Source organism: Aristolochia californica, unplaced genomic scaffold (genome assembly GCF_029961685.1).
Source record: "Aristolochia californica isolate CCGP_79_NKW_82.1479 unplaced genomic scaffold, dmAriCali1.0.hap1 SCAF_7, whole genome shotgun sequence".
Lineage (NCBI taxonomy): Eukaryota > Viridiplantae > Streptophyta > Magnoliopsida > Piperales > Aristolochiaceae > Aristolochia > Aristolochia californica.
The window spans coordinates 36162883-36229961 of record NW_027182268.1 but is presented as its reverse complement, the minus strand read 5'-3'; the positions used below and the strand labels follow the sequence as shown (position 1 = coordinate 36229961).

Below are 67079 nucleotides of genomic sequence, written 5' to 3'. Positions count from 1 at the left end.
GAAGAATAATTTAGAAGAAAAAGAATAGAGAAGAAAGAAGAAGAAGAAAGGGGAGGGAGAGAGGGAGAGACTTGAAACAGGGAAATTTTAATAATTCATCATTAAAGCTGAATTCAACATCCTGTTACGGCCAATAAATAACTAAAATTAAAATTTTAAAATTAAAATAGTTGAAATTACTATCTGATCAAATCCAATAAAATCATAAAAATAAACTTAAATTAAAGTTAAAATTTACAATTCAAAATAGATAAGATCACTATCTAAAAAAAAAAAAATAAACTAAAAATCAGGAAAGATAAACTAAAAAAAAAATTATAAAAATAAATTGAATCGTAATTAGTGGGTCCACTGTGCCCAATGGGCATACTGGCATCCCCACCAAGGTTCCAATCCTAAGTCTCAAATGCTCTTGCCAGGTGACAGTCTAACTCTCTGAAATATGAGATTTCCTCAATGTTGTTGTACAACCCTCATGGCTCATTTTCAGAGTTTCCTATAGTAGTCTACTTGAAGGCTCGAGACCTCATGATCAGTCAACAAGCTCCTTGCAGCTATTGAGACATCATAACTTGTCAACATGAGACTGGAGTAAGATTTCAGTGCTTTGTTGAGGCTACTCAAGTAAAGCCATCATGATTCAGTTGAGATCTTACTTGGTCTTCGAGAGAAAACATTAACAAGTTCTAGTGCAAAGGGGGCTTGGCAAAGAGGTGGTTGTGGGTTGATAGTTTGCAGGCAGTTTCCATGAGACGTTTGGGGCAAGGGAGATTTCTTGGTCCTACAAAGAGGTAAGAGAGATTGTTAGCTTGACTGATGGAAAAATGGGTTGGATGTGCCTTGGGCATTTATGATCCAAATGAAGTGAGCATGAGCGCTTTTCTAGTCTGAGTTTGATTTAGACTCCTTTCAGTCTGGATATTGATCTGAATAAGGATGATATGATGTATATTGGGCTTATTATACATATATATATATGTCGATGATATTATTTGTTCAGCAAGAAAGACATTTGGTCTTCAAGATCCCACTTTAGCTCATTTTTGTGACCTCTTAGAAAATGCAGCTTCTTCTCTTCCATTGATATGCGGATTTTATTGTGCTTATGAAAGAAGCTCTTTATTAAATTAAATTTCCATCTTTTCGCAGTGTGTGGTGGCCTTTGGCATGCTCACTTCGTATAAATAAAAAGTAGTCTTTTTGGGTAACATGATGCTAGCACAAGAGCCAGTCCTCACTGGATTGAAAAGCCTTACCAAATCCCAAGTGATGAATCTACTCCCACTTCTAATAAAAAAATATAATCTATCCTCTCTCTGTCTCTCTGTTTGTACCTCTCTTAATTCCATTTGGGCTAAACCTGACCAGCTTAGTTGTTCTGTCTAACTAAAAAGTCCTGAATTTCTTTTCTAGTGTCTTCCCTCCTCAGGTACAAGTTAGAACTTGTAAGCACCATAATTTTTCGAGTTTCAGTTATAATATGTTTGACAATTTTACCCAACATAGTGTACACGGGTTTGGTTAAGATTACCTTGATTTTATAAGTCGTTCATTAAATAAAACATGCACAAATAAAGGGTATTCACATCTAATTATCCATATATTATAAAAAAACCTTGTGACCTTATGGTCAATAGAATGTTTAAACTTTGTATGTTGGACCATATGAACATATGGTTAATAGAGTGTTGAAGCACTTTTTAGGTGGTATTGTATCTTTCCCATTTAATATGAAATTTTTTTATTAGTCTTGTTTTGGCAGGCAAGTCAAACCTTACAATCAAGTCAGCAAGTTGTGTTTGTCATTATCCTTTGTATGTCTTCTTTAGAGGTTATGTTTAAAAGAGTACACTTGATTGTGCTCAATAGTAAGTTTCTATTTTTTAAGAGTTCTTTATTAAATTTTGTTTGCTTTACCAGACAACAAAAAGGAAGGGGTGGATCAATCATGGGATTAAGGGTGAATCTATTGCAGATCACATGTATCGCATGGCGTTGATGGCTTTAATTGCCAGTGATCTTCCCGGTGTCAACAGAGAAAGGTGGGTTTATGCTTCTTGTTTCTTTTTGTTACCGTTAATAAGCTCTTTTAGATCAGAATCATTAAGCTCATATTTGATCTATCATGCTTTTATTTTCAAAATATGGTGTTATTTATGTCAAAAATCTGGTTAAAGTAACTCATAATTCATTTGGTGTTTGCATCATTTGCTTTCAGCACAATGTTACAATTTTTCAAGTGACCAACCATCATTTTTTCAGTTAACTGTCCTATGGTTTTGAATGATGTCCACTTCTCTTTCATTTTGAGTGAAAATTCATTCGTTTGGTTTTGTCGCTTGCTCCATGTGCTTGAGCTGTACTTGTTTTGATAGTTCTTAGTAAAGCAGACTTGAGCTCTCTATTGGACCACCGATTCAAGAAGCACAGAAAGCTGAGACAGTAGAAAGTCATATTAGGTTCTGCTCTCTTGACTAATAAATGTGTAGTCACATACATTTTCTAGGTTCTTTTTTGTGTTTCTAGTTATGTTTTTGTTCTGATTATGAATAAACTTGCATATGAACTTGAGTGGTGCCGAGAGTATGTAACTCAGATGTGGCTTGGGCTTATACATCCTAACTAATAGCTTCTATACTGCTTGCATTTTATCTTCAAATGCCAATTCTCAGTGTGTCTATGTTTGTTGTGACTTTTAAGTTGCCCACTTCTACCGGATGAAAGTGGGAATACCTGCTTCTCTTATGAATCATCGTCCTTTTTGTGTTGAGAGGGTCTTAGTGCATCAACACATTGATTTCAGGGACACAAATATCCTAGAAAACATAATTTCCCATGTTGGTGTAATTTTAAGCAAGTATGACACTAAATTCTCCTCAAATTTAGGAGAGATGAAATTCCCACTCTCATGGAAATTGAAGCATTGAGTGAGAGAATTGGTGTCCCATATTAAGAGGTGAAATTCTGAACTCTCTTGAATTCTCCTTCTCTCTTGCGACTCCAGTGCGTCTCATTCTCTAGCCTATACAGTTTCCCTCCTTCAGCTTCCTGCTTTTCCTGTTCTCCTGCTGCGTCCTGCTCCTGTTCTCCTCTTTTCACCAGATACTCGGTTGCGATTTTGACTGATCTCTAGGAGGTAAGTTGATTGGTTTTTTCGTTGTTGTTGTTTTGCGTGAAGGGTTATACGAATACAAAGTAGAAAATCATGGTTGCAGAGCTATTTTTTATTTTTCTACTTCTTAGAGTATCGGAATAACTTTAGGATCAGCGGGAAAGGCGAGTGGTCTGTAAAACCCCGTAACTTTCGGCTTTGAGTAGAGAACAATATTGGTGATTCCCATCTGTAGCAGCTTGGCCATGAGCCTTTCCATCACGGTCTTACCCAATCCAAATGTGATGGGTCCATGATGATGGCATTGAAGATCCATTTACGTCTTGGTGTGCTCAAACCGGAGTGAGGGTGGGTGTGGTCAAGCATGATGTGGATGTTGTCCAGATTGAAGAAATTTTCTTTTGCTGGTGTTGTTCTGGTTTGCTGACTTTGATCTGCCAACTTTTACTTTTCTGGTTTTTTCAGCATTTATTTATGCCTCTCGTTCTCTAATCACTTTTTTTGCCCTTTCTTAATGTCTATTAGGTGAAGAATCTTGGGCTGTTGATTGTTATTGGTTGTGATTCATATTGTCTTATATATATGTTGATTGTACTTCATAATATCTCAAAACAAGTTCTTATCCCTTTGGTTTTCAAATTACAAGAAGCCCTGTGAATAGGAAAAGTAATAATAAGGATGAACAAGGAAATCTAGAGAAGGTTCTAAGCTAGGCAGTTTAAACAAATAAAATTTCTCCAGAAGGAGAAAATTGCACAGGGATCACACTTTCAGGGACTTCATTGTCAGAGATTTTAAAGTCTCTTCTAACTTCGATTTTTCTATGCATTAACACCGTCCCACCGTGTGGGACGTGTCCTATGTACACATTTGTATTAATTTTTGCATGTTTTTGTTTATTTGCTTTATTGACTTCTTTAAAGTGATGTTAGCTGATGTTTTCCTTTCTCTCTTTGTGGGTTCTTAACCAGGTGCATTAAGATTGCAATTGTCCATGATATAGCTGAAGGTACTGTCAGAACTATTTTCATCTCTTTGGTTCGATTGTGATATTTACTTTTTTATTTCATGGTCCTGTGCGTATGGTTATCCAGCTGTCTGATAGCAAAACACTTGTTAGTCATGCACCCCAGTTCCTATAATTGATTCTGTAGGAAAAAGTTGAAGGTTTGATTTGCATGGGTAACTGCCTGTAGTTTCTTAGTTGGGAATTGGAGTTTGAGGTACCTCTTTCTTTCTTATGTAGCTATTGTTGGTGACATCACTCCTGCTGATGGTGTTCCTAAAGAAGAAAAAAGCAGGATGGAACAAGCTGCTTTGAGTGAAATGTGTAAAGTCTTAGGAGGGGGATTGAGGGGTAAGTACATGATGTTATTTTTCTAGAATTGCATATTAACAGATGTTCAATGGAATCTGAACTGGCTTTATTTGGCATTTTTGGGTTTCTGTAGCTGAGGAGATACAAGAACTCTGGGCAGAGTATGAGAATAATTCTTCCATTGAGGCCAGTGTGGTCAAGGATTTTGACAAAGTGCGTATTCTTCTTCCAAGTTATATTCGATGTCAGAATGGGTGTCACTTTATTTCAAGATTGTCCTTTTTCTTTCAGGCAGTGGCAATTTCACTTTGACATCTGTAGAATTTTTGTCCAAATAAATTATTATTAGGTCAAAATTCCTTTTTTTTAAGGGTGAAAGCGGTAAATGTTTATGGTTGCACATTAATTAGATAATATGTTTATAGTACAGTGAAACTACTAAATTTTATGATTATCACTTTTTTCTGCTGATTACATATGTAGAGACTACTGACGCACTTGTAGTTTAGTAGAAACTGCTGGTCAGATTGACTACTATTAGAAGCTTGAATGTCATAAAAGATGAGGTTATCTTCTCTGCTCCAGGGAGGGTTTTATTGGGGACAATTGCTTTTTAGTTCAAGTGAAAAAATATTTGCCCTAAAGTGCATATTCTAAGTATTCAAATAGAAAAGGGTACATTTTACCATACATTCTATTTCTTTTTACAAAGATGAGCAAATGGGTAGTGGGTAAGCAGTCACAAGCTGCATAATGGTGAACACCGTGCACCTATACGAGATGCTCAAGAATACTATGTTATTCTGGAAGTTCCAATTGTACATTGCATAAGCTGATGTTATGGATGCAAGTACTTGCACAACTTAACTGCCTGTTCTTTCTGAACTTGTCTTTCCTTGCCCATAAGATGGTCATACATGTTATTTGGAGTTTGCAAGAGAGTCTACTGGCTCAGTGTGCATGTTGTATTGTGTTGTTGTGGTTGTTTACCTTCTCATGGGGAGAATTTTGAATTCAGGTTGAAATGATTCTTCAGGCTTTGGAGTACGAAGCTGGTAAGCATCTAATTGTGCGATTTCGTATGTATGGATTTGCACAAATTTGAGATTGTACAAATATGCTCTCTCCCTCTCTCCCTCTCTCCCGTCATTTAGATTGGTTTTTCATCAAGTTTTCTTGTCTGTGCAGAGCATGGGAAAGTTTTGGATGAATTTTTTCTTTCTACAGCAGGTATAGTTACCTAATTCTCTCTTTCAACCCATTTACATTGTCGAAATAAACTGTTTATCTTACATTTATATTTCTGAATAAAAAGTCAACACTGGCAGATGGTTTCCAAATGAAAAGTTTTGGTTTTGTGGTGAGCAGGGAAATTTCAGACGGAGATAGGAAAGAGTTGGGCCGCTGAGGTGAATTCCAGAAGAAATATGAGGCTGGCTAACTAATTGTATTCAAGCATGGGGATGGTTCGAGTAAATTTATAATTTTATTGCTGAAAGCTGGGATTTTAACATTGTTTCCCATTTTGGTATTTCTTTAGTGTAAACGTCTTCCTTTTATCGGCAATATAATCTTTTCCCAATTTTCTTGAGAAAATATGCCGTTTATAATGCGTATTATAAGTTTCGGTCTTGAATTTATATTGGTAGGCATCAACATGGATGAATTTTGGAATCATTAGTGCATATTAAACTCATTTAGATGCACATAATTACATTGAAGAGTTCTATTCTTGCACACTCACCATGAATTTAACGACAGCAATGGTGTCTACGGAAATTTGTCGCGTGGTGTTTCTGACAGGAGGGTTGTCGGTTGCAATTCACTTTTACTGCCGACAAGCGACTTCCTTCCTATAGAGAATCCCCCTAATTACTCGCACCCGAACATGACAAAGATACATCAAATCCTTGGCATGCCTTGTGGGGATGTAACCCTCGTCTCGAGTTTTGAAAAGCTCTCTCGATTTGGAACAGAAAAACAAAATGGTCAAAGACACGGCGGTGGGCGGAAGTGAAAGCTTCGTATAATGAAAAAAATGGTGTTCAAGCGCTGACAAACGCGGGAGAAGACTCTCACGAGGGGGTTTCTTTTGTTTTTTTATAACCTTACTTGAAAAGGTCATCAGGATCCAGCGATTGTGATGTCATCTGATGATTGTGTGATTGTTTAGTCTTGCCCTTTCCATTGGAATTGTTCCTGCTTGCGAGTTGCGATCACGTTTGAGGCTCAGAGCGCCGGTCGTCTCTATTTCTTCTGGACGAGCGGTTCGAAAAATTTGGAGAAGTGGATTTTTGAAAGAGGTTTGGGTATCTGGGTCTTGGGTCCCTGTGTTTCTTACTTGATGAATGCTGCATTTGTGGATTACTCAAGTTGGATTTCTGTCTCTAGGCTGTGTTGAGAGTAGATCTCGCTGAATTGGGTTCTTAAAAGGGAATGTTCAATGGTTCAGTTTTTTCAGGGAGGAGTTTTGTTATTATTGGGATATTTTTTGGAGACTTTGCCTGTGAAGTGTGGGCTCTGCTGAGGAACGCAGTGTTCTGCAATTTGGACGGAAATTGCCTCCGGACGTTGGGTTTCAGTTAAGAAAATGATGCGGCGAGGAGCTTTGGTGAAGAAGGTCTTGACTTTTCTGACGAGATTTGACTCGATGAACTGTTTGATGACTGAATCTGCTCGCCTTCTATGTTTGTTTGGCCTTTTGATTCATAACTTTTGAGGGTTCGATCCGGATAATTCTGAAATTTCAGCAGTGCACGTTTTGTATCTCCACCAAAAGAAGTTTTGGTGGGATGGCGGCTTCATCGCCCTCTCCGACTTCGACTCCATTGATTCCAGTTCCTTTACCCACTTCACCACCCTTGTCATCACAGCCCAATGCTACCTCTGATCCACCCACACCTTCAAATTCTTCGGTTCCAGCTGCTCCTCCACCTCGATTAACTCCGCCCTCTGCTCCTCCACCCGTCACTTTATCTCCCCCACCTCCACTATCTCCAGTTTCGTCGCCTCCACCACCGCCCTCTGTTCCTGTTTCGTCCCCACCACCTCCGATTCCCGCTTCCCCCCCTCCTCCGGCGGCTTCCACTCCACCTGTCTCGGCCTCGCCCCCTCCTCCAGCGGTATCTCGCCCTTCCCCTCCCCCGGCCGATACGCCTCCTGCAGTCCCCCCACCGGTGTCATCCCCGCCTCCTCCAACGGTTTCACCTTCGCCACCTTCACCAGAAACTCCGGTTTCGCCTCCTCCTATTACAGCTTCTCCACCACCCCCTTCTGGTGTCCCCCCTCCACCATCGACTAAACCACCCGAAAATTCTCCGTCTCCTCCTACTGCTCCTCCTCCTTCCGATCTACCATCACCTCCCCCGGCTTCGGACACTCCTGCAACGCCGTCGTCTCCGCCCCCCCCAGGCATCCTACTGTCTCCCCCTCCAACCAATTCATCTATTTCCGGAAGTCCACCCGTATCCTCCCCCACCACTCCATCCGGAAGTTTAACTCCTCCAGCTAGTCCTACCAATACTAAGTCGTCCAACCCAATCCCTAACGGTGATGTTCCTTCAGGAAATGGCAACTCTGCTGGAGGTGGCGGCGTTGGGAGCAGTGCAGTGGTGGCAATTAGTGTAACAGCATCCATTGTGGTACTTGGTCTTATTGCTATGCTTGTATGGTTTTCTGTGAGGAAAAGGAGAAGAGGCAGTACTGCCTTAGCGGGTGGGTATGTTAATCCTTCACCGTATGGATCGTCTAATTTATCAGGTAAGAGTAACTGTTTTTTCTACAATATCACTGTTACCGTTGCACGCCATACTCTGCTCTATTTGCAATTTAGCAGTAGAGTTCTTACTATGTCACCGAAATCAATGTATGTAGGCTAACCATCTATGTCACGTCTAGTTGGGTTTTAATGTTCATTACTTAGGGAGCAGATATCTAGATTAGTTTTCTTCATTTTTCTCTCTTTCAGTGCTGAAGTTTGATAATTCTACTCTTGAGCAATGTAGGACACAGATATCAATGGTACGAATTTGATCTGACTTGTTGGAAAATAATGGAATCTAATTGCCAGTTAACATATATTTTATATTGAAATAATAGAGCCAAGACTTCGTTGGTGAAGCTTGATAAAATCGACCTGCTGTTTGAAAGAGAAAGAAAGAAGCTCCATAGTACTTCTCTTTAAACAGGCACATTGTTTGGTTATCTGGTTCTTCTTCTTTGGGTTTTGCTTGCCTTTGTTGGTTTAAGTTTAACTGCTGTTTTGCAGAATTCCTTACTTTATTTCCTAACTTTCTTGGATAAGCATGCAAAAGTTTCTATGTTCTCTTTCGACGGTATCGTAGGCCACCATGTTGCTCAGTTGGGATAATATTTTTCCTCAGATTCATCTTATTTGAAGACTCCACCTTCTTCAACTCCTTTCATTGGGAAGGGCTCTGGTGGCAGTGGATATCCATATTCACCACCCGAGCCAGGACCTCTAGGGAATTCAAGATCATGGTTCACTTATGCGGAGCTATCAGAGGCCACAAATGGGTTTTCTGAGCAGAATCTTTTGGGTGAGGGTGGATTTGGTCCTGTACATAAGGGCTGCTTACCTGATGGAAGGGAAGTAGCTGTGAAACAGCTCAAAGTTGGCGGCTCCCAAGGGGAGAGAGAGTTTCAAGCAGAAGTCGAGATTATTAGTCGTGTACATCATCGCCACTTGGTTTCACTCGTGGGGTACTGCATATCTGAGAATCAGAGATTGCTTGTATACGATTTTGTCCCAAATGATACACTTCATTATCATCTTCATGGTAATATGCACTGTCAAATAAGAGATAAACCCATTTTTACTCTTTAAGGAATTATCCTTTGAGACTGGTTCCTGGTAAGGCCTTTCTGAATGATTTGTCAGATCTCTGGTGAAAAGGAAAGGCCCACCTTTGATCACAACATCATATGATGTGAGCTGTCTCATAAGATCATTCCTCTTTCATTTTTCAACGTTAGTTGCAATCTGGGTTTTGAAAATTTAACTGTTTAATTGTATTTTCAGGGGAAGGAAGGCCTGTTTTGGATTGGGGGACTAGGGTAAAGAGTGCAGCTGGTGCTTCTCGTGGATTAGCATATCTTCATGAAGACTGTAACTATTTTTTTATTTATATTACCTTTATGTAATGGCTAATTTGTCAGGCTTTCTGTTTCTAACTTTTGTTTTCCATCTCTTTGTTCTATTAGGCCATCCTCGGATTATTCACAGGGATATTAAATCATCAAATATTCTTCTAGACAACAACTTTGAAGCTCAGGTATGCCTTGTTATTACTGACATCTTTTCTAAAATTTGCTTCTACTGGTATAACAACTTCATTGTTGTCAATTTTCAGGTTTCAGACTTTGGGCTTGCAAGATTAGCCCTGGATTCCTTCACACATGTAACTACCCGTGTAATGGGAACATTTGGGTAAGTTATATCTGCAGGACTAATGTACAATGGCTGCACTTCTCCTAAACAAAAATTTAATGATGAAATGGCGCTTCCAGATATTTGGCTCCAGAGTATGCATCAACTGGGAAGCTGACTGAAAAATCTGATGTCTATTCTTTTGGGGTTGTACTACTAGAGCTTATTACTGGACGCAAGCCTGTTGATGTGTCTCAACCTTTAGGTGATGAGAGTCTTGTTGAATGGGTAAGCAAATTTTATAGGTTCTCTAGATTCTTGCACTATCTACCTATTAAGTATCTAGACCTACTGGGTAGGAATGTAACTGATATTATTCTTTGTTATTAAGGATATATTTTTCGATAAAGAAACAAAAATTACAGGATTTAAAGACCATGTGAATTGTAGTTAAGAAATAATTACACATGTTGAAGAATTATTTTCGTATAGATAAGACCAATCGGGTTGAGTCTTAACAATGATTGCATGAGGCCTTTCTTTTGGAGGATACTTTGCAAAATGTGTTAATCTAGACTCTAGACTAATTTATGTATATATATAGATACATATAACTTAAAGTGAGGAGTATAATATAACTTAAAAGTGTTAGTCTAGACTAAGTGATAATGTATACACCCAAGAAGAAGGTCAAGATGGAGTTCACAAATATTCGTAGTCACAAGGTAACAACATGGAAATTATATATGATCGTCTGGTTTTTGAGATGATTTTTAGAAAACCTGGAAGGGGTCAAATTGGGAACTTTTCCATTTTGTTGGATGAAGACAAATATTGTGGTAGTAATCCATCTTTAGCATGAGGAGAAAAATTAAAGAATTTATGATTTATAAGTGAAAAAGAAATGGAATGAGAATAATTTTATGTTATGTCATAATTAGAAGATTATCTCCAAGATCTTATTGACTTCCACTGTGGGAAGTAAAATCTTCCATGCATGTCCTATTTCTTCGTCAAGCTCTAGCTGAAGATGACTAACCTTGCTGCATTCAAAGATGTCATGTCTGCGGACAATCTTTTTGTTCATATATCTATTCATTTATTTGATGTCTCTACTTCTTGGAGGTAATGTGGCACCAAATCTTAAAGTTACATATGTAATTGCTTTTGTTTTGTTTCGTGTATCCTGCTGCCTATCCATGGCCATGCATCAGTAGATATTAACTTGAATTATCATGGCCACATCATTGTCAGTGCAATGAGTTGTTTCCCTCTAATTATTATACATATTCGAGAATGTCGCTACAGGGTTGTTTATACTAAATTACTACCAGTGGGGGTGATGACCGTAGGTCCAGTTGCTCTGGCATGCTGGCTGTTGATATGCATGTTCCCATTTATGCTTTGCTAAAGGCTTGTGGGTAGTATTCATAGCTCAAGTGTTTGCAAAGAAAATCCTCTAAAATGCTTGGAAACATTCTATGCAGGCTCGGCCATTGTTGAGCCAGGCACTTGACGATGGGAACTTTGAAGACTTAGTTGATCCAAGGCTTGGGAAGAACTACGTTGAAAGTGAGATGTTTCGAATGATCGAGTCTGCGGCAGCATGCATCCGGCACTCAGCTTCAAAGAGACCTCGAATGGGACAGGTAAATCAGTTTAACAACAACAGCATCACAAGGCCACATCCAAACAAAGGATATTACTAATATTTCATATGTTTACATCCACAGATTGTTAGAGCTCTAGATAGTTTAGCTGACGTATCAGATCTAAGCAATGGGATGAGGCCTGGTCAGAGTGAACTCTTCAACTCTGTGCAGCAATCTGCTGAGATTAGAATGTTTCAGAGGATGGCATTTGGTAGCCAAGATTACAGTATTGATTTTAGCCAACCCAGTTCCAGTATAGGTAGGCAATTGTGATAGCATCTACTCAATATTACTATTCTTATTTTTTAATTTTTTCCAGTAAAATTTTCCCAATACAAAATGGTTGCTCAAAGAGTTATTGGTGCAGTCTTTATCCCTTAAATTTTTTCTGCTTCAAAGGGCGGGTTTGGAGTACTGAGCAGCTTTTAGAATCAAAAACAGTACATAATCTTACTTTTTTGTTTTTTTTTTTTTGTTTTTTCTGTTGTTGGAGTTGCAAATGCAACAAACGGATGAAATGTAACGAGAAACATTATGATGTAAAGTGTAAATTCCTTTACTTGTTCCTATGGTGAATTTGCTTACATAATTTTCTATATATTCCTTTAGTATTATTACTAAAATACTTAGTAATATTTTCTAAATATTTTAAATATTATTATTATTATTATTATTATTCATTTTTCATTGTATCTTCCTTGCAGGAAGAAGGGGAAGCAGAATAGTGTAATCTTAGCAAAAAAGTTATTCTCTGATGCTTGCAAGTTACAAGTAACTTCACACCCAAGTTTCTTCTTCCCATCCAATGGAACCCCCCGTTTGCAGTTCCAGAGATGTCAGTAGCGTCTCGCAAGATCCGACGAGGGAACCATGACTGCAAAACATTCAAGTTTCCCGATTCCGTGCAGTTAAATTTGCCGTCCAAGTCTCTCTACCCTTAACCTTATTGCTTCAACCCCTCTCCTAAGGCAGCAGGACTCGTGTTTCTTGAAGGAATGGGCTTTTCATCCCACCTTCTTCTTCTTCTGTTTCTCCGTGCTCTTCTCCTTTACCCTGCGTTCTATCAGAATGGAGGACTTGAACACACTTGCAGGCGATTGCGTTGTCATATGTTGCTGCTGTCAATGTCTGATTGCCCAAATTCTTGTCTTTGTCGTGATCAAACTGCCCTACAGACTGGTGAGAAGATCTACGAAGCTTGTGAGGAGGAAATTCCGTGGTAGGAATAACAAAGAGAAGAGGAAGGAACAGACGAGAGGAGATGAGCGGGATCATATAGGCATTCACATTGAAGTAATTGAAATAAACCCATTTGACTTCGTCCGTAGCTACAGTTGCCCCTTGGTTGAAGCTCAGAAAGTAGCGGACGAGTTGTCGAGAGAAGGCCGGTTAGCATTCGGAAGCTTTTGGGGAAGAAAAGAATGATTTGATAATTCTACCGGATCAATTCATAGCCGCGTCCTTCCGAATAAAATTTCTTTCGTTTCACCAGAAGATAAAAAATGGAGCAATTTCCTGCATATACCAATTCCAATCCACCGAATTGGATTGGCCCGAAATGAATGAGACAGGGATGAGCAGCACCTCTTGCGACTCGTTTTAATGTTGGAAATGCAATGATTACCTGTATATTCAGGGATCGGATCGAGGAAACTGTGTGGCGAGCAACCACTCTTGAATCTTGATCCATAACATTGTCTCTGTTTACGCTTTTGCTTTGTACGAAAGCATAGAAGAAGATAGATACGTACCAAGGAGCAGGAACGAGGTGGGGCTGGCATGGATGATGAATTTCCACACCTGGGTTCGTTTGTTGATCCTTTTACGAAGCTGCACAAATGTTTACGCGATAGAAGATGACAATGAATGTTTCGTAAATCGATCAAGTACAGTTGTTTTGTTCGTTGTTCTTGCTTGAATCTTAACATTGACCATATTCAAAACAAAATCTTTTCTAAAAATTGCAGATCGGAGGTTTTCAACCGATAACGAATCTCTAACATCACAGTTGTCTGAAATTGGAAACGTTCTTGAATCAAGATTACAAACCAAAAAAAAAGAAAAATGGTTGGTTTGATGCTGAGACTCGCCGGGATTTTTATGCTTTGGCAAGGGAGACGAGAATGTCCAAATGAGTGGGGTCCACCGCCCACCACCTTGTCGACTGGGCTAGGCCTATACATTTATCGAACTACGACTACGCGACAGTCTTTCGAAGTCTGAAAGGCGCAGACGACCAACGTCTGACTTCACCGCTTCAGTGCCCTTTCTGGTTTCTTCTTCCCAGGGATCGAATCAACTGATTTTCTCCCCTCAGGGAGCGCGGAGGAAGAGAGATTCGATTATTTCGAGGCTGGGAGAAATGGGGGAAGATCCACAGCGCATAAAGAAGATCGCAGCTGCGTCGTACGATTACGAGAGTGATCCTCGATGGGCGGATTACTGGTCCAATATTCTCATCCCTCCTCACATGGCCTCTCGCCCCGACGTCGTCGATCATTTCAAGCGCAAGTTTTACCAGCGATACATCGTAATTAATCTGATATTATCCATCCTACGTTTTCGTTCAATTATGCACTTATTATTGACGCTCGTTGAGGACTTGGAGAACCAATAAATTACTCACTTTTTTTTTTTTTTTTTCGTTTTAAAATCTTGTAAGTTTTTATTGAGTATTGCATCTTGTGGTTTGAAACGTGGTTTGGACCTGAGGGACAATCCCTGGAATTTGTTGGTGGGGTTTCTTTGTTTTCGGGGTTACGTTCAACTTTATAATTCCTATGAACCAGTTTCTTGAACTCCTCGTGTCATCGTTTCTCTTTGTAATTCCCAAGTAAAACCAGTTTTTCTCTGATCTTTGTATAATTCTCGGGTATGCGTCTTGAACATTGGTTCATTTGTTTCATATGTTGGAATTGAAGTGGAGACGTTTTAGTTTTCTGGATTTACGGATTTGGTGCATGTCCATTTGAGGGCGCCCTTTGACATTGTGATAACTGGTGCATGTTCTTTGGATTTGAATGTGCAAATGCATGTCTGGGACGAGCTCCGGTTTGGAGAACGTCTGTTGTTAGAATGTGTCTAACTGCCTGGACTGGTTGTGCCTGATCGAGCATGACCTGACTATGAGAATCACTTTTTCACTGCAATTGCCTGTTTTAGTTCATTCTTTCTTTTCACTTAGGCTCTTAGGCGTAGCCAAGAGAACTGGAACTAGTGCATTTGGGGCCAAATGACCAACCCTCGTCCCTTTTTGCTCAATACCTGAATTCCTTTTCTTGGCGTAGGTTGCTCTAGCTTTTACTTCATTTTCCTTCTCTAGTTGCACCGTCAGTGTCCTGCTATGAATATTTCCGAGAGGGCTTTCTTGTTCTTTCTGGGAATAGTTGTTCCAAGTACTGTTTTTCTTGAGCAGAATTGTTTTCTGTGCGATTCTCTTTTCATGATGATGATATTTGTGTCTGTTTTCATTCTCAGGTATTTTTTTTTCAAGAGTTCTTAATTTTCTTATTTACAAAACCAAATAAAAGTCAGTTTTGATGACCACTTTGTGCTTTTACTACATAAGATTCGATTTGTGGTTGTTTTTCAGCAAAAGTAAAATAATATATTTATTTTAAAAAAATTCATCGTGTCAAGTTTGGATGGTCATTAGCATTTCATCAACCATCCTCTTTGATCTCTGCCCTTTTTCTTTAAGCAGGATCCAGATCTTGTGGTTGAGCCAATGTCTTCAACCGGCACATCTCAGCCAGCCAGACCATCTGCAGCTCAACAAACAAGGGCACGAGACTCTGGTAGTATTTATCTCTTCCCACTTGTCTTGTGAGTTTGCATGAAATTTCATGAACACATAAATGTTCTTTTTTATTTAATAAGATGTACATGTAAATGTTACTACAGGAATTATACTAGATGCATTATTTGAACTATATTTATGTGTATGTTTTAGTCATGACAGAACTTTATGTTTCAGGGTCTAGTACAGGAACATCAACACAGCCAGATACAGGTGCAGGTTCTCTCCGATGGGACCGACCTACCATTCAGTTTTCAGTCAATGCTTGGGTAACATAAACAGCTCTGTTTTAGATCTTATCTTGAAAATCTTCTTTAAGAAACAATGTTTGGGCCCGTTAAAAATGTTTAATATATGCTTTTAGATGGCGTGCTTCATGGATCTTTGCAAAGTTATATGTCCATTTTGTTTCAACTTGGTTGTGGGTATGAAAGGATGTGCTTTCTCTTTCTTTCTCTATCTTTCTCTCTCAGCAACATGTTTCATATACTGGTTCTGCTGTAGAAGCTTTTTAGAATTCTCTCTTATTTAAACTTTGAGAATAAAATTTCAGTTCTTGTTCTCTATAATGACATTAGGGCTGATTTTGGTAGGGAATGTAGTCAATTCCAACGATTTAGAGAAGTCATGTAAATTGAAGAATGTGATATCCGGTCATCTGCCACAGTTCTCTACTGAAAGTATTCAATGTGCAATGTTATGATGACAATGAAATGGGTCATAAGCTTCTTTGGTTGTTTAATCTCTTTTAACTCTTTAATTGCCATCACACAAAATGCTGTTAACTGCAATCTCTTCATATTGATGCATACAGTTAGGATGTTGAATATCTTTCTTTAGTTATCCAGTTGAGAGTCCTCAATCCAGTTCAATAAAAGATGCTCTTTTTCAATTGTTTGGTCCATGAGCATTTTAATGTATGAGGGTTTGCATGCTTTTCTATTGTGTCTAAGGTCATACTCTGGATGAGGTGTCGGTTTTTAATTGATAGAGATATGTAGTTGGTTGTGAAATGACATATTCGCCTCACTTTTGAGGAGTCTTTCTTTTCTCTTCATGCTATGCTTTTGGTTTCTTTTTTTCTAGTAAATAAACTTTATGTGGCTTATTTACAGGTATTTATTGTAGCTGTTCTTGCTATCTTTCCCCTCGTGCCTCGGAATCTTTCTCACAGAGCCTACCGTTTATCATTACTTGGCACTTTATGTTCATCATTGTATTCTCTATATTCACTCTATGGGGTAGGAACACTGACCCTTTTGACTTTCTGTCATGTTTTTAGGGGAGCCCATAGCTTCTGCTTGATTCTGAATTTTCTTTGTTATTCATGCCTTTATTAGTTTTTCAATTCTTCTGTTCCTTTAGAAACCTAGGGCATGGAATTTACAAGCCGTCCAAGTGTGGCTGCAGTCAGTAATGGCAACCAAGGATTTCATCCACTTCCTTTACTGCCTTACTTTTGTTGCATCCCAAGTGCATATTAAGTGTGAGCTCTCAAACCTCTTTCAATGTTTGCTCCATGATTTCATAGTGTTTTCCAACTAATCACACTTGCTATGAAGCGCTTCTTTATGTTATATTCTAATGTATATTAAATGCAGTTGCATTGATACCTGTGCTCTGCCGATCTCTGGAGTATGTCACAAAGTTCTTGAGGCGTAATTTTGGCCGTTCTTCCCTGTATAGGTATGCTTACCTTGTTCAAATTGATGTCTTGGGCCTTCTGAGTATAGCTTATTTTGGGGAGTGAGAATAATCTTGTGATTTGCATAATTTGGCCTGAACATCCTTATTCAGTTTGTCTTAATATATTTTGAATATTCACAATGAAATGGTCATTGTCTTTTTAAGCTTTGTCAAAAGAAGTGATTGACTTTAATTTTTGATAAGGATAAATAGTCTGTTTAATTAGTACATGGATTGGGTCTTTGGTGCGAGGGCCACATATGTGACCCTGGGGGGGGGGGGTGAGATCTCGGGTGCAAGTCCCTGTCAGGGGTTCAAAAATTAAAACAGAAAAGGTTTTATGCTTTGTAAAATGACAGGAGCAGTTATATAATGGCAGCAAGGAGCAGCAATTTAGCATTTAACATTTGTTGTGTCAAGGAGATGGTATCCTTTGATCAAGAAGAATTGACTTATAAAATTTTTAGTTTTCTCATTGTTTACTTTCACCCTTGAAATCATGACTGGATAATCTTATGAGCTTTTAATATTGGTTTCTGCCTCATATGGAGATGAACCTACATAATTTTTTTTTTTCATGCTATGTTATGCAGGAAATATTTGGAGGATGGTTGTCTATGGGTGGAGTCAAACTCTACTACCCTCAGCATCTTGAGTTCCAATGCTGAAGTTGGGCTTGGATTCCTTCTGATTCTTTCACTTTTCTCGTGAGTTTCTCACAAATTTGTGTTTTTTTTGTACACTAATCGTCATCCTAATCAGTATGATCACTCATTAGCACTCCACTTCAAAAATATTTTTGCAATCACCAGAGCTTAAATTTGATAGTCTTAACCATGTGGATGCAGGTGGCAACGCAACATAATACAAACATTTATGTACTGGCAGGTTGGTATCATGTCCTCTAGTCTTGTTCATCATTTACATATTTGGGATGTTTTCCAGTATTGTGGTTCTTTTCCCTGATGCCATATTTGAAGTCATCTCACTCAATATGGTATTTATGGATTAATACAGTGAATCAGTATTCAAGAATATAAAATTATATGTCTCAAAGGGTAGATTAGTTGTATTTCCTAATCCCTCATTTGCATTATTGACAACAAGTAAAAAAAAAAAAGGGGAAAGGTCCTAATCGTTGACCAGTTTAAGTCATTTCATATCTCCGACAATGTGCAGATCCGAACTGACTGGGTTACAGAACCAAAACAGAATTGTATCACTCAAGGACTAAAGAAAATATTCACCCTCTTGAAAAAACGGACTAAAGAAAATTTATATGTGCAGATCCAAACTGACTAGGTTTCAGTGCCAAAACAGAATTATATATTAGACCAAATAAAAGTTTGGCCACTTTTACTGGACTCCTAAGAGCTTTTTCTGTCGTTGTTCTGATTCTCATTTTTTTGATTTTGCAGCTACTGAAGCTTATGTACCATGCCCCTGTGACCGCTGGTTACCATCAAAGCGTGTGGGCTAAGATAGGTCGATCTGTGACTCCACTCCTCCACCGCTATGCCCCTTTTTTGAATACCCCCATATCAGCAATCCAGAGGTGGTGGTTCAGATAAATCTGACTAGGAAAAGGACCCACTGCATGTGACCAAAATTCACTTTTGCGGCTGGAATCTTCTTTTGAGAATTGTAGTTAGATATAGAACATGCAAACCATATCAAGTTGAGGTAGGATGGGAGTTAAAAAAACATAATAACCTTTTGTATTGCATTACTTTTTTGCCTTTCCATGTTGTTTTCCACTTACATATGTCTAAAGGTTCGGCTAATAGATTGCCCCCTCATTTTAGCTTTGTAAGCGTACTCTTATGCAATACTTACACATTTAAGTCCTTCATTGCTAAGTCTATATACACTGTCAACCACCGCTTCCTTCAATGTGGTTTTCTTTAGCTACAAGGCAGACATGGATGCAAACCCATTACCTGATCAGCAGCAGCAGCAGCAGCAGGAGGCAGCAGTCTATCAACAAGCTTCCTCGAATGGGTATTATCACGCCTCTGGTTCAGTGGGGCCGTTCTTTGCTGTGTTTTCTGTGGTAATGGTTTTGGCTGCCATCTCCTGTGTGATAGGCCGGGTCTATGCTGGGCGGCTGGAGAACACAGACGGTAACTACGACTGCTCATCCTGTCACTGCAGTTGGCTCTGCAAGTTGAGGCTCATCGGCCTAAATCTCAAGTACGATTGCTTGCAAATGTTCCGGAGGACATGTAGCTGTTATAGGCGAGGTGATGTAGAGGTTGGCTCCAAGGTGATGGACAGTCCGGACACTCCCCACTGATCAAATTTAGTCGTTCTGATTGCGGCTAAACCGGATGACTCGTCCTTACTGTTCAATTTTTGTTTCTCAAAAATTGGCTTTGAAAGTGAAACTAGTATGCTCGTTTCGATTTTCTCCAGCACCCAAGCAATTGTCTCCGTTTTTCTTTTCATTTGCAGCTCGAAACCCTTCAAACCTCCCAACTCCCTCAAACAGCCATTGACGCTGTTCGGCAAGCTGTTTGCCCCTCTTTTTAAGTTGATAGCGATTGTAAAATTGCAAGGTTGGTTTTTTGGGATCCATAGGCACATGGCTACATGCTTTAAGACAAGGAAACTCTGTCGATTTTTAAAATGAAATATCCCCCAGCAATTATTGTGTAACAGTTTACTACTGTTTCTAGTGTTTTCCTAATAAATCAATTTTTCGTCGTTTCAATGATCTACGTTGCAGTAACAAACTTCACATGAACGCTTCAAGCAGTAAGATCCACTCAAATAAGTCCTCTTGTACAGTTTCTATTTTCGTAAACAAATTGATCTGAACCGTAATAGAGTGGGAACTGGGAAGCCTCAAGGTTCAATCAAATCATTCTCTTAGATTTCTCTTCAGTTTCACGCTTACAAGCGGCTAAAACGTCGGACGCTACTGGTGTTTACTGTTCTTCACGCGTCTGTTTGAATATTTTGGGATTTGGTTCTCCGGAGAATCAGAAGAAATTATAGCACCGACCCTGTACAAATCTCTCTGTGAAGCTCCATATCATTCCTTAATTAAATTTGAGATTTTCTGGTTTGTCGTCTGGCTTCCGGCCTTCCTCTGGCCTTTCTGTGTACCTTCCTAGAAGAAGAGTTCATTCATCTCCAGCGCATCGAGCATAAAGAGGAGACAAAAATGTTTGGAAAAATGTTTAGGAGGAAAAGAGTCGAAGAATCGTCAAATGGGTTAATCCATTCACTGTAGGTAGGGGTGGCATCCAGCCATGTCGAGTTCTAACCTGCCTAAAATATTTAAATATTTTGTGCTGAGCTTCAGAGCTGAACCTCGTCTCGAGCCTAAAATTGTTATCGAGCTTGAGAACAAAAATTTTAACTGAGTTCGAGCCGAGCTCGAGCTTCAACATACATTTAAAACTTTTTAAAAAATATATATAAAATAAATTGTATATAAAATTATACATATATTTTACATAAAATTGGGTATAACCTATATATATAATACATGTATAAGATTGGGTATGACCTCTACTTAAAATTGTACTTATATAAAATTCGGCATGACCTCTACTTAATATTGGGTATAATCTATATACATAATACCTGTATAAATATTTCATAAACACTCTATAAAATTGTCTATACATTCCATAAATACTCCATGAAATTGTTTATACACTCCATAAAATAGTTTAAACACTCCATACAATGCATAACATTATGAATAAATTTCATACAATAATCAAACATAACAAAATTAAATGAAATATCACTATCAATTTACAATCACCCAAATAAAAACTATAAATCCTTTAAATAAAATCCTATTACTATTAGAGACTTACTAGAAAATTACAAGAAATATTTTAAATTTTTCTTAGGAAAGTGAAATGGACCTCTTATTACCTTTTCTAAGGACATAAATAATAAATAATAATTAATAATTAATCTAATATATTATTATACTTATCGATAAATTTTTAATCAAATAAAATGTTAAACACAAAATTGCTATGAAAATTGCCTCATGCTAAAATGATTATATCATCAACTATCAAATACTTATTCAAAATTTTTCTATATGGTTTTCTAGCCCATATTGGCAAGAAAATTTTATTTAGAAAATTATATGATTTTTTAATAAGAGTTTATAATTAGAAAAATATTTTTAAAAAACATGAGGCACCCTATATTTATACTAAAAATGTCTTTTCAATATTTATTGAAAAAATCATTAATAGTCTCTAGAAACGTATTTCTACTAAAATATCTTTTCCATTTCTTCAAGAGCCATGAGGAAGGGACAGTTTTTTTTTCCTTGTTTATGATCTCGCACGTAGGGGTGGCCTCGAATAAATTATATATAAAATTATGCATACATTTTAAAAAAATAATGATAGGGGAGGTTCAAGATTGAATTTCAATAATAGATTAAAATGCACCAATATTAATCTTTTTTACTCCAATTGTTGTCTAGCTTATTTTGTAATTTTTGAATCTGGCCATAAATTTACTATGGCCTCCTTAGTGCCCCTAGATGAAAATTTATATTCTAGAAAAAACTAAAAATATTTTCCTATGATACATATTCCCAAAAAAACCTTTAAATAAAATCCTATTACTATTAGTGACTTATTAGAAAATTACAAAAAATATTTTGAAACTTTCTTAGGAAAGTTAAATAAAACTTTTATTGCCTCTTCTAGGGATATAAATAAAAATGAATAATCAATCTAATATATTATTATGCTTATCGATAAATTTTTAATCAAATAAAATATCAAGCACAAAATTGCAATGAAAATTGTTTCATGCTAAAAGTATTACAATATCAACTGTTATATACTTATTCAAAAAAATTTTATACAATTTTCTACCCCATCTTGGTAGGAAAATCTTACTTAGAAAATTATATGATTTTTAATAAGACTTTTTAATTAAAAAAATATTTTAAAAAAACATGAGACATCATAGAAACTTATTTCTATAAAATGTATTTTTAATTTTTTCAAGAGCCATGAGGAAGGAGAGTTTAAGGAATTTTTTTTTTTTTTACTTTTTGATCTTGCATGTGCGAAATCATCTTCGCGCGGGGGAGGGGGGAGATTATTTCTCCCCTAATTTCTCTCCTGAACTAACTGGTTCAGGTTTTCCGCCGAGACGATGCGGAGGGAAGGGGGTTACGACACCGGGGAGGACTTGTTGTCGGGGATGACGGCTGCGATGGCGGCGACTGAAGTGGCAGTGACGGAAGCAACGACGATGAAAACAGAGGCGACGACGAGGAGAGGAAAAAATCGAACGGACAACCACAGAGGCGGTCGACGAGCAGCTGTCGACGACAGTAGAGGCAGCGACAACAGCCGACAGGAGGAAATTTTTTTCCCCCCCTCGCTCACGCTCTCACTCCCGCTCCCCCGATCTCGACTCACCTTGAGCAGGCTCGTGAGCCAACGAACCGAACGTGGCTTCGGTCGAGCTCGGCTTGTTAATTTCAGAGCTCGAGCCGCTGGCGAGCCCACCCCTACCTGCATGACTTACAAGATGATAAATGATAAAACCTGGGCATGATGAATGAATCCAGATAGATTACAGTAACAGTGATCATGGCCGTTTATCTCCGTCATCTCGTCTGAAAATAATTCACCGACTCGAAGCATCGACGCGCTTTCTGTTTTTTGAACTTCTCCATAAGACCCAGCACCGCGGCGCCCCACGTCTCTAACCACCCTACACACACAAGAGAGAACCGAGTCGTCGTCTTCTTCCTCTTGCTCTTCCTTCCTCTTCTTCCTTCATTTGGTTCTTTGACTATTCTGCTCTACTTCTCGATGGGTTCCATTCGAGCAGATCAGCTCCAGCAGCTGAAGAACATCTTCGCCCGCTTCGATATGGATTCTGACGGCAGCCTTACCCACCTCGAGCTCGCCGCGCTTCTCCGCTCTCTTGGACTAAAGCCCAGCGGTGATCAAATCCACGTTCTACTCTCAAATATGGACGCCAACGGAAATGGGGCTGTAGAGTTTGACGAATTGGTGGAGGCCATCATGTCTGACATGAATGAGGAATTTTTTATCAACCAGGAGCAGCTAATGGAAGTCTTCCGGTCGTTTGATCAGGATGGTAATGGGTACATTAGTGCGGCGGAGCTAGCGAGAGCCATGGCAAAGATGGGTCATCCGTTGACGTTCAGGGAGCTCACTGAGATGCTCCGAGAGGCCGATACGGACGGCGATGGGGTCATTAGCTTCACCGAATTCGCGTCAATTATGGCGAATTCCGCCGCTGAATTCCTCGGGCTCCAGTTATCATAGCAAATTATTGATGATTCATGTTCTCCCTTCTTGATTGAGCTCCCATCCCTTACACTAATTACGATCAGGATTTGCATATCAAAAAGAAATCAGAATTTGGGTCTTCACTCAATCTCACTTTTCTTTGTCTTATTTTTCTTTTTAAATTGCTTTTAGGTTGTTGTAGGATCGATGTTTCTCTGTAAATGGAAAAATGGGATCGTTTTGTGATCGTATAGAGATTTTTAGTGAATGTCAAGAAAGGGGTGGTCCTGAATGATGGGTGAATCGGCTGACTAGCAACAATGGGCGATCGCTGTGCTGCTGCTGGTCGTCTTTCTTTAAATGCTTGAAAGGACTCGTTGTCTGTGTGCGTGGAATATAGCTAAAAGATGCTTTCCCAATTTTCTGTATAGAATCTAATTTTGACCGATGTAGACGAATGACAGTGGCAGCAGTTGCTCCCCAAATCTCTCTCTCTGTTTTTTTTTTTATTCCAAAGAAATTTATCGTCCTTCTGTGTCGCAGGATCTAATGTCATTAGTTTCACCAAACCAGAAAGAAAGCATCGGCTTCCATACTGGGGCTGAGGCGGCTTTCTTGCAGCCACTGGACATTGAAAGAGATTAAGGGCGAATTGAAGGAAATTCGAGTAACTCAAAGGAGAATTGAAGGCCCTGAACACTTTACCTCCACCTTAGGCATAGCTTTTGTGTTAGGCACTATCTATGATACCCTTTCTTTTATGAATATACTTCTCTTGTCTTTAATCCTTTTTAATGAGTGATAAAAGGGGGAGAAGATCAATCCTCTAGAAAATTGCAAGGCTAATTTATAAAATGATCAATTAACAAGAATATTACTCTTATTGATTAATCATTAAGCTTGAACAACTCAAAAAATAGGGCCATGAGAAGAGATTGGTCAATGAAACGTAATTAAAATGATCGATCAATCATTCAAACAATAGAGTTGTTGGTGGGGATTGATCGATCAATGGTGTCAAGCTATCAAAGTTGATTTTCTCTAAAGTTTCAAAAGTGGCAATCCTAGGCCATAAATTAAGGACCTAAGCAATTCCTCAAGCATCCAAGACCTTCAATTGATATCATTTGGTCTTCAAAAGAGTTCTTTCTTGTCTCCTTAATCTTTTTGTTTTGGAAAGAGAAGAGTGTTGTTTTATTTAATTTCTTTCAAACTTCTCCTTAATTTCATCATTCATTCCTAGTTTTCACTAGCTCCTGTGCTTAAAATTTTGGAATTGTAGATCTTATTATAAGGAATCTAATTGGCTCACTAGAGTAGAAATCTAATTTTAAGCACATCTCTGGAGGAGAAATTGGCTTAAATGTAATTGGGGATTGCACCTTTTTGGGCCTAAAAGAGTCATGAATCTCTTTGTATTTTTTCTATTAGTAAAAAAACTAGTAGAATTTTCCCCATCAAAGGTTTTAGGTTTTATAGATGGAGAGAAATAAGAGAGAATGAGCTTGGATTTGCTGAGAGCCACGCTAGGTCATATGAAGATGGTTGTAGCAGGAATTGTACAAAGATTGAACTCAAATACGTACAGGATAAAAAAGGAAGAAGAAGAAGAGAGAATTAAAAATCCAACCTGAACTGACCCATTGCAATCTCTACCTCCACTTTTGTTTATATCAAAGAGGGCAATGTTCCAATGCCACAAAGGGTTTCTTCACAGTAGCAAAAATACTGAAAGAAGATGCTTTGCTTCACCAGAATTGAGATTGTAAATTTCAGTACAGTTCAATGAAACACAAAGACATTTTTGTCAGTAAAGGAAGTACTCTTTTTAAGTATAGAAATAATTAAAATGGCACAGAGGGCCAAAAATCAAAATTTACAAGTGGGTATTTGTGTGCCCACCAACTGATAATACAACAGAATCCCCCGGCAACATCAGGGAACGTCCTCATGAGTGGCCTCAGGTATTGGAGCCTTAGAAAACTCAAAAACTATACAATTGAAACCAGCAGCTACAAAGGAACATCTACTTCTGTTGTGCTCTCTCTTTTGCATGATGAACTTTTGCTTCTATTCTGGCAGTAAATCCAACAGTAGTAGGTCGAATAGATCTTTGCCTCACAATGTGGCAAAATTCAGGATCATCAGACTGACCGTCTACTCTGAGCCACTGTATCATCCCATGATACATTGGGAAGAACCTCATTTGAATTGCAGCATAAGTGTAGTAGGGAATAAGAGTAGAAATGACCACAAAGACTGTGAGGAGCCAAAACGATGGAGCTGGAGCGCATGCTTCTAGGAACACCATGTAGGCATTAGTGGATATGGTGGGTGAAATGGCCCCGTAAGCCAAGAGAAATAGATACCACAATGCTATGCCCCCCCATATGAAGATATGCTGAATCAATGTGAAGTAGCTGACTGATAGAGCCATCTGGCAGTTGACGACCCAAACAACACACGTGTACATGACAGTCCCAAGAATATCCATCCCAACAACCTCACCACCGTCACGAAAGGCTTGGTGTTCCAGGGCTTTGGTGCAAAAGAAGAAGATCAGTATGGCACTCAAGACCCCATTAAACATCCAGGCTAGTATGCGAACCCAACTGAAGAGTACATTCTGGACACCTTCTTGATATAAAAGAGGAAACTGCATTGAGGTAAAAATGAGTATGAGCAACATTCAGTATGAACATTACGGTCCTTGAAAACTATTTAATGAGCCAAAGTTGTGGGCAATTCGGGGGAACTTTACCTTTAGGCAAAACCTTGCAGAAACATCTTGATCAAAAACACCCAAGGCCAGCACAGGAAGGGATGTGAAGAAAACATTATAAAATGACATATACCAATCATTATAAATTGTTTGGCCTGAGAAAGATGTATAAGCCTCGAACAAGAAGAGAGTGAAACCAAACGTTATGTTCTTATAGAAGAAATAACATATCTGCAAAACACCAAACAGGGAACAAATCAACTTTTAGATCTTCAAGGACTGAGCAGCACATTAAAACCAAAATTCCAGCAGTGGAGTATTACCATTGATGAGATCCTTCTGTAACACCAGTGTCCATGAACCAGCAGTAATCGCTCCAGAAAACGAAATTGAGCAATTGCGATGTCACTAGACATGACAGCCTGGAAATATATATTGATTGTCAAAAGGGGACTGTGAAGGTAGAGAACCAGAATTTATTTGCTTTTTACATAATAATTAATTTTTATGTTTTTCACCTGCATGCCTTCAACACCACTGATGCCCACTCCAATATCTGCTTCTTGAAGCATCCCAACATCATTCGCCCCATCACCAATTGCAAGTGTTGTCTTACCGGTACCTTTAACAAGTCTTGTTACCTATTTGGGTTTAACAACAAACTCCTTTAGATTCTTGTATCACAAAGCAGCATATGAGATAAAAGATTACAAGTGAACTGAACTCTGAAAAGTAGAATAAACGTACAAGGGCTTTCTGCTTGGGTGAAGAACGGCAGCAAATCACAGAAGCGCATCCTAGAGCTAACTCTAAGAACAGGTTGTTGATGTCATCTTCCAGAGCATAAGTAAGTGAATTTCCATCAATAATCAATGCAAATGCTTCAGAACCACCATTTGACGAAGTAAGTTTCGTCTTTCCCTCATTTATCTGGTTTAGGACGCTTGCTTTAGATGCCTGAAAGACATTAATGACCACTCCTTATGTTAGAATAGCTCGAAGACGAGTGTCAACACATCATCATGCAACAAATGACCCATGAGTGAGTCCCTTTGATGTCTCAGCACAAGGATATCTTAGTCATGTGGAAAGTTTCCAGTGTCAGCGAATAGCTTGATGGCTATATGATACAGAAAGGCACTTGATTTGTACTTGGTTCTCGAAGTTAATTTTAACAGAAAACAGATATAATATGGAAGGAAAATTTGGCACCTTTGCTATTGCACGCTTGTCCCCTTCTTTCTCTAATTCCTTAATTTCTGGTTTATCCAAGCTAATGATTATCTGCTCCATTCCTTGTCTCAGTAAACTGCATGCAAAGCTGCAATGTCGAACTGATTCAGAACTCCGTAATCACTCATAAGGATCCAAATTTAATATAGCAATAACCATGAGGGATCTCGTGTGTGTGAGTGTGTACGTGTGTAGATGAGTAATATGGCCCTTGTCATGCTATGAACTCCTTCAAAACTAAAGTGCAACTTAGAATTTGTAAAAATGTAGATGACTCGCTTGAACAGATTACATTGTGATTTATAGTACATGAGAAAGTGGCCACATGATGGCCCATAAGCCTCTATGGGTGTGTACATGTGTGTGTTTGTGCATGCATGTACCATTTATGCATAGACAAAATATAAATTGTACCAAATAAGGTAAATAATGTTAGAGACACCATACCCTATGTTGATCGCAGTCTCCATTTTATCTCCAGTCAATACCCATAATTTTATTCCAGCTTGTGCAAGCTTGTCTATACACTCAGGAACCTGAAAGATGTAAACAGAAAATCATGTTTAAGTTCCAAAATTTAGCCCACTACCAGCAGGGTTATTTAAAAAAGTGTTTTCAAGAGTCTTATACCCACCCCATTTTGCAGCTTGTCCTCAACAGCTGTGGCTCCAACGAGAATCAAGTCCTTCTCAATCTTGTCTGCCACTTCTGCAATCTTTTCCTCCCGATCAGCACTTACTGAGTTATTTGCCTCACTAAATTCCTCCTCAAATTTCTTATATTCATCTTCATCTAGTAAACGATATCCAAGTACCAATGTTCTCAGACCTGCATCTGCGTACCCATTCAAGTGCTCTCTTGTAAGATTTTCAAATTCCCTTCCATTCTTTGCCAGCCTTTCAAACATGACACTGCATGGGAAACATGTAATAGGCAATTAAGTTGGAGTAGATGCATTAGACATAAAAAGTTTGTTACAAATGCAGCTAGTACTTTTACTAAGCATTAGAATGTTTAGCAGATTACACACCTATCAGCACCTTTGCAAAGTAGTAACAGATGCCCCTCTTCACTTCTCACAATGACAGACATCCTCTTTCGAGAGCTATCAAACTCCAAGATATTTAAAAGTTTATACAATCTGTAGAGAACACCTTGCTTGTTATGGATGCTCCAATTTGCAGGGATTCTTAAACAGAGAAAGTAAAACAAAATGGCAAGGAGAAGGAAAAGTACACACCTTTCAACTTTTTTACCAGACACAGGATCCAATTCGAGCAGAGAGATGCTGGTTTGGGTTCTCTTGTAAAATTCAAACCCAATCTCTCTGGCAGCGATAACAAAAGCTGCCTCATCCGGTGATTCAGCTTCATATGAAACCTTTCCAGACTCTTGATCCACATCTGGTATTGCTGTATGACAGATTGCTAATAACCGAAAGAACCTTTTAATAACTCCAGAGTTTGGCTCATTCACCCAATTCCCATTCATAATACGCTCATCCTTAAAATTAAAACCCTTAACTGACAGGTTTTTCTCCTGTTTGTCATCTTCTTCATCTTCTTCTATCTCTTGCAGTAAAGGTGAACCTTTTCTTCTAGCCATTGCCCTCTCAACCTCCGTATGCCCACGCCCATAAGCAGTCCCAGCTATCGAACACTTGCTAAATTCCATGGAATTACAGGTTAGAGTACCTGTCTTATCAGAGAGGATAGTGTCCACCTGACCAAGTTCCTCATTCAAGTTTGATGTGCGAGCACGTGCTGGCTTGTCCCCTTCTTCATAATACATGTGAATGTCTTGGTTAATAAAAATACTCTGCAAGACTTTCACTATCTCAATAGAGACATACAATGAGATGGGAATGAAGTAGCTATATAGCATCATAGCTGTCAAAAAATGTAAGATTGCAGCAATAGGTGCTCTGTCGGGATCATAGATAACTGAAGTGTCATTAGGCTTAAGATACCATCTTTTCATTCTACCATCTTCAAGATCCTCTTTCGTTTCAATTCCAAAAACAATTGATCCAATAGCAGACAGCAGAACCAAGACAGCAAACATAACATAGACAATTTTGTCCATTTTCTTCTCAATTTTGCTCCTCTTGGATGGTGGAAGGGTGGAATTCTGCAAAACCTTTGTATCATGACCTGTGAAGATAACTGCCCCATAGATGTAGTCTGTGTTACGCAGTTTTGAATCACGTAGCAGAAGTTGTTGGAATGAAAGAGGGTACTGCTGCTCTTCATAATCCATACTTCCAACAAAAGAATAAAGGTTTGGATTTGGGTCTTCGCATTTAACCAATGCTTTGAACTCTTTAAAATTTGAATCTCCGCTTAGTTCTGAAGTCACATCTAATGCTTGTTTGATTTTCAAATTTGTTTCCCCATCCAGATTCATGGTCTCAACATAGCATACTCCATCCTCGTAACTGGATGAAAGTAAGAGAAGATCGGCAGGGAAAAATTCATCCTTCTCTACTTTCACAACGTCTCCTACTCTCAGGTTCTTCCATTCAGTATAATTAAAAGCTCCATCTCCCCTGTGAACTTTGACCTTTCGATTGTTCACCTTAACATCCTGAAAATTTTTAACCCTTTAGTTCATAAGCCATTCGTATTATCTAGATGAAAGCAAAATTTTATGGCATCAGAAAACCTATTTGACCTAAAAAAGATAAATGATATATTAGAAGCTAAAATGAACTCTCAACACCACCCCAAGTGAATCTTGAGATGGCATACAACTCAGAATGCTAAAACAAGAGGTTACCTGTTAGATTAATTAGTAAACATAATTCTATTAAAGAAAAGGTAAATTTAAGAGCAAAAGTAGCACGGGGAAAAAACACAAGCCAACCTCCGTACCAAGTGTATTTTTGGTAAGCAAGATTTTTTTTGTTTTTTTTCTACGACGTGATATTTTTTTCAGTTATAAACCCAACTAGATGACATTTTCACCTATACTGTAGGAGAAGGCAGCAAGAATTTCCCAAGCTCTTTGTGATTCAAACAAGTTGCCAAGAACACTGGAAAAGCATTGCTGGAGAAATTTAATGCAAGATGGTGGTTCTGAAGACAATCTGTCGAACAGATTTCTTTTGGATATCCTTTTCGCAGGGTTAAAAGCCAAAAAATCTAGGTTAACAATCACTTCACTCCCACAGTTAGACAGAATTCCCAGAAAGCAACGGAGTAAAATAACATTAAAAAGTAAAAGCAACAGCTAACACTAAAAAACATATCAAACCGAAGAAAGAAAACTTACTTGCTTCTTCCTTCTCCAGTCCTCTACGGCTTCTTTGGCCATAGAAACTCCAATAACAACTGCTAATGGAAGAAGAGCACTGACGGCAGTATATGGGGCAAGAGGAGTCAAAGCCAGCAAACCAGCGGCAAGGAAATAGATGTTAGCTACCCTTCTGAACTGCTCAAATAATGATTTGGGTATAAATGTCGCCAAAGTATACTTCGTCGTCGACACATAATTATCACTGTAATTTCGAATCCCAGCTTCAAAACAATCTGGGTCGTTGCCGAAAACTACCCGGGAGAAACCTGGACCACCAATCTGAGAATGGTCTTCCTTGAATGATGTTTTACCACACTGAAACGAATAGATCTTGCTGAAAAGAAGCTTTCCCCTTCTTCCACCAGTCATCTTAGTTATCACAACCAAAACCAGACAACAGCGACAAAACCCACCAGGGATCTTTTAGAAGAACAGTCCTGAGAACTGAGCAGCAAATCTAGAAATTCTACCGAAGAAGCTCAGAGATGGAAAGCTCCGACAATGTCACCGATTCACTGAAAGTAGAAAGCTCAACGGAACCTGAACTCCTCCGCAAGTCAAGTCAAAGAACGTCTCTACTTTTCTAATCGAGAATTTCCAAGGCCTGTTGTAGATTTACAGAAGATTCACAAAGCAGAAACTCCGGGAGTGCGCCAAGGCCGAGACTCCGAAAAATCCAACTCCGCAAAACTAACGAATAAATAAATTAACCTGAAAAACCAGAAAGCTCCCGGGTAAAAAAAAAAAAAAAAAAAAAAATAGTCCGGAAAAATACGAATTAACAAGAAGAATAAGCTCTAACCACGAAGAGATATTAACAAGGTTAGCTGATAAACCAACGAGCACCCTCCGCCAAACCAACTCCAATCTCGCCTTCCTGACAAAAACCAGAAAGGAAGGCTCTTTCCTCTTATGATCTTCTTAATAGACGCTTCTCAGGAAAAAGTTCCTGAAGATATCAGGCTCCCAATACCTATAAAACACTAAAGATATGGAGAGAAAAATCCTTCCAGCTGATTTTTCTATCTGCCACAGCCTCATCTGGTTGAATCTTTGAACGACGACCCAGCAGAAGTCTTTGACTTGCAGCCAAGAGCAAGAAAACGCGCATGTGGGGCTCCCTAATTCGACCTGGAAAGATTCAAAAAACCCGGCTTTCCTATTATTAATCGAAATCACCGCGAAATTAAAAAAAAATGGCACAAAATTTTAAATTATCAAGGATACAGTTCTAGAAGGTCAATCTAGGCCCGATCACGCAAACTCTGCAGGAACTATATTCCGATCAAGAAAAGAAACACGAGTCGCAGTTTCTCACGATACATCTCTTTTATCATCTCTTTCGAAGCTTCTTCGCACCAGACTGCAACTTACTAATTACTATTTGCCAATAAATCATTAAAAAACCCATGAATCTGCAGTCTCCATGAGCTACAGTAACTTGGATTTTCTCTCTCACGCAAACTCAATAATGGCGAGGAAAAATTAAATTAACCTCGAACTGGTTAATTAAGTTTCAAACCCAAACAAGAAGACGGCCGCCTCAGCCTCCCAACCATTTTTCCCGCCTCATTAATTACTAATCATTTATACTCTCGTTAATCTAGGGACAAATAAATCATACAGAACCACGCATCTGTAATTACGCCAAAATTAGGCTAGCCCGGAAAGCGCCACGTGGTTGTAGGTCAACTACCCGGGATGGGACTGACATGGAAGGAATGGGTGCCTGGGATTGGCTCCCAGGGACAGTTTACGAACATAAATGCTGTAATCTGTCGGCGGCTTTAAAATTAGAAAAAAAAAAAAAAAACTCATCTTTCTCCTCAGAAGCAGAAATTTCACTTCTCAGTTCTGAGTTCTGAATTCCCACTTCCCAGTTCATATTTCGACACCCCGCCCTTCTCATTTAAAGCTCTCTGCAGTTTCCTTCCGATCGACGGAACAGGGACCTCATTAGAGACTTAATTAGTCGATATCAAATGACTTGCTTTAATCCATAATTGCCTTAAACAGTTCAATTCGGAAGCGGGAGAGGCTGAAGAAATAGCTTTGACTTAACGTCATCATGGCTGACACAGATTTCAACTCTTGTCTTCCCTTTTCTTTTCCCTGGAATTAAGCTCGTGGGAAGTAATAGTTGATTGAAGAGATAACTAGGTTTAATCGCACTGCCTTTATATGTGAGCAATCAAATCGTTACGAGTCTTCAGAAAAAGATTACGGAATCGTGAATGAACAGCAAAAATTTAGTCTTTTTGACTGTTCGCAAAGTGGGAGGCTTGAGCTTGTCAAAACAAAGGGAAGCTTTCCAAGAAAAGTCAGATTAAAGGAAGAGTGGGAAAAGGGGAGGAAATCTGAAATTACAGACTTCACATGGTGGTAGGGAAGGAGCAGATCCCACCCTTCACAGGGGGACGGCAAGTAATTTGTCTGGAGGCTCAAGCCAAGTCATTTGGGATATTTTCGAGCGTGTACGACCAAAACTTTGAACCTTTGTGGCGGCTTCCCTCGAGCTTATTAGGATATTTCCAGGAATTTGGATTTTTTTTTCTTTCCCCTTTTTGGTTTCGGTGGAAGCGCGTTATAATGTTGCTACTGGGTGGCAAGAGACCAGAGGGAGGGAGAGAGGAAAACAATTCCCCTTGTATCCATGAAGCGAGGAAATGGTATTTCCGTCCTCTTCTAGATCGCCCATCCGCCCTAGCTAGTTGATTGAGAATGCAGGAAAAGTGGGACAGGGCGGCGGATTTACCGGGAAGAGAACGTTGAAATTACAGGATGACGCGCATGGTGATCGAATTCGATCGCCTCGAAATCGCAGCCACGGATTTGAATAACGATTGACCTAAAACGTGTCTCTTTTCGAGCCCGTCGCATTCTCGCCTGTCCGTTTTCTTCTTTTATGGTTTTCTGTTTTAGGGTTTCTGCCGCTCTACTCCCTCTGGAAGTAAATGCTATAAAAGCAGAAGCAGGAGTAGTTTGTCTACATGGATAATATTCCATATTATGTTTCGAAAAATGTCGTTTCAGAAAACAATGAAACAGACTCCACAGACCCGACTTGGGACTTCTAGATTTGAATCGATTAATTCATTCTTCTGATCAAACCCACCCTAATTAAGCTTGAGCTTTGTCCAGTTATTAAATATAATATATATTTGTAATATCAAGATCGAGTTCGATTCCTGCCTAAGAGGATGCTTCGTCTGTTTCCTTTAATTGATTATAGAATACTGAGAGACGTAGGCAATGACCCACTAAAGAAAGTAGTTTCAACAATCAGGTGAGTGACAACGTTTAACCCCAGGGTTCTCAGGTGAGAAAATGGTCAGAATTGCTTTGAGGGTCTCCATCGTTTCTTCTTCTTCTTCTTCTTCTTTTTTTTTGTTTTCTGTTATGGCGAACAGTGAAAAATCATCAAACTAGGATCGATGTGCGGAAGGTACGGGTCTGAATAATTGGAACCCAACAATCTCCCTCGAGTCCGTGAAAAAGTACCATTAATAAGTCTTCTAGATGGGTATGGATGTTCATGCTTGACAGGCTTTCTTCTGTATCGGTGCCGGTCCTCGGGTAATAAACACTTGTGGGTGAGGGGGTTCTGACTTCAGTTCAAAAGCCAAGGAAAAGATGTTTGGTTGGCTCTTTCTGGGAAAGACCCGGCACTTCGACAGACAGCCTCAAATGCCATCCACCCGTCTCTTTTCCCTCAAAAGGGGTTTCACCCCTCTATGGCTCATGACGACTCGCTTGCTTCTGTAGCTTACGTCAATGGCGGGCGTTTGGTAGAAGCTTTTGTCAATCCCGACATTTTTACAGCTCCTCCACCCTTTTTTTCTGAGTTTCAACCTCTTTTAAAAGGGTAGCAGCGTCAGTAGCGCCTACAGCAGATTCCGAACCTGGGTTGTTATGTGTCTTCTAGTGAAATGAATTCTGTGGACTGTGGTCTGTGGCCGTAAAGCACTTCCCATCCGAGTTCTCCGTAATTCGATTCAGCATGTGCTGTTTGGATAAGAACACAAAGAAACCATTCCATGAATCCATTAATGTGGCACGGCAAAGATGAAACTGCATTTTCTGGCTTCGAACCCTGAAAACATGACATCTGAGCGTTCGTGGAAATTCTTGGGTGAAGACCAAAATCCTAATTGGAGAAATATTTTGATAGCATTATTGGCTTCCTTGATTGACATCTTAAAGCCGTGATTAAGATGGGTACATAATCAACAGATACTAAAATGGTTAGTACATTAAAAAAGTATTTTATGAGCGAAGCAATTGCCAAGTAGTTTATAAAAGACACTAGTAGTTAGAGATTAGAGATATCTTCATTGGATTCAAATGGGTCGGACACTGGGATAATGGACAAGAGTCAGTCTGATATTAAGTTGGTTGTGGCCGTGACAATGCTGAATGTCTGATAGCTAGTTTTTTAACTGCATGAAGTGGTTAATTGAAAAGGATTTGTGACGGAAGCAGGAACCTCATCTTCCTACGCAGAACGAAAATGTGGCTTGGCAGCATCAATAGGACCGAATTAGAGGTCTTGACAAAAATTTGACCTCAATATGTTACATCCAATTCTTGCGAAAGGATAACAAGCTCAAGAATCTCTGTTCTGTGGTTGCCAGTTCCCCAAATATGCTTGCAGTAACTGGGAGAAACCCTCCGCAGCACGTCATTACTAGTGTGCACATTTATCCAACTCTTGGCATCAACACGTTCCATCAAACAAGTTTGATTTTGAGGTTGGCTGAGATTCAAGACGAGTAATCGCTCGCTTTGGCTTCTTCGGAATTGATTTATCTCAATTAAAAGGGTGCAAGCTACTGCATTCAAGGGGCCAACTACCTGAGGAAGGCCATGCATATTAATGTTCGTAACTGATCGATAGACGACCAAAAATAGGTTAGGCTCATTGAATGCCATATCGTCCTTGGATCCGTAAACTAAATTCAGCACATGGCGGGTGACCTCAAGCTCTTAGATAGCAGTTAACGATGGAACAACCTGAAATAGACATCCCAAACACACACACCAAAACAAAAAAAAAACAAAAAAAAAAGAAGAAGCCAGCAATAGAGTCACTTAGGCCGCTTACAATGCCAAGATATCAGCACCAAAATATATCAATTACGATTAATACATAAAACTCGAATTCCTTAATGCTGTGACAACATGCCTATACAATAAACTCGTACTATAGGGACCCCATCCTCTTATCAGGTGAAGATACAAACTAATCTTCTTTGGGATAATTTCTGAGTTAATGATGGTGCCTCCTCCTATGGGAGCTGGATTTCAAACTGTCTATCGACTTCCTCTTCTGTGGCCTGTCATCCTTGTCGTCGTCCCTTCTTTTCTTCTTTTCTTGCCTTTTTTCTCTATCATCACTGTCAGAGTCACGATAGTGGGATCTGCTGGAGGACCTTTTACTCCTGTGCTTATGGTGTTTTGAATGTTTTCTACTCTTCCGTTTGGATGAATTCCTCGTGTCTTCTCTAGACCTGAGATGGCCTCCATGTTGATAATCATCACCACTCGAGTAGCTGCTATCTGAAGTGCTGCTGGGTCGGTGTTTCTTTTTCTGGCTTCTACTCTTTCTACTTTCAACCATTTCTTCTGTTGTAGGTTTACCTGTTTTCTTATTGGACAGTTGATTAGGAAGGGATATCTCCCCAAAAGACTCCTGCCCTTTTCTGGGTCTTTCAGGATCCTGATCTTCCAAAGTACCAATGGAAGCATCATTGTTTGAACCAGCCTGGTCATTTCTTGGTGCAGTGACCCCATCTTCTGCAACAACATTTTCCTTTCGAGATGATGTTAAATTGTCCTTCTGTTCTTTCGAACAGTGTACTGGATCTGGGGGAACCTCCAGACCCAGTTCCTTACCCAGAGACTCCAGAAAATCCCCAGCTATCAAGCGGTTCAGAGTTGTATTAGCAACTTCTGTTTTCTTCTCCGTATCACCCACTTGATTAAATGAAGGGGGATCATCCTCTTCGTCATCAGAATCATCAGAGAAAATAGCCTACAATATGAAATGCAATTTTATAAGCTTTTAGATTACGGCCAATGAGCTCCAAAGTTGCATTCTTGAACCAATCAGGGTGATTAATGAATTAAAAACTTAATTAATACCTTGTACAAGTCAACTGGTCTCTCAATACTCGGATTGGCTTCACTCTCAGTTTCCATCTGGGGCATTTTCTCATGAGTCCTTGGCAATTCAGATTGAGACACAGGCAAGAATTCTCTGTTTGCAGTAATAGTCTCCTCAGTCTCCGTAGACTTGACAAAATCAGACATGAAGACTAGGGAATCCATCTTGCTCCTGCCTCTTGCCAACGGCAATGGCTGCAAATACATCAAAAAGCTATCTGGTTAATTATTGTTTGACTAATCCAGAAAAGGACCATTTCATCGAGCTAGCAAGAAACATGCACAGAGTTGCAAAAATAGGCTTTAGCCAGAGAAACTAAGAAACTGTAGATGCCAAAGATAAACACTACGCACAACACTATCTAGCAAGCAATAAAGCAGTTATGGAGAAATAATCCATTTATCCATTATCTAGAAAGTAACTAAGAGGACCTTTGTTTTTCTGATTCTGATAGGAACCCTAAAATCCTCAAATAAAAATCAAGGAAGAAGGAAGAAGGAAGAAGAAGCAAGAGAAAATGTGGCTAACATGTGGACCCATGCACATGCATGGGGGACGTAGGAGCTCAGGGGCAAAAGAGGAAAAATGAGACTCAAGGGCAAAAGTGGAAATAAGGTTAGAAGCCAAGGGTAGAAATTGGAGTCTTACCTTACTTCTTTTGATGGATTTTTAGAATTTTTACTTTCCTTCGTTAAAAAATCTCTAGAAGATAAGATTGTAATTGATTTGAAGTTTCCTAGATTCTCTCCTTTGATTTTGTAATTTTCCCTTTATTGATGTAATTAGGGATCCTACGTGATTGAGAATTTTCCCTAAACATATAATGAAAAAAGTATAAATAGGGGTATTGGTTGAAGGAAAAATCAATCAAACCTCTCTCTCTCTCTCTCTCTCTCTCTCTCTCTCTCTCTCTCTCTATATATATATATATATATATATATATATATGCCCAGAAAAGCCTTAATTCTTTCTTTGGAAACTAAGAAGATAAGACCTTGAAGAGGTTCTTATCAGATTCACATAAGAGTGACATCATTCAACCCTCCCTTATCTCTACCCTTCCCTCTCATAGATCAGATCACATAGTAAGTGATTCAGCCCCTTCTTTAAATTCTCCTGTTATTCACTCAACAAAAATTTCCTACTTAATGACGATGAGGAAAACAAGGAGAAAAAACTTGCAAGTGGTGCTCCATTGATGAGATTCAGAAGGAACAAAAAGCGATACAATAAATGTATACCTTTCCCATAAATGGATCAATAATATCAAAGCGTTTGCAGAGTAGAGGGTATGGCCGCCATTGATACTCTTCTCGCCGCGGATACTTCGTTTCTGCCTCCATTTTTTCTTTCTGGGCTTTATACACCTGTTTGAAGATATTTTAGAATATATTGCAAATCCAACACAACCAATCTTACGGATCATATGCAAAATAAACAGTTTTTTTAACAGGCTTTTAATATAAAGGCAGCCAATACCTCTTTTCCACCAGATACAAACTGCCCTTTAGTGAATTGGCTCTGGTAAAGCTGCAGAGTAGAAGAAATGTTTGATATTTTGCTCAACTCCCCTTTATCAATCGCCACAGCTGCGGCCTCAAAGTCCAATCTCTCTCGTGCGCGATCATCTTCTGACATATTGTTAGACCCACCAGAGCTTGTGGAACGAAGCCCACCTATGTATTTATCCTTCAGAAATTGTTCAAATCTTTCCTGCTTAGCAGGATCATTCTTGAAAGGTTTTGCAGCTTCCAGAAGATCAACCTGTAGTGTCAGGAATTGGAGTTAGTTCAAAATAGCTTTCTGTTTAGAACCATTAGCAGATGAGATTTCTTCAAGACATCTTGTAAGATGTCATCATCTAGGATAACTTCAAGTTCCTGAATCACATGAGCTAGGTTAACTTCAAGTTCAAGCAAAGGCCTAGACATTAATGCAAGAGGCATCTTTGCCTTCTCTTCCATTTACAGAAATCCACAACTTTTTGTTTTTTGAATGATCTACAAGTTATTGTCAACTTGATTCTAAAATGAAATTTGTCCAGTGGTTCCAAAATGCAAGAAGATATAGAAGAAACATAGAGCACTCACAAAAGATGAAGGTTTAGTAAAGGCGTCTGTAAGATTATACTGTAGATGGACACCATCAGTAGAAGCAGATGAGCCTGAATCCTTGATGCTTCTTTCTAAGGGCTTCTCCCCAAGAATCCTTCCCCGATCTTCTGCTGTCTTTTTCCCTGTATTCTTTGCATTGTCCACCTGCTGCTTTCGCCTATCAGGATGCTTCTGTTGCAGTTCCCAAAGCTTCCTTACATAATAATTGTAGCCATTTCCTCCATTCAGGAAAGAAAATAATGGGTTGTCTTTGTTCTTCTCTCTTGATAGATCTTCAAATAATGTCCCACATCGGGATACCAAGCTTGCAAATCCATCTATTAAAAGTCGAAGTTTGTTATCCTCTGGAGGTGGAACTTCTGGAGGAGAATCAACAACCTTAATTTCAGTCTCACGTGGAGAAGGAAACTTGTGATAAGGATCAAAGTCAAATGGGATATCTGGTGGAGTGTATCTGGAAAATAATTTTCAGAAATAAGTTAAAATTATTAAAAGATAGAAATTCAAAATGTTAACAGACTGATTTGTATCCTCACGCAACATTCCTTCAAATCTACAAAGGAGACTATCTCACCATAGCATTCCCATATGCTCCCACAAAATTATAAAGTTTAGAGTCTTTCAACTAGATTTGACCAACCAATGAAACTTTAGTGAGCTAAATAATATCTCCTGTAGACACACTTCCAGTGGCACTGGGACTCACTACATGAGGAAAGCAGTCTTGCTTTTTGCAAAGCTAAACTTAGGGCTGTGAATTACCTACCTCTCGAACTGGTAATCAGAATTTGTTGCAACTTTAAAACCAGAAAGACTTCCATGCTTTTTGTTGCTCAATGGAGTCCTGTTATCCTTGCTTATTCTCTGAGGCTCTTCAGCTTCCTCAACATTAATTTCTTCAAATTCAAAACCTGGACAACATGTCGAAGGAGAAACAAGATCATCAAAAAGGAATTCAGATCTAAGGAACAAATTCTGAGAAGAGTCTGATAAAACCCTTCAATGAACATTAGTTTCAAATAAGAAGAAATCTCACCAGAAGCATAAATGTCATCATCTTCAATATCAAGTTCCTCAAGTGCTCCAATTCCAAAACCAGGAGCAATTTTTCCTGCTGAGGTTTCAACTTGATGTGATAAAAGCATTCTCAAAAGTTGAAGACAACAAGATAGAAATCATGATAATTGAATAAGTGCAGAAGAGAATCTTACAGTTAGAGGCAAAGAGCTTCCCTCTTTCAGAAAGAGCTCTGCCAATTTTGGAACCTTCAGCCCCTGACATGCGAAATTTTTTCCTCTCTGAAGAAGTAGAAAAGAATCTGTTAACTCCAGCATATACATTAATAAGTCAAACCTCACAAAACTATCTTGAAAGACTCTTTACCTCTGAACTCAGGAGCATGCTTGAATGGATCAAAACCAAGACCATGCAAGTCCTGCTTTGGATTGAGAACGAAAATCTAAAAATGGAAGATCACAGTAAGAAGTTTTTTTTCTTATAAAGACATAAAAAGAGAATGATAATACAAACTATACAGACAGAAGGAAGAACTCTGAGATTCAATAAACAAAATATAAAATTAGACAAAGGAGTCTTATATCTTTTTTTTTTAATGAAAAACAGAGGAGTATATATCTGTCATAGTAATTCGCAGCAAATATACAAAGTTGTCTCAAATGTCATCAAAAGTGCTTCAAATCCTTTAACACTTTTAGAACTGCACAGAAGCTAGAGAAGAAGAATTTTTTTTTAGAACAATGAAAAAGATATTCATTAAAGGGATTCAAATAAAAGGATGAAGTACATGAGCAGGTATAAACATTGAGGGATACAAAGCATATAATTACAATAAAAGACAAAAAAAATAAAAAATAAAGCATAAAGATACAATAAAGATCAAGATGAAAAGCTGCAACCCAAACATAACAACAACTGTAATAACATAATTAACACAGATCTATTTACACACTTTTCAAAAAAAAAAAAATTAACACAAATGGAAGAAGAAAAAGATGATTGCGGCAGTCAACCATGTTCAATAGAGATTAACTCCACATGAATATTCAACAAGATGCCTATCCATAATACTTTCTAAAAATGGAAAAAATGGAAATTTACTGATTCTTAAGTCTGATAAGAGTGACTCACAGGAGTGCTCCTAGAGAAAAAAGTTCTTTCATCAGAAATAAACCCCTCCATAGTACTTTCATAATCAGATGTGACAGCATCAACATCATCATCTGGCTTAGCCTTATCAGAAGAAAATGCTAGAAATGCTTTCCTAGCTTCTCTACGAGCATCTAAAAGCCACAAAAACATTGAAAGTCAGTCCCATACAAGATTGATAAACCCCACATAATCACACCAGGTATACAAGAGGTTGATTATAATTCCCACATTTAAAAGCTGATCGAATTAAATCGCAGGTTCTACACTGAAAATTTCAGTCTTGTACATTTGAAATAATAATAATAATAATAATAATAATAATAAATTGATATATGAAATTTTAATAAATAAAAGAATCAAACTAATCTCTGCATTAAATAAGAAAATATCCTGAAATTGGATGTGAAAGAGGATTGCTGTGTTTCATGATTTAGCTCTATTTAGATAAACAATAATCATATTAGAAAGTGACAACTTTGAAGGAACTATCAACATAAAATTGTTACTTTTTCTTGTTACGCGGCCATTCAGGTGGGCTTTTCTGCTTGCAGTTACAAATCAATTATTACATGTAAGTTTTAACTACCGAGGCTTAAGATGTGCTCTCCAAAGATTCATGTTACCAACAGTTTGCAAAACTTGATCAATAAAATCTGACCTGAATGATGCTGTTCAGTGAATCATATGATTTCATCCGTCACATTTCCAACTATTTGGTTCCTGAACTACTTGCTTATAAAATCACTAAAACAAGAAACATCACACAACCCATACAATAACCTCTTTGACATACCCTGTAACAAGCTAACTGTTTTTAGTTCAGAAAAAATACAAACAATATAATCTTACTTCAAGACACATAGAGATCTCAATATATAACTGTCCTACGGATCTAACAATTAATCCTTTGTTGAGCTGTAAACTTTAATGTATAAGGAAAGCCAAGAAGACCATCAGATTGTCTGAAGAATCAACTGATGTTTTTTTTTTTTTTTTTTTTGAGAAAAGTGAAGTTTTATTATAAAGAAGAACAAGGTAGCTAGGGGAGCACTCTTTTTATAACAATGGGTTGGAGGGAAGTTCCCTATTGAGGAAGCGAATTAGCAACAAAATTTGCAAATCTAGGAATGTGAGACCAAGTACAAACAATGTAGAGAACAATATCCATAATTTCATTGAAGACATCCCAATGCTGCCAAAGAGGTGCAGACGAGGATGCACACCAACCAATCACCACCCTGGAGTCACCCTCAGCATGAAGCAGGTGGCTGAGGTGGTCACAAAAACAAAGAGACTACAAAGGAGAGCCTGAAGCTCGGCGAAAGTGGAGTCAACAATTCCCAAGGAGCCGGAATAGGTAACAAGCTGAGTGCCCGTAGAATCACGGAACACTCCACCGTAGATGGCCTTGCTGGGATTACTAAGGAAGCTTCCATCAAAGATAAGCTTGAGGAAGCTCGGCTTAGGAGGTTACCATTCCTGAATGATGGTAGGCCAGGAGGAAACACTCATATGAGCCAAGGCTTGCCAGTTGACCCGGAGACAGGAACCCAAAAGGGAAGCAAATTCTTCCTTGTGTGGAGCCAAGAAGAAATTTGACCAATGATGATGCAAGTGATCCACTCAGGAGATTCAAGCTTTCCATTAAATCTTCTGTTATTTTTTCCTTCCAAAGACCCTAGGGCATAAAGGTAGCACAAGCCAAAAGCAGCAATTTGCCCATCTTAGGAATAGAGGGCTGAGGAGCATCCAATTGGTAGAGATGAGGTCTAAATAAATACATAGATGAAGACTAATACGGCTGAGAATGGACGTCCACACCTGCCAAGAGAAGGGAGCAAAAGTGGAGAAGGTGGTTGACTACTTCTTCCTCAGAGCTACAGAAAGGGCAGATTGTGCACAAGTTATGATTATCCCGTCTTCTAAGATTGTCGGCCACGAAAATTTTGTTGAGGCAGGCACTCCAGAGAATTTTTTTGACTTTATGAAGGGCATTGAGACGCCAAACAATGGTTGCATCATGCTCCATAGAGCTAGGGTTTCAATCATTGATGAGGCTATAGGTAGAGGAGACCGAGTAATGTGTCGCTCTTGTTTGGCCACCAAATCATCCCGTCACTCATGCTGGCTCTGAGTCTCATAGATCTAAGGCCCTCTAGGACGTGAGAGGCATCTAAGGCTTCAGAATCATCAAGCCCTCGCCAAAAATGCAGGTTCCATGAGCTATCTTCCCAACCATAGGCCACAGTTATATCCTACTAGTTGTTAATTTTCAAGAGATTGGTGAAGGTAGCCTTTAGGGGTCCATTGCCAGACCACCGATCATTCCAAAAGCTGATTTTTTTACCGTTTCCAACATGATATTGGATTGTAGAGTTAAAGATTAGGAGGAGAAGAAATAAGGGATCTCCAAATCGGCGATAGGCCACCTCTTCTCCCACCTGAGGTCCACCAATGATCTCCCCAATGAAGCTGCTTAGCAACCATGCACTTCCATAAGTTTGTGGATGAAGAATTGAATTTCCATATCCACTAGAGTAATGCCTAGTCCATGTCTTTCGTGAGACGAATTCCCAATCCGCCCCAAGATTTGGGAAGGCACATGTCATTCCATCCCATAATATGGTATTTGAAATCTGAGCTAGTGCCCATCCATAGAAATCTCCTTTTGATTCTTTCAATGGTTTGGCAAATGAACACAGGGCATGACATAAATGACAAGTAGTGATTTGAAATTCCAGAATTACATGATTTGAGTAGGATAAGTCTGTCGGCCTTTGTGAGCAATCTCCCACGCCAAGTGGCAAGCTGCATTTCAAGTTTTTCTACCATCGGGGCCCGGAAGCTCTTTTGCAAGCGGCCTTCGAAGAGGGGAAGGCCAAGGTAAGTGGTGGGAGGAGAGGATAGCAAGCAGCCCAAAAATCGGCCATAGATCGTAGCACATTGGAGTGGATGTTGAAGCCCATCAGGGTAGTCTTCGGGCAGTTGACCTTGGCTTAGACGCCATCTCAAAAAGGCATAGGAGAGCCTTAATCTTCTTAATGTGTTTGAACATCCCTTCTCTGAATATGATCGTATCATCGGTAAATTGGAGAAGGGGAATATTGAAAGCCATGTCATTACTAATCGATCCAAGCCAGCCAAAGTCTCTTACCATGTAGATCAAGGATGATAAGAACTCAGCAATGATATTGAATAGCAAGGGAGAGAGGGAGTCGCATGTCTGATTCCTCTAGTGCCCTTGAAGAAACCACATACAGCCATTTATAAGGAGAGGGTATGACACCAAGGATATACAACTTTTGATCCAGAAACGCCACCGATCACTAAATCCCATATGACCCAACAAGTCATCCAACAGCGTCCATGGAGCATCGAAGCAATTGAAGTGGTCGAGGAGTTCATGAGCAACCATAGTAGAATCTAAAATGTTCCTTCCCTTGAGAAAAGCACCTCAATAATCTTGTTAGTGCTAGAAATGAGACTTATCGGGCAAAAGTCTCCAAGATGCTCAACGTTTACTTTCTTTGGCACGAGGGCGATAAAGGAAGCGCCTATACTTTGAGAAGTTATGCCATTGTTAGACTTATCGGGCAAAAGTCTCCAGGATGCTCAACGTTTACTTTCTTTGGCACGATGGCGATAAAGGAAGCACCTATACTTTAAAAAGGTATGCCATTGTTGTAGAAGCTCTGAACCATAACAATCACATCTTCTTGGATTGCCGGCCATCCTCTACTATAGAAATCACCGTTTAAACCATCGAAACCAGGTGCTTTGTCGCAAGCAACCCCAGAACTGCATTCTCAATCTCTTTATTGGAGAAAGGTAACTCCAAGAAAGAGGCTGCAGTAGAGGATAATCTGGTAAATCAAAGGTGCAGAAGTTTGGGCCTGTTATGACATTCCTCGAAGTAGATCTGCATAGAATCTTAGTAAGGCATAAGTAATAGAGGATCCATGGCAATATGGGCCCCCCCTCCTCTTGGGCACTCGAAACTCAATTTTGATGGAAGTGCTCTCGGCTGCCTGGGTCCAGCAAGGTTCGGTGGTGTTATCCACAATGAAAATGGTGACCTCCTTTTCTCTTATGCAGGCCCCCTCGACAACTCAGACTCTACCATAGCAGAGCTCTCGGGTCTATTGCACGGGCTCAAAATCTTCTCTAGCCACCTTTCTGGTCCCCTCTATATTGAAGGCGACTCAAAAGTGATCATCAATTGGTGTGCAAACCACGGCAAACCCCCATGGCGTCATTAGGATATGTTCAATGAAATATGTAATTTATTTTCCCCTTTAAGTTGTAAATGGAATCACATTCCGCGCTCTGCTAATCACCTGGTAGACTCCCAAGCCAAGGCGAACACTTTGTTGTGGAGTCAGGCCCCCGGAGCTAGGTTTGTAATTTTTTCCTGTTTTTTTCTTATCAATATACGCACTATTCATAAAAAAAATACAGGTTCTATACGACATTACTTTATTATCAATGCATAATGAAGTAATTCGGTTAGTCCTTCGCCTCGTTGAAGTGATGGTATGAAAAAAATTTATGTTGGCATCCCCCTACCAGCCACCTGAATCTAGCTCTTTGATTCCATTGGACTCTCCTGGTGCAAAATAGATTGAAGATTGAGCACGAGAGTAATTTTAGAGGATAATTCAGCTTGAGATAGGTAACTTGGTCCTCAATCATGTCCACGTCTGCAATCTAGGATAAGAGTATGGCTTTCTCAGCAAAAATTGATGAGCAATTATCAAAGGACCATGCCTTCAGCTTGGCCTTTAAAAGTTTAAGTTTCTGGGGGAGGAACCAATCAGCTCTACCATCAATCAGCCAAAAGTTTATCGAAGTCTCTCCATCAGCCAAGTGTTTTCAAATCGGATGGGGGTAGACCCCACCTTCCAAAGGAAGGGCATAATTGGATTGGCCAATGATCAGATCCCACACAGTTGAGAACTATCCCGGTCACATTTTCATAGAGCCACAACCAATCAATGTTTGTATAAAGATCCAATTTGGATAGGATTGGTTGTTGTTGACCATTCGTCCATGTGAAAGTTTTTCCAGACATGGGGATCTCCTCAAGTTCGCATCTGCCAATGAAGTTCATAAAACCCCTCATTGAGGAAAAAATTCGGTTGCCGACAAGTTTCTCATTACAAAAGTGTATTGAATTGAGTCCTCGACCAACAGCCAAGGGAAGGCCCAACCCTGAATGAGATCCAATAGTTCGTCCCAGAATGACTCCTCTCTCGGTATCTTGAGGGCCCATATACCCCAGCAAGACAACAGTGACACCCAGAGGCATGATCGCGAATTTTCAACCCAATGGAGAAGCTACTAGAGCAACAATCCAATATATCAATGCAGTTTGAGTCCCAAAGAATTATCAAGTAACCGGAGTGCCCAATCGCATTAATTGCCTACCATTCAAGAGAAGGACATTGCCATAAATCCCACACAATCATGTCATTAATATTTTGGCATTTAGTTTCTTGCAAAATTAATGCAAATAGCCACTATAGACGACACCAATGATTCTAGTAAAGTTCATCATCTGTTGCCAAATCTCATCATTGTATTGTTGACGTTCAGATTGAAGCTCCCTAACAAACCCATGAGATCTCTCATTTGGCAGAGAGAATTGAATACGCCCATAGGCAGGGTCTTGTTGGAACTGAGCTGGCTTACTGGGTTCACCGTGAAGAAGGTTTCTGTTTTCGTCTTCTCTAATAGGTAGCTAGAATTTGGTGAACAAGGTTCGTTGTGACACCCAGATTTGGGTGGTTGTGGATCTGACGAGGGGAGAGGGGGGAGTTGCAGCGGGAAAACAAGGGGATGAGTCAAAAGGTTCTGGGGAGTGTATAGCTTCACGTGAAAGGCTGGGTTGGGGGGACAGGCCTGACAAGAATCAACTGATGTTGTAAAGTCAAACAGGGTAAGACAGCATTTAATCCCTCAATTCAGGAACTAATAGTCAGATTTATTTGCCAGCATAGCTTTAAAGAAGTAATAATTGGTAGGAACAGTATTATTAACAGACAGCTTGTCTGCTTTAGTGTATTCTTCCTCTCATCTTCTTAATGAAATTTTCATCACTTGCAAAAGAAGAAAAGCTCTACTTGTCAAAGTTCTCAAATAACAAAATTTCCTATTATTAGACATTCAGAACAAGAAAAAAGAAAAGAAAAAAAAAAACAAGAATATGGATGGCTCCTAAGCTCACAATTCAATTTCAGGGGATTGTCAACCAAGGATTTTCAGCATATTGGCCATTATGGAGTGGCCAATATTTAACAAAGAGCGAGATAAAAAAGTTTAGAGGAGGCAGAACAAATTGTCATCTTTACCAAATATTGTACAGCAATAAAATCATACCATACAGTTGGTTCTTCTGTGAACCCTTAATTGCATGACCATGTCTCCATCCCATCTTCAGCAGCAGTTTCATACCTATTCAAGTATACCCACAGATTAAAGAGACATTAAACATTAATTTTTTTTCAAAGAAACAAGAAGACAGGCAAATAATGGAAACAAACCAATGGAAATCGAAGCAGGTGTAATTAGTTCATCAGGAACAGGCCCAGGAATGGCTGATGGCCTGCAAAACCCAGAAAACTCAGGAAAAAAAACAAGGAATAGTCTACCAAAATGACAGTTACAGGAGTTAAGAGCAATCATACCTCTTATGAAGTTCCTTCTCAGCTTGCTTCCGAGCTACTTCTGCTGCAGTAAATCCAAATGTGTCAAACAAGGAAGATGTTCCAACACTTTGGCCTCCCAATTCCTACAGACAAGAAGGTTAGAACAATTTGAGCTACAATATTGACATAACATAAGTAACTGGAATATAAAAAAGTTCAATAAGGCACTATCTTGCTCCTTTAAATTTCCTAATTATTTTTTCAAATATTTGTTTGCTCATTTTTAAGGGATCTTTGAAAAGCCTCTAGTATTTGATAAATTCAATTAATTACTGACTCAAGCCCTAAAAATGATCAACAAAGTGATACCAACAATGAATCCAACAATTGTCTCCAAAATTATGATTCAGTAACAGCAACAAACATGGAAACCAAGATGTAGAAAAGACATGTTACTAACAGAATAGTGAGCATCAATTACTTACTGATTCAACCACAAAAATGATCAACAAAGTGATACTAACAATGCGTCCAACAATTGTCTCCAGAACTATGATTCAGTAACAGCATCAACCATGGAAACCAAGATGCAGAAAAGACATGTTACTAACAGAATAGTGAGCATCAATTAATTACTGACTCAACACACAAAAATGATCAACAAAGTGATACCAACAATGCATCCAACAATTGTCTCCAAAACTATGATTGGGTAACAGCAACAAACATGGAAACCAAGATGCAGAAAAGACATGTTACTAACAGAATAGTGGGCAACAGAGCAGATCATACAGCTTTCTCGTCATCATCCAAGAAACTATATACACTTTGTTCCTTCACTTCCGCTCTATTTTTACGTGACGATGTGAAAGATTGTGGGGTCCATCCTGCAGATTTGTCTCATAGGCATCCGTCAATCACCCACCTTCATTCAACCAAAAATTATCCAAGATGAGGAAATAAAAATAATAACAATAATAAATATATACCCTCTTTTGAGCCAACAGTGTTGTAAAATCCTGCAGAAAACCCTCCAGTAAAGGCTCCATGGAATCGTCTTCGCCCTTCCTCATCTGTAACCTGAAACTCCCAATTTTCCAGTTATCATGATAACAGTATGAAAGAGAAAAGAAAAAGTACAGAGAACGGTCAAGCAAACAATTACTTTCCAAAAAGGAACATGTGAATAAGACCTTGTAAAAACTATTTTGAACTGGTGAACCACAATAAAAAAAAAAAAAGCCAGTGCTAGTCTCCAAACAAGACCACGTCAAATTTGCCTCACAAGAAATAACCAACAACTTTTTTGTTGCATTACTGTTTTCTTGCACTTGAAGGATCTCTGACAAATGCAAGTTTGGCTAAGCAGTTTTTGATGAATCGTTCTATTTAAGAGATAGTATATAAAGTGTCTGAGATCCCTTTTCACATACGCATAAAATTAGCCAAGCCATCAATCATTATCCTTCTGAAATAAATGTAAGTGATTCAAGTCTCAGTTTGGTGTTATTCTTGGAAATAGATGCACAAAACAAGGTCCAATCCCCCTGGTGTCTCCTATTTTGGTTGCACATTTCCTGGTCGTATACCCCGTGATCAACTAATGGTCAAGTGCACAGACTTGCAAGAGATGGTGCCTTACTCCCCAAGCTGACCATTCACCACCCTACTTGTCCTCTGGATCAGGATTGTACTGCGCCTGTTTTTGTTAGCCTGCAGTATTTTGTTTTTAGTTAATTAACTAGCAATGTGTAACTTAACTTGTTCTCTGGGTCTCCCCCTCTTTTTGGGAGGCTCCTTGTACCCTTACCTCCTTCTAATGCAATCGATCTCACTTTCCCAAAAAAAATAAAAAAATCCATAGAATATCAAAGCCTTGGCAATCTTGAGATAGTTTGCTTTTATCAAACTCAAAAAAGATATTTTGTTTATATGGTACTCAGCATTGAGAAAAATGTAGTAAAAAACACAGACAAGGGTTTCCTTGACAGAAACAGCCATTTTTTTTTTTTTTTGAGAAAGATCCAGCCATCTAATAATCCTTAAGGTTAAGATAATTAAAGGTTTCCACATGACAGGTTTGAATTAGATGCATCCAGAAAACATATAGGTTAGTAGAAAACTGTAAACCGCACTCAAAGTTTAAAATATTTCCTTATTTGACAATAGGAATCATAAAACTCGGATAAATGTCATTCTGCTGTATAGACAACAACATGACATGGAAGCTTATTGTTTGTAAACAGATGACAGTTCCTCAATAAAGTAGAAACCGGTCACACAAGCACTAAGTCGTCCTACAGGGAGGAGATTTTTCAAAAGGAACTGAAGTAATTTACATTTGTGATCCCAAATACAGAAGTTCGGTGCCAATAGATGTATTTCATAGAGGAGGTACAAAATTTTGATTACAAATTTCAAACTCCAAACCCAGTTCAGAGACAGACATTTTATCTACCAAGTTTCACATATGATATATAGATGCTTCAAGAACCTAAAAGTAAAAGCAACTTAGAATTTAGCAAAAACAGAGGAACAAGCAATATTGTTAAAACTCAAAATAAAGCAGGTTACGCTAATTTAGAGAGAGTTAGTGAAAACAATCATTATAGCCGCAACCCAGAAAAACGTTAATCAGTTTTTTTTTTACTAGGAATTTACTCTCTTTTTCTATAGACAGACTACACTTACTATGACATCAACATAGACATTCTCTCAAGAATCAGCTAGAGAAGAAAGAAAACGATCTAATATTTCAACCGCCCATCACGATTTCGTGAATTCACCAAATTCAAACACGCAAGCGAAATCAACACGTTTGGAAAACAGAAGCAGACCTCTTGCTTCCACGGTGGGAGACTCCGCATCTGTCCAGCGGTTTCCGCAGCTACCTTCTTCTTGCGGCTAGTCATCTCCTCCTCTCGCTCGATCGGAGTCCCGTAGAAGACAAAATCTTCTTCGTCGGAGTCCATGTCGTCGTTTGATCAAAACGCAAACTCGGAACTAACGGGAGAAGAAGAAGATAATGAAGAAAGTATCCGCGAGAATTTTCTAGCAGACCAGATTAAACAGAGGAGAAGAAATCTTTCTCAGAAAAAAAAAAAACGACTGAATACGGTGAGAAACCAATGGCATCTAATTAGGTTTCTTTTTTGTGAGAGACGATGCGGCAATGAAGATCGAAGTGCTTGTAGCTCGATGGCGAGTGGCGGTCGACTCAATCATCGAAACGTTTCCGAGTCGTTCCTGGCCAGCAAAGAGTAGGGAAATGTTCTCTCAAAGTTCTAATGCCTATATTGGAGTGAAATTTAAAACTTATCTCCGGGTTTTTGAGTCCGGTCGGGTTCCCCATGAAGCCGGACCCCTTCTTGCTCATAGGGCCATTCTAGTTTGTTGTTGCATTGCCCTCGCGGAGTGGTCGAGCCTCTTGAGTTCAGACCGGTTCAAAGTATATACACAGAGCGAGTTACTTAAGCTAGGAGCTTATCCGAGTTCCGACAGTCGAGTCGTCCAGGCAATGTCGAGTTACAGTTACCATGTGGATTTCTGCACCAGCAAACGAGTCGACTTTCTAATCTCCTTTCCTTTCGTAATTGGAGTCGTAGATCGATGCCTTGCTGACTCAGCACAGTGACTAGCTCCACAACGGCGGGCGAATCTCCTCCCTCGGCATTCATCAGAAGAATTGTGATACACCCGGCCCCCCGCAACCCCCCTCGACCGGGATGATTCCTTCAATCCCATCATCTTAAATCTCCCAAGGTAAGCTCGTTTTCTCTGTCTATTTCTTCTCTTTATTGGTTTTTCCATTCGAGCACCGGATTCAAAGGAATAAGAGAACTAACAGGCAGAGTTCCAGAAGCGTGAAGACTGAAGTTCATGGATTCTTGCATCTGCTCCGGAATGAGCTTTAAGAACAAGGGCGACTTCTTTTCAACTGGTTATTACGCCTCTAGTGAAAGATTGGAGAGCTATTACTCGTATTTAGGTGCATTTCCCGTCTACGGGACTACAGTAAACCCGAGGGTTTTATATGGATTGAGACAGTCCACTCTGATGCACTGGTCGGTTTCCAGAAGGCTGTCCTTAGCTGTGCCTGGTTACTGCCGCTTGGCAGCACCATGTGATTGCCACTGCGTCTGTGAGAGGATGTACAGGTCCCGGTGCCCGCCTCGGGAGAGGTGGGGGGAAAGAAGACTGAGTTATATGCTTCGGGAGAAAGACGAGTTTGATTCTAGTAATTATGACAGTTTCAATGAAATTCTTAGTTTGTTAACTGACGCTAGAGAGAAGTCCTATGTAGAAAAGAAGAATAAGATCAGTACTCATAAACGAGATACTTGTGAAAAAGAGATTGCCAGAAAGGTTGATGACAAGCATTTGAGTGTTCAAAGAAATAGGAAACATTTGAAAAAAGAAGAGAAATTTGTTGGGAAAGGTTCTTCAAGGAGGTTGGAAAGTGAAAGGATGGTGAATTCTATTGACAAATACAGGCAAGCTGGAAAAGGAAGTTCTTTAAAAGGTGATACTTCTGAAGGAAGGAAAGATGGATCTAGCTCATCTTACTATTCTGCTTTGTCTGAAGGTGAAACTGAAGGTAGTTTGGATTTGATCTCAACTGCTGAGCAGAGAATTTATGGACACAACATTGCGGAGGACACAAAATTGAAGAGAGGTGCTAAATTTAAGAAGGAGAACATAATTGGTGAATCCTCAAAGGTTCGTGAACACAACTCACAAACTGAGAGATTTATAAATTCACAAGCGTACGAGGAGGATGTGATGGAACTTTCACAGAAGGAAGATTTAAGGAAGCCAGATATAATGAAGAGTGATTTTGAGTGGGATTCAGCCAAAAATTTGCAGAGGGTCACTGAGGTGTCTGGGTCTCGGGTGAGTGGGACCCAGAAGGCTTCTACTTCTGGGAAGCTATCCAAAATGAGAGTGGTGGATGTGGAAGAAACTTCTACTTCATATACAAATTTGGCACAAAAACAAAAAGAGCTATTTTTTCAGAATGAGCAAAAAGTTGATGGACAAAAAGAGTCCAGGAGAGAATCTAAAATTTTTAATGAAGCGCCAAGAAGTCATGAGGATGATGTGAGGGAAAGTAGAGCTGCTGTTGATTTGGTTGAGGAAGTATGGAAACAACATATCCAAACAGACGACCAATTTGACAGCCGCATTCAATTGAAAGAGAAGACCCAAATGCTTCAAAAGACATCTGAGATCCAAAGTAGTGATATTGACAGGAGATCTAGTTTCAAGAAGCCTTACCAAAGCAGAGTGGTTGAGAGCAGACTACTTGAAGATGCAAGAGAACATCCGGCTGACAAAAAGCTTCAAGTAGGAGAGATTACCGAATCAAGTGAAGAGTCTCATAGACTCGAAAATGCTTCAGAAACCCATGCCAAGTGTACTGAAAGGACAAATGATTCTAGATGGATGTATAGAACAAGCCACCGGGAAGAAAACCTGGCTTCATCTGCAAGCATGGTTCATGAGGGGAGGGATAAACATGACAAGACAGATGAGCAGGCAACTATTAGGATCGGATCAAGAAAAGAACCCCGAATTTATGACAGAGATCTGGAAAGAGCTTCCAATTCTCAAAAGATTGCTGAAATTAGTACAAAGAACCAGGAAGGTATTTCAAGTTCTGAGCTTTATTGCACTAAGGAAACAGAAAAGCAAGAAATTGGTGCACAAAATGAGTTTGAGAGAAAATCTCAGCGACAACTGATTCTTAGAGGTTCAATTAGCAGAGAGGAATCAAATTCATACAATACACAAGAGGCCTTTTATGAAACTTTGGATGATAAAAATGATAGAATAGGCACAGAAGAAGTGTCTGGCACACCTGCTGAGCTTGTTATCAAAGATAACACTATAGACTCAGCTGACCGTCTGGATAAATCTTCCAAACAAATTATTGGTGAGTTTTTTGATAAAGTACAAGAAGAAATGTCAACCTCCAAAACAGCATCTATGTTATCTAAAGAAGAGAAATACATACTAAAGGATCAAAATATGTCAGTGGATATGCATATAAGTTTTGATGACACAAGGCGGTCATCTTCTGGAGGTCCTGGGCCAAAAGGACCATCAGATGAAATGTGGGCTGAAACAGGCCTGTCTTCACAGGAACCTTCAGTCACAGCACCTGACGACACTTCTCTTGCGCCAGTTGTAGAGTCAGCTGATCCTAGTAATGCAGAAAACGCTGTAGTTCGGAAGTCTGGCAGGTCTCTGTGGGGCTACATTGGCAACATTGTCAGAACAGGTTGGAGCTCACGTGCAGAATCTCATACTTCCTCTATAAAGCAAAGTGCAAAGAGCTCATCTAATGAATCAGTGAGCAGCGAATCGTGGTTTTCTGGTAATGAGGTAGATCTCAATGATGTGAGAAAGGAGAGAAGAGCTACCCCAAAAGAACCAATAGTAAAACTTCAGGATCAACCTCAACCAACTAATGCTTCAATTCCAGATAAAGAAAAATCTACTACAGTGTTCCTGCAAGACAAAAAGACAGACATCAAAGCTGATGCTGCAATTTTAGTGAGTAGTACAGAACTTCAAGGTCATTCTTCGGTGATTCGAGGCGAACCTATTGGAAAAGTTGAAGATCTAGTTAGAAATACTGGTGCTCCCTCTGGTGTAGTAACAAGTGATTCTTCACTACCATCATTTCCATTGCATAGTGTCTCACCTTTTTCATCATTACCATTAGCTGGTAATTCATCATCACAATCAATTAATATCGGAGAGAAGAATCTTGGAATTTCTGAAGGTGCAAAGGTAGGAGGAGGAGTTCCTTCTCATGTACGAACAGTGGATTTATCACGGCCACCAAATGTAACTTCTCTTCCTACGTCATCGACAACAGCCATTAACTTGTCATCACCACCAATGGGTGGTTCATCAAGGCCTCCTGGGTCCTTAGCAACCTCTTCCGGAAAAGAAAAAATATCTGAAGTTGGTGAAATTGAGGCAAGGTTTGAATCTGGCAAACAAAAGCAAGCTGGACCCAGTGGAACTGAGGGCAATGATTCAGAATTGAAGCAAAGGAAGCTCCAAAGAAATAAGCAAGTTCCAAGAGATAGATTTGATGAATGGGAAGAAGCATTTAAGCTTGAACAAGAACAAACAAGAGTAGACGAAATGTTTATGAGGGAAGCACTGATAGAAGCAAAGAAGGCTGCTGACATTTGGGAGGTCCCTGTTGGTGCTGTGCTGGTCCAACATGGGAAGATCATTGCTCGAGGTTGCAACCTGTGAGTAAATTAACTACCTAGAATCCTTTCGTCCTTTGCTAGTGAAAAATCCTAATTTTACTTCTTGTTATCTATCCGCTGTAGGGTCGAAGAATTAAGAGATTCAACTGCCCATGCTGAAATGATCTGTATACGTGAAGCCTCCAACCTGCTCAGGACATGGCGCCTTTCGGTACTAGTTTAAGAACTTGATTTTACTCTGCAAATTTAGTGCCAGTATTAGTGGTCAGTTTTTTTCTTTTGAATAAAAATAAGATTAACTCTAATGGGAAGGGGAAGGGTGTGTACATCAATGCAGAGTAATGCATAACCAGGCAAACTTTTTCTGAAGTTACTTTAGGGTGTGTGTGGGTGGGTGGCTTGTGCATGAGAAGGCAGGAGATAGAGAAAGGAAGGTTTTGCACATCCGTGCATGGGGAAGATGGAATGCTGGCTGTGGAATTCCGAAAGGGTGTGATGGTTAAATACTTTATTTGTTGTCAGAATTGCATTACCAAAAAATATATGTTAGTTGACTAACTGTTGAATTGTTCTGTCTTCCATCTGTGGAGCTCCCCGTTTTACTACCCTCCTCTCTAACATCCATTTTAATTGCTTTCTTGATAGTGAAAACATTTGGTTATTATATTACGGTAATGTGATACCATTCTCAAATAGTTTAGGCTTCATAGTTCCATGAAGGTAATGAGTTTGACGAAAGTCATAAAGTGATTATGACCCATGAAAATCTCTTTGTTATTCCAGGAAACAACACTTTATGTGACCCTTGAACCATGCGCAATGTGTGCTGGAGCAATTCTTCAGGCTCGAATAGATACTGTGGTATGGGGAGCTCCAAACAAGCTGCTTGGTGCTGATGGCACCTGGATTAGGTATATTTTATTTTCTTTGTTGTTTCATCTGCGTAGTCAAAACAAACTGAAAGGTAGCCCAGCGTGAAAAAAGATCATGTGAAGCTTAATTGCTCTCACTCGAACTGCATCTGTTTCTGTCCGTCTAAGATCTCAAAACTGTGGATTTCATTCTCAAATGTGAGCTAAAGGACAGCTTGCAATTTGTTTAAGCATTGTCAACTTTAACAGTTGAGGAACATTGAGTGTCAAAGTTCGTATCCCTGTGTTTAACAAGTTATTTTCATCAACAGCCTCTTTCCAAGTGAAACTGATCCGGCAGCCCCAGTCCATCCATTCCACCCAAAGATGACAATCCGACGTGGCATTCTCGCAACAGAATGTGCAGATGTGATGCAACAGTTCTTCCGGCTCAGGAGGAAGAAGATAAAAAAGGAGGATCCACCATCTTCTCGTCTGCCCTTGGCCAGCCCAACTAAATTCTTATCCAAGATCCATGACATTTTCAGTATGATGTTCTGTTTGTAACAGTCACCTGAAAGCGAATTCTATTTGACCAAATTTCTACGATGGGTTACTCTCTTATCATCTCCTGCAGACGAGTTCCTATCATTAATACAAGCTACTTAATATGGATTCAGCATCTGGCCAAAATTAAACTGCTATTAAGCTTGTTGACTTCTGATCCATCACGATTAATTTATTGGAAAGATAAATACTAGCCGAATTCTGGCTCTGTGATTACAACTCACGACCTGCCACAGACAGACAGGATCCCTGGGAGGCCCATTACCAGCTTATAATTAGTGTACAAAAGTGTTATAGTAATTCAATGGGGATAGCAGAGAAGAGAACAACTGGAAGAATTTAGATACCGTGACGGTGTACCGGAAAATATTTGCTACTATCTGCCACCAGTCGTGGAGGACGTTAGTTGTCGTTGCTTTTCTCATCACCTTCCATCTTGTTAAATTGACTCGCTGCCTAATGTTCACTTCGTGTAATATAAACTTGAATTGAGGCAGCCGTCGTATTTGTTCTCAGGTCTAAGGCTCCCCACCCCAATCCAATTGTTCAGATGAAAAGAATGGCCCCTAGCTCGGGTTCCCTTTTGGCAATTTAGTGCCGTTCAAGTTGATCTTCTTGAGATTAACTGCTTAAATCTCAGGGCTCTGCTTCCTCACAACATTCCTTCTGCAAACCACTAATTTATTTGTCATCACCACACTTTACAACAATTAATTAGCATACTAGATGACAGGATCAGAGTACGAGAAATTTAAGAGCAACCAAAAGACGTCCACCTATATGAAAAGATCAATTTTCCATCCATACCCAACAATTTCTTGATTGTTTACCCATTATAAGCAGAGGACTCAAGAAGATCAATCTCAGTTCGTACCCGCAATTCCACACACAATGGACACAAGGTACTACTGGTCTTGGTTCTGCATCATAGCTTTATTCGCCACTACATTCTGTCTTGCCAATGCTCAGGCACCAGTGTCAGCCCCATCTACAACACCATTGGCGGTGGTACAAGCTCCAGATTCCCTGAATGTACCACAAGTAACGGTCTTGCAAACACCAACAACAGCAACTCCTACACAACCGACGTTGGTGGCTCAAACACCCACTGCAGCAACATCTACACAACCAACAATAGTAGAAAAGGCTCCCATCTTGGTTCCGACTTCATCACTGACGACATCCCACGCACCTGAGGCAGTACTGCTCGTGCAATCTCCAGAAGCAGTGCAAATACCAACAACAGCTGCGCCCATGCAACCCATGGTAGTGGTCCAAACACCTACAACAACGCCATCCATGCAGCCAACAACAGCAAACCAATCACCTGCACCAACCTCGCCTTTACCACCTGTAGAAGTGAGACAAACACCAATGGTATCACCAGCTGCAGAATCAATTGAAGAGGGTACGACTCCTGCAGCATCACCTCTGCCAACATCGGCAATGTCTGTAAGTCCAAGCCCATTGCTGCAAACTTCACCCTTGGCATTCCCTTCACAGCCTACATTATCTGCACCACTGGCACAAACACCCATGGCAGCAACACCTACACAACCAATTGAAGTGGCCCAAACACCTGATAAATCCCCACCCACATCACTGGTGGCTTTTTCAAAATCACCTGCAATGGCACCAACTACACAACCAACTGCAGTGGCTAAAACACCTTCTGCAATCTCACCTACACTAGCATCAAAAGAAGTGCAAGTGCCAGGGACAGCTCCATCTACACAACCAGCAGCAGTGACCCAAACACCAACCACAGCCCCAATTGCACAACCGGCAACAGCACCTCAAGTACCAGTGATAGGCCCTCCTACACCACCAGCTGCAAAAGCCGAAACACCCATTAGTACCAAAAAACCCACCTCATCTCTGCCACCAACATTCTTGCTACCCTTGAGCCCAGCTAGCCCATCACCGCAAAGCTCACCAGTTGCTGCCCAAGCATCACCACCAACCTCTCCATCGCCTAAGCAGTCGGAGACAGTAGCCCAAGCACCCCCCACCTCCTCATCTTCAACATCAACAAAAGTAGCCCAAACACCCTTAGCAGCTATGCCTACACCAATATCAGGGGCACAAGTACCTCTACCAGCCCTACCTACATCACCAGTGACAGTGGCCCAGACACCTGCAGCAACCATATCAACAGCACCAGTGACAGTAGCCCAAACACCTGAAGCAGCCTTACCCAAACCACCAGTGGTGGTGGCCCCACAAACACCCTCAACAACTTGGTATCTGCCACCACCTTTCATGATACAAACACCCACAGCAACTGTACCCACGTCACCACTAACAATGGCCCAACCCCCTGTGACACCCTTGCCTACACCACCGGTGGAAATGGCCCAACCGCCTATTGCAGCATTGCCAACCCCAGTGACAGTTACCCAAACACCAGCTGCAGTTCTGCCAACACCACCACAAGCAATGGCTCAATCACCCTCAGGCGCTCCTCCTACTCCAACAGTGGAGCAAACACCACTGGCGCAAACACCCATACCACCAGCAACACAGTCACCACCACAATCTTTCAGTCCAGTTAACCCACCCATGCAAACTCCAACTACATCTGCCCAAACTCCGCCACCCAATCCATCGCCTCCATCACCTACTTCACCTCTGCCCCCACCTGTGCCATCCTCACCACCACCCAAATCAGTGCCATCTTTAAGCCCGACACAAACTACACCACCTCCTGCAATCCAAAGTCCACCACCTTCACAATCATCTCCACCATTATCATTTACACCACCACCAGCAGTGCCACTTAGCCCCACATCACCTCCACCCACCACACCTGTTCCACCCCCACCACAAGTTTCACCTTCACCAGTAAAAGCACCACTAGCACCCTTGCCCACTGAGCAGATGCCACCGACACCAGCACCTGTGGCAAGCCCACCAACCTTGCCACCAGTGGCATCACCATCAGAAAAAGCACCTGCACCCGCAGCCACAAAGAAGGACAAAAAGAAAAAGAAGAAACATCACCATCATGAACCTGCGCCTGCACCTGCACCAGTTGTGAGCCCACCAGCCCCAGTCAAGTCTCTTCCACCAAAGGCCGAAGACTCCAATGATATAATGGCTCCCGCACCCACACCAGACATGGTAATGTGCCTTATATATTAGTATAGTTTTCAAATTAAAATTGTGCACTGAAGAAGAAGTTAGTGGTAAATGATCTAAGTGGTGAGTCTCTTGGATGGGTCATAGCCAGGAAGTAGCATCTACCTATATTATTTCACATATGAGGTAGAATAGTATATATCTATGATTGATCCAAGAGACACTAATCATCAGCATATGCTCCAGAAGAATTGGTCACAGTCTTTTCTTTTGTTGCATACAATCTTGTTCTTTTTTGCTTATACATTGATATAGCCAAAACTGTTCCTCTTGTTACATGCAGAACGGACAGATTGTGGTCAGTTACCGTGGCGGTCTGATGGCATCAACAGTGAGTGTTGGCTTAGCTGCTTTTGTTCTGCTGGAGTTCATGCTCTAGTGCTCAGTGCATTTCATAGCACACCTTTCTTATAGATGCTAGACATCGAGTTTTCACTTGTATATTTGCTGAGTTATACCTTGAAATTGGAAGGCTTGCTGAATGGAGAATGAGAGATGCAGTCACAGACAAACTGGGAACTTGACAGTTTTCTGAGAACTTGAAAATGTCAAGCAGACCATGATGTATCTCAGAAAGTGAATATATGATATTTTTAACTGGCCTTCAGCTGTATTTGCACAAAGAAATCGCCACTTTGGGTAGTTCTACATATTCATGTCAAACACTAAATCCAATTGGTGCATGATCTTCACTCAAATACAAGATGAAAGCTTTGGCCCTCATCCCCCAGTTGGCATCATGATTCATATCCAGATAACTGACCTTAAAGAACAGATGGAGTAAATTGAACAAAACGAACTGGAAAGTAGCTTTGAGTCATAGGAAGTTGCTAAAGAATCTGACATCGTCTGGATCATTGAGGAACTGGTCCATGTCTTCATATGACCCCTCTTCCTCCCTCCAATCAAACTCAACTACAAGACTGAGGTTGTCAACTAATTTGTGATGCTGAAGACAGCCTGAATGCTGGTTGGAAGAACAATGTAACATGAAAAGATGGAGTCATATGAAAAGACAGAATATGAAATGTTCCAATGTCTTCAAGATTGAATAAATGAAGGGACTTCAATCAAAATGATACATAAGAGATAAGATTATCAACTCAATGAATTGGTGTGTACAGAAGCTTTGAGGTAATTCCATAGTAAAGTGCTCATATTGTAGTTGTAATCTAAGTCATTAAAACAGACAAATTTTGTGCAGTTCCAAAATAATAACATTTCTACCAATGAAATTATCTTCTACATAAACAATACAAGCTATAGTTTTTCTTTAATGCACTTGGAAGTTGTAATTCCAGGTTTGAATAAAATTTAAACACTTCCCTCTTGAATGATAACCTTTCTGGAAAGAAAAGGAAGACAAAAGGTACAAGAGGCCAAGAAAAGGAAGAACATATCCTTGAGGATCCACTGTAATAAGAGATTTCTGAAGAACGCTGTGCCATTATCTCAATGACATTGTACAACCTTGACCAGGGTGTCTGGACCTTTTCATTACTCAAGTACAGACTTAAATACATATTGCCAAAATCATGCAAGTAAAGATCAAAATACAATTTGCCCAAAATAAAATACTCAAGATACAGAAAGTCCTCTGTGGTTAATAACTGAACACATCAGTCTTCAATAAGAGTTTCTACCCAATATTTTCCTCAGATTGAGCTGTTATTTCAACATTTGTAGCAGATGTACTTCAGCAACGATGGTTTAAAATGCTTTAAGTCCACAAGAATAGCAAACAAAAAATAAATAGATTTATAGCTTCATGAAGAAGTATGAAACAAAACAAGGATGTACTTGAGTAACAGATTAAAATGACTATATGACAAATTAGGATGACATTGTAGCAATTAAAATTTAACATACCTGCACAAAAACTGTTCTACGCTCATAAGCTAGTCAATTGATAAGCCTTTTTGTTCTTCCACCACATGCATTGCAGGTGAGATGCACAAGCAGACTCCTCCTTGGAAGCTTTATATCAACAGTAGCCTCCTAAAATACACAAAAACAGTAAGTGTAAAGAACAATTTTAGAACTTTAAAAGAAAAACCAGCATAGCCTCAATCCTCTGTAGATTCAACTTACATTAGACATACAAAGCTCATACTAGATACTATTCCTTCAGTATATCCTAATTAGCTTTTTTTTTTTTTTTATTGTACTCCCTAGAGTTAACAAATGGTCAGTAACATGCAGAACTTTTCTTATTCTTTTAAGCAATCTCCTATCTATATCTTCCGAATAATTGATTCTCATGAATAAACATCAACTTGACATGCAGAGCTAGAACTTTTCTTACTTGAATTTATAACCTTCACTATTCATTAGATTTACAACAAACACATGGTTGACTACACCATTATTCAAGAGCACAAACCACAAATAAAGGGTTAAAAAACGTCTCATTTCACCACCCACAATTACAAGGCTAGCATTATGTAACGGTGTTTGAAAGCGAATGTATGGTGGTCAATCAGTTTTCAGCCTTTAATATGCTAAAAACCACAATAACTCTTAGATATAAAAAAGCTAAATAGACGGATAAGAAGATGCACGAGATGTTGATTAAACAATCTACCTCGAAAATAAAACTGTCAGAGTCGACACTATCTTCCAGAGAAGACGACAGTTCAGCTTCCTGGAGCACTTCAAAATTCTTATCCTCGTATCCGAGGTTCACAAACAAATGGAAACCTCGTTTTGGTGACAAACCAGCACAATGAGCTATCAGGAGGCTGAAATAAAACAAAACACATTAGCCGCACGAAAACTAAAACTAGAACTTCGACGGTAATCACCTTGGCCAACAACCAGTCGACAAAAGGGACCAAACTGACAATTCTATATACTGGAATTTGAGCGGTCATCGTAACGAAGAGAAGCACGTAAGTGAAATACAGGAAGATATGGGAAATAGAAGACTAACCCCGAGAATGTCCTTGAGTGAAGATTTAAATAAGGAGAAGGAAAGCTCGCAGTTGAAGAAGATGAAGTTGTTGCTAAAAGGCAAGACGGTGATCTTGCGCCGCAACACACCGCTCCAGCGGCCATGTTATGACGGGCAGCAGTCGTGGAAACTGGAAACGCCTTCTGTAGTGTCTCGGCAATCAAACGAAGGCAGACTGGACGGCGGGAGGCTAGGAGCCTATTCTGTGTTCCTGATGCTCCGGTCCTAGAGAGGTCCAGTGCGCCTAGACTGCACTACCTTGAAAAATGAGTTCAGAATTCAGACACATTAAAATGCCCAGCAACGTGAAAGCATCTTCTATTTTCGACCACAGTTTTACCGATTCGTCGAATCTACCCATAACTTGGACGGATAACTTAGGATTAGGACAGAGCATATGAACTTGGAATTAGAACAGATTCAGGCTGGTTCAACCTCGACTCTAGCCAGATTCAGGCCGAGTCTGACTCCCGAACTTGCGAATCTTAATCCACTCTGCAGATTATGTTTCTTTAAACTGCTGCGGCCTTCCAGGGAATTCGTTGTTTTCGTTAGGGGAATACTGCTACGTATGGAGCGAGAAGGCACATCCTTAGCTTACGTACTGAACACAAGTTCTGAAGAATTTGAAGAATGATGCAACTGAAAGCATTTTAAGGGTTACTTCTCCCCATGTTCTCAGTCGAACGATTAGTCGCCTGGTTTCTTTCGTTTACAGCAATCGAGTTGGTCCTATTCGAAACGGATTTTCATTTCCCCCCCCACATAAAATCAATGAACTCCAGAACAGGGATGAAATTTAGGCAAATTTAAATTAATCAAACCAAATTTACATAACTGGAGATTAACAAATAACAATAACACCAAGGGATTGGTACCGTTTTCAAGAAATACTAAAATCCTTCTCCAGTTAGAAAATACTTTCCAGAGATTAATACTGCACTTCAATTCTTTGGAAGGGGTTTCTACCTGGCCAGTTAGCCTCAGAAAATGAGGCGAATAGAATCTAGACCAACTAAAACCAAATAAAATAAACATTTTAAGGAAGAAAGATAAAGGTATTCTCTTACGTAGCAGGTGCCTCAATAATGCACAACAAGGTCAGGTTAGGTTCCTCTCAATAATGCTACAATGTCGAACGTAACACAGTATGCTCGAATTTTCATCCAGGGTAAAATAGGGCCAATCAGCTTTTACAAAATCTTCCATTTCTGCTCCAATGCGTTGCAAATTCTTCCTATACAACATGCCGCACTCAACGGATAACCAGAAACTGCAAACAGGTAATTGAAAACATTATCAGCAAATTAATTTTTTTTTGAAAAAAAGTAAAGAGCAATGCAAGGAGAGCCATGAGTGTACAAGGTTGAATAAGGTGAAAGAACAGGGAAAGTATGCCTTCACAACCCTCTCTTCCTCCCTATTCCATTTCTTTTCAATTATCTCTTATATATTCCAACTCTAAATAACTTCTGATCAAATCTCAAATAACCTAGTTCGTATATCATAGTTTTTCTTTATTTTTTTAATGAAAACTTGTACTCCAAAAATTAATCTTCACGTAATTTGTTTAAACATTGTTTGTAAAATGAATCCTAAGCCTTCCAATGCCAGGATTAATAATTACAATAAGAAGTATCATAATTTTTTCTTGGCTACATGCCCACTCAGAAATTGTCGTTTAGACGGAATGTTTTCTATAAAATAAATTGCAAATAGTGACTCACCTGATATAAAATCATCTGTGTAATCCTTATCAATTTTCCCATGAGCCATTGCGCCAACCTATACATTGGAAGACAGATTATGATGGCATACATTATTAAAAAATAGGCACTCTAGCAGCCAATGTGCAATTCCACAAATCCTAAAGGAGATTCATTGAGTAACATAAAACCAGAAGAAGTCCAATAACTACAAACATACCACAAAGACCAGATCAACATCGTCACTCACAGCAGTAACATAATCCCGCAATTGAACTAATTTTTCTGAACTATGAGATAGACCTGCAATGCCAGCCAATATCAATCAGGAAATACTCTTAGAATGCCATTAAAATATGAGGTGGTTTGTGGAGGATTACATCCTACCTATCTTCCGCGAGTTCACTGGTAAATACCTAGTTACTGGGTTCTTGATCACCTGCAACAGTTTTTCACGCTTACCAGAAGCAGTTACACTTAACTTCTGTAGTAGTTGCACTGCAGTGAACACCAGAAGAAAATTAATAATGATAAATAACAAATAAAATGTAACTAGGTTCTATCTGAGTAAACAATTGAATTGAGAAGGCATGTGCACCCACACATGAGTTTGCTCACGAACTACTAACTTACACATAAGCCCAGAAAAACGCTTAAATGTCCTTGGCATTCGAACATGGGGTTTTACTTGAAAAAGCACCCCTTTCTCTGTTCTCACATAAAGGGCTTGCAGCCTCCCAGCTTTATTAAGAGGACTATCAAGTATTGCTAGGAGTGCCTGCAAAATAATCCACATAAATAGTAAATATTCATGGTTAATAGCAGTCCCAAGCTTTAATTGTTTAAACTTGCTGTCAAAATGCTTGCAGGCCAATTAGCACAAGAGTTCCGACCCGCATCGTGTGTACTAACTTATCAAGTTGTTTTAATTGTTTTCCAGCATGCTCATGCAAGAAAGAACTTTGCCCATTCTACATAAAAGAAAAAACTTTGACCATTGGCAACACACTAAGGCTTTGATGGTTACATAGAAGAAGCATCAAAATTTTTAACAACATTGAGGATCACAGCTGGGCTTGATTCTACTACAATAGAATTGCTGCCATTAATATATCAAGTAGCCCAAATTTCTATATGCCTCTGCAAGATCCGAATTTAAAAGTTGTACAAAAACTGCTACCAGCTAAGAAAGAGGCAAACAGAATAAAATTTTTATGTCATAGAAACTTGATACCTGATGAACAATGTCAGGCCTATACTCTGCAGGATCCCGTTTATGTTTCCTCAGGTAATTGGCATGATCATCCGAATTCAAAATCTGATATGTCTGTGACAAAAAAAAAAAAAAAACAGAGATATGATGATCGGCACTTTAGATTCTACTTTTCAGAAATAGTAAAACTGCATAAGAATTATTTGAACTCCATGAAGGCAACTGATGCAAGTCCTCAGAACCCAAGTTTTATTGAGAAGGCAAGTTTAAACCCTAAACCAAAGAAAATGCTGACTCCCAGGAAGCAAAATCATAAAACCTAAACTGAGAAATATCAAACCTGACTAGCTCAAGAAAGATCCATGCCTGAAAAGACACATTCTACATTGAAGAAGGAAGCTTTTAAAAAAGCTATACACAGAAGTGAAAATAGTTCCAGGATGAGGATGAAAAAGAACCATGTAGAACAGCAAAAACCAATTTTCACTATGGAGATAATTTTCACACGGCAGATATCCTTTAATCTTCAATACACGGAAAAATCGAGGAAAAAAAAAAAGAGAAGCTTTTCCCACACACGAAACGTCTTCTACTAGTAGAACAGTATAATTATCGTCAAATCAAAATCCAAATTGTGCTAAAAATAGCACAAAAACTGGTGCTAATATAAAGAAAAAAATAGAAAACCAAAACTCAATTCTTATACGACGTGGTATAGATGTAGTCCTGATCAGCAAATTGAACCTTTAGTCCAGTGGCCACATGAGGGGCCTCTTAGTCACACGGGTATGGTACTTGGGAATCTATATGTGCACTGAACATTAAAGAATAGCATTCCAGATAAAAGCAATATGATCGCCAAGTCCCATCATAATGAAACAAACAAATTCAAATAATTGCACTATCTAAACGAAAAGTTCGAACCCACTGCGGAAACCTCATAGAAACGTCCCACAAACCGCACCTAAGCAAAAAAAAACAACAGGGTACCTGAAAGTATGCAACACAATTCAACTCTGAACCAGAACTACGAATTGATTTTAGCAAGAGAGATAAACTAAAACTATTAAGTCTAACTCGAACCAAAAATAAAAAATAGAGATAAAAATAGAGACATAAAGTCCGCCAAACAGAAAACCCTAAAAAAGGAATAACAAACCCGCCGCTTCCAACTTCCAAGTACCATACAGTTCAAAGAAAGTATAAGACTGAAGTGAATTTTTTTCCTACCTTTCCAACTTTGGCAACTTCAAGCGATGCCTTCTCGAGGACAAAGATGACACCACCATTCGGAGTCTTCTTTGAGGGTGGAATAGGAATTCCTGGCAACTGCTCTAGGTCTTCCTGGGCTTCCTTCAAGTCGTCCTCGTCTTCTTGAGTTATCTCGTTCTCAGTTCCTACCTCTTCCCGTTCTTCACCCGCAGGGTCCACAAACTCTTCTTTCCTCGGTCGCTTCCTGCCTTTCACTGCGTACGGCCGTACCATCGTTTCCCGTCGTCGGCCTGCCGAGAAGGAAGCACACCGCCCTGTTTAAGGAGAAGTCAGCAGTCGAGCCACTGGCAATTAGGGCGGCAAAGGTGAAACTGGAGTCTCCTGAGCGCGACGCTTCTCCCACTTGTACATTCTCGTTCATAAATTAATTGACCCCTGCGAAAAAATATTAAAATTACACTTATCCTCTTAAAATTTTGGTAATTACATTTTCTTACCAAAATTTTCTCAACCTTTAGTTGTCTTGGAAAATAAAGAATCATAGCATAAGTAATGTGAAAATTAATATAATAACGTGTACAATTTGTTAATATTATATAATTATTTGTATAACAAGTGAATTTGTATA

At 39.5% G+C, this 67079-nt stretch overlaps 12 protein-coding genes across 16 annotated transcripts in view; 8 read left to right on the top strand and 4 right to left on the bottom strand.

Annotated features, from left to right (window-relative positions):
- Positions 1-6026, top strand: part of LOC137936577 (uncharacterized) — a 9450-nt gene extending 3424 nt beyond the window's left edge. Inside the window, exons 2-8 of the mRNA XM_068781336.1 lie at positions 1921-2042; positions 4084-4121; positions 4359-4469; positions 4564-4643; positions 5449-5485; positions 5619-5660; positions 5799-6026. Coding sequence (XP_068637437.1) covers positions 1921-2042; positions 4084-4121; positions 4359-4469; positions 4564-4643; positions 5449-5485; positions 5619-5660; positions 5799-5875 — 507 coding nt within the window. The 3' untranslated portion in view covers positions 5876-6026. The remainder of the gene's footprint in view (positions 1-1920; positions 2043-4083; positions 4122-4358; positions 4470-4563; positions 4644-5448; positions 5486-5618; positions 5661-5798) is intronic.
- Positions 6027-6370: 344 nt separating this feature from the next.
- Positions 6371-12253, top strand: LOC137936102 (proline-rich receptor-like protein kinase PERK8). Of its 2 annotated transcripts, XM_068780651.1 has the most exons (9): positions 6371-8189; positions 8813-9229; positions 9472-9558; positions 9654-9724; positions 9803-9879; positions 9960-10107; positions 11307-11468; positions 11553-11730; positions 12176-12253. In XM_068780651.1, the coding sequence occupies exons 1-9, from the start codon at positions 7223-7225 to the stop codon at positions 12199-12201; spliced, it is 2133 nt and encodes a 710-aa protein (XP_068636752.1). In that variant the 5' UTR covers positions 6371-7222; the 3' UTR covers positions 12202-12253. The 2 variants fall into 2 exon arrangements, with proteins under 2 accessions (XP_068636752.1, XP_068636751.1); XM_068780650.1 differs by having other exon boundaries at positions 9654-9879.
- Positions 12254-12539: 286 nt separating this feature from the next.
- Positions 12540-13339, top strand: LOC137936103 (uncharacterized). Its single transcript, XM_068780652.1, has one exon. The coding sequence runs from the start codon at positions 12540-12542 to the stop codon at positions 12894-12896; it is 357 nt and encodes a 118-aa protein (XP_068636753.1). The 3' UTR covers positions 12897-13339.
- A 337-nt stretch (positions 13340-13676) lies between these two features.
- LOC137936910 (uncharacterized) lies at positions 13677-18803 on the top strand. The gene is made up of 9 exons (XM_068781875.1): positions 13677-14001; positions 15175-15268; positions 15448-15539; positions 16386-16511; positions 16636-16756; positions 16872-16956; positions 17550-17663; positions 17805-17844; positions 18375-18803. The coding sequence occupies exons 1-9, from the start codon at positions 13834-13836 to the stop codon at positions 18525-18527; spliced, it is 993 nt and encodes a 330-aa protein (XP_068637976.1). The 5' UTR covers positions 13677-13833; the 3' UTR covers positions 18528-18803.
- Positions 18804-18877: 74 nt separating this feature from the next.
- On the top strand, positions 18878-19252 carry LOC137937382 (uncharacterized). Its single transcript, XM_068782446.1, has one exon. It carries the CDS (start codon positions 18878-18880, stop codon positions 19250-19252), a length of 375 nt encoding a protein of 124 aa, XP_068638547.1.
- Positions 19253-22685: 3433 nt separating this feature from the next.
- On the top strand, positions 22686-23770 carry LOC137936911 (probable calcium-binding protein CML15). Its single transcript, XM_068781877.1, has one exon. The coding sequence runs from the start codon at positions 22779-22781 to the stop codon at positions 23259-23261; it is 483 nt and encodes a 160-aa protein (XP_068637978.1). The 5' UTR covers positions 22686-22778; the 3' UTR covers positions 23262-23770.
- Positions 23771-25011: 1241 nt separating this feature from the next.
- Positions 25012-31756, bottom strand: LOC137935992 (putative phospholipid-transporting ATPase 9). Of its 2 annotated transcripts, XM_068780463.1 has the most exons (14): positions 31705-31756; positions 31451-31608; positions 31280-31354; positions 30454-31188; positions 28421-29766; positions 28211-28321; positions 27815-28091; positions 27628-27716; positions 27160-27268; positions 26695-26904; positions 26466-26588; positions 26271-26369; positions 25987-26178; positions 25012-25881 (listed from the first exon to the last, which is right to left on the bottom strand). In XM_068780463.1, exons 4-14 carry the CDS (start codon positions 30844-30846, stop codon positions 25252-25254), a joined length of 3579 nt encoding a protein of 1192 aa, XP_068636564.1. In that variant the 5' UTR covers positions 30847-31188; positions 31280-31354; positions 31451-31608; positions 31705-31756; the 3' UTR covers positions 25012-25251. The 2 variants fall into 2 exon arrangements, with proteins under 2 accessions (XP_068636564.1, XP_068636565.1); XM_068780464.1 differs by having other exon boundaries at positions 31280-31608.
- Positions 31757-35459: 3703 nt separating this feature from the next.
- Positions 35460-50683, bottom strand: LOC137937811 (G patch domain-containing protein TGH). Of its 2 annotated transcripts, XM_068782989.1 has the most exons (16): positions 50411-50683; positions 48563-48653; positions 48366-48460; positions 47613-47716; positions 47469-47530; positions 47305-47379; positions 40906-41057; positions 40141-40216; positions 39969-40055; positions 39794-39871; positions 39524-39668; positions 38734-39211; positions 38123-38407; positions 37885-38010; positions 36622-36837; positions 35460-36511 (listed from the first exon to the last, which is right to left on the bottom strand). In XM_068782989.1, exons 1-16 carry the CDS (start codon positions 50543-50545, stop codon positions 35747-35749), a joined length of 2970 nt encoding a protein of 989 aa, XP_068639090.1. In that variant the 5' UTR covers positions 50546-50683; the 3' UTR covers positions 35460-35746. The 2 variants fall into 2 exon arrangements, with proteins under 2 accessions (XP_068639090.1, XP_068639091.1); XM_068782990.1 differs by lacking the exons at positions 48563-48653; positions 50411-50683 and having other exon boundaries at positions 48337-48391.
- Positions 50684-51213: 530 nt separating this feature from the next.
- Positions 51214-56314, top strand: LOC137937810 (tRNA(adenine(34)) deaminase, chloroplastic-like). 2 transcript variants are annotated; one of them, XM_068782987.1, is made up of 5 exons: positions 51214-51335; positions 51433-54847; positions 54932-55019; positions 55592-55719; positions 55992-56314. In XM_068782987.1, exons 2-5 carry the CDS (start codon positions 51453-51455, stop codon positions 56224-56226), a joined length of 3846 nt encoding a protein of 1281 aa, XP_068639088.1. In that variant the 5' UTR covers positions 51214-51335; positions 51433-51452; the 3' UTR covers positions 56227-56314. The 2 variants fall into 2 exon arrangements, with proteins under 2 accessions (XP_068639088.1, XP_068639089.1); XM_068782988.1 differs by having other exon boundaries at positions 51421-54847.
- Positions 56315-57076: 762 nt separating this feature from the next.
- LOC137936803 (proline-rich extensin-like protein EPR1) lies at positions 57077-59964 on the top strand. The gene is made up of 2 exons (XM_068781698.1): positions 57077-59349; positions 59651-59964. The coding sequence occupies exons 1-2, from the start codon at positions 57118-57120 to the stop codon at positions 59744-59746; spliced, it is 2328 nt and encodes a 775-aa protein (XP_068637799.1). The 5' UTR covers positions 57077-57117; the 3' UTR covers positions 59747-59964.
- A 1055-nt stretch (positions 59965-61019) lies between these two features.
- LOC137935922 (uncharacterized) lies at positions 61020-62553 on the bottom strand. The gene is made up of 4 exons (XM_068780337.1): positions 62300-62553; positions 61952-62108; positions 61237-61365; positions 61020-61085 (listed from the first exon to the last, which is right to left on the bottom strand). Exons 1-3 carry the CDS (start codon positions 62422-62424, stop codon positions 61270-61272), a joined length of 378 nt encoding a protein of 125 aa, XP_068636438.1. The 5' UTR covers positions 62425-62553; the 3' UTR covers positions 61020-61085; positions 61237-61269.
- A 581-nt stretch (positions 62554-63134) lies between these two features.
- On the bottom strand, positions 63135-66846 carry LOC137936824 (uncharacterized). Its single transcript, XM_068781725.1, has 7 exons — positions 66470-66846; positions 65261-65353; positions 64660-64804; positions 64414-64524; positions 64247-64329; positions 64048-64105; positions 63135-63593 (listed from the first exon to the last, which is right to left on the bottom strand). The coding sequence occupies exons 1-7, from the start codon at positions 66722-66724 to the stop codon at positions 63514-63516; spliced, it is 825 nt and encodes a 274-aa protein (XP_068637826.1). The 5' UTR covers positions 66725-66846; the 3' UTR covers positions 63135-63513.
- Between the last annotated feature and the right edge of the window lie 233 nt (positions 66847-67079).

Excerpts from the sequence above, each read along its gene's own strand:
- LOC137937810 (XM_068782987.1), top strand. The coding sequence starts at position 51,453 with ATGGATTCTTGCATCTGCTCCGGAATGAGCTTTAAGAACAAGGGCGAC. Across the intron at positions 54,848-54,931 it reads ATTGCTCGAGGTTGCAACCT|GGTCGAAGAATTAAGAGATT; the intron begins GTGAGTAAATTA and ends TATCCGCTGTAG. Across the intron at positions 55,020-55,591 it reads TCAGGACATGGCGCCTTTCG|GAAACAACACTTTATGTGAC; the intron begins GTACTAGTTTAA and ends TTGTTATTCCAG.
- LOC137937382 (XM_068782446.1), top strand. The coding sequence starts at position 18,878 with ATGGATGCAAACCCATTACCTGATCAGCAGCAGCAGCAGCAGCAGGAG.
- LOC137935992 (XM_068780464.1), bottom strand. The coding sequence starts at position 30,846 with ATGACTGGTGGAAGAAGGGGAAAGCTTCTTTTCAGCAAGATCTATTCG. Across the intron at positions 29,767-30,453 it reads ACTGGAGAAGGAAGAAGCAA|GATGTTAAGGTGAACAATCG; the intron begins GTAAGTTTTCTT and ends AAAAATTTTCAG. Across the intron at positions 26,179-26,270 it reads ACAGAAGGATCTCATCAATG|ATATGTTATTTCTTCTATAA; the intron begins GTAATACTCCAC and ends GGTGTTTTGCAG.
- LOC137936911 (XM_068781877.1), top strand. The coding sequence starts at position 22,779 with ATGGGTTCCATTCGAGCAGATCAGCTCCAGCAGCTGAAGAACATCTTC.
- LOC137936102 (XM_068780650.1), top strand. The coding sequence starts at position 7,223 with ATGGCGGCTTCATCGCCCTCTCCGACTTCGACTCCATTGATTCCAGTT. Across the intron at positions 8,190-8,812 it reads TGGATCGTCTAATTTATCAG|ATTCATCTTATTTGAAGACT; the intron begins GTAAGAGTAACT and ends ATTTTTCCTCAG. Across the intron at positions 9,559-9,653 it reads AGCATATCTTCATGAAGACT|GCCATCCTCGGATTATTCAC; the intron begins GTAACTATTTTT and ends TTGTTCTATTAG.
- LOC137936910 (XM_068781875.1), top strand. The coding sequence starts at position 13,834 with ATGGGGGAAGATCCACAGCGCATAAAGAAGATCGCAGCTGCGTCGTAC. Across the intron at positions 14,002-15,174 it reads AGTTTTACCAGCGATACATC|GATCCAGATCTTGTGGTTGA; the intron begins GTAATTAATCTG and ends TTCTTTAAGCAG. Across the intron at positions 16,957-17,549 it reads GGCCGTTCTTCCCTGTATAG|GAAATATTTGGAGGATGGTT; the intron begins GTATGCTTACCT and ends TATGTTATGCAG.
- LOC137935922 (XM_068780337.1), bottom strand. The coding sequence starts at position 62,424 with ATGGCCGCTGGAGCGGTGTGTTGCGGCGCAAGATCACCGTCTTGCCTT. Across the intron at positions 62,109-62,299 it reads CACTCAAGGACATTCTCGGG|CCTCCTGATAGCTCATTGTG; the intron begins GTTAGTCTTCTA and ends GTTTTATTTCAG. Across the intron at positions 61,366-61,951 it reads CTGACAGTTTTATTTTCGAG|GAGGCTACTGTTGATATAAA; the intron begins GTAGATTGTTTA and ends TGTGTATTTTAG.
- LOC137936103 (XM_068780652.1), top strand. The coding sequence starts at position 12,540 with ATGGAGGACTTGAACACACTTGCAGGCGATTGCGTTGTCATATGTTGC.
- LOC137936803 (XM_068781698.1), top strand. The coding sequence starts at position 57,118 with ATGGACACAAGGTACTACTGGTCTTGGTTCTGCATCATAGCTTTATTC. Across the intron at positions 59,350-59,650 it reads CCGCACCCACACCAGACATG|AACGGACAGATTGTGGTCAG; the intron begins GTAATGTGCCTT and ends TGTTACATGCAG.
- LOC137937811 (XM_068782989.1), bottom strand. The coding sequence starts at position 50,545 with ATGGACTCCGACGAAGAAGATTTTGTCTTCTACGGGACTCCGATCGAG. Across the intron at positions 47,531-47,612 it reads GAGAAGGAACTTCATAAGAG|GCCATCAGCCATTCCTGGGC; the intron begins GTATGATTGCTC and ends TGGGTTTTGCAG. Across the intron at positions 40,056-40,140 it reads GCATGCTCCTGAGTTCAGAG|AGAGGAAAAAATTTCGCATG; the intron begins GTAAAGAGTCTT and ends CTACTTCTTCAG.
- LOC137936824 (XM_068781725.1), bottom strand. The coding sequence starts at position 66,724 with ATGGTACGGCCGTACGCAGTGAAAGGCAGGAAGCGACCGAGGAAAGAA. Across the intron at positions 64,330-64,413 it reads AGTGAACTCGCGGAAGATAG|GTCTATCTCATAGTTCAGAA; the intron begins GTAGGATGTAAT and ends CTGGCATTGCAG. Across the intron at positions 64,106-64,246 it reads ATGTTGATCTGGTCTTTGTG|GTTGGCGCAATGGCTCATGG; the intron begins GTATGTTTGTAG and ends TCCAATGTATAG.